This window comes from Bactrocera tryoni, unplaced genomic scaffold (assembly GCF_016617805.1).
Source record: "Bactrocera tryoni isolate S06 unplaced genomic scaffold, CSIRO_BtryS06_freeze2 scaffold_102, whole genome shotgun sequence".
In the NCBI taxonomy this organism is placed as follows: domain Eukaryota; kingdom Metazoa; phylum Arthropoda; class Insecta; order Diptera; family Tephritidae; genus Bactrocera; species Bactrocera tryoni.
Genome location: NW_024395816.1, coordinates 111705 through 183032, shown reverse-complemented (window position 1 = coordinate 183032; position 71328 = coordinate 111705). Strand labels below are relative to the sequence as shown.

At 36.7% G+C, this 71328-nt stretch overlaps 5 protein-coding genes across 6 annotated transcripts; 2 read left to right on the top strand and 3 right to left on the bottom strand.

Annotated features, from left to right (window-relative positions):
• The first annotated feature begins 13480 nt into the window (after positions 1–13480).
• On the top strand, positions 13481–39786 carry LOC120779408 (single-strand selective monofunctional uracil DNA glycosylase). Of its 2 annotated transcripts, XM_040111608.1 has the most exons (4): positions 13481–13538; positions 38542–38981; positions 39041–39307; positions 39377–39786. In XM_040111608.1, exons 2-4 carry the CDS (start codon positions 38565–38567, stop codon positions 39635–39637), a joined length of 945 nt encoding a protein of 314 aa, XP_039967542.1. In that variant the 5' UTR covers positions 13481–13538; positions 38542–38564; the 3' UTR covers positions 39638–39786. The 2 variants fall into 2 exon arrangements, with proteins under 2 accessions (XP_039967542.1, XP_039967540.1); XM_040111606.1 differs by lacking the exon at positions 13481–13538 and having other exon boundaries at positions 38347–38981.
• LOC120779407 (atlastin-like) lies at positions 26379–34762 on the bottom strand. The gene is made up of 8 exons (XM_040111605.1): positions 34625–34762; positions 30357–30580; positions 28342–29121; positions 27995–28267; positions 27782–27934; positions 27601–27717; positions 26652–26786; positions 26379–26578 (listed from the first exon to the last, which is right to left on the bottom strand). Exons 2-8 carry the CDS (start codon positions 30570–30572, stop codon positions 26387–26389), a joined length of 1866 nt encoding a protein of 621 aa, XP_039967539.1. The 5' UTR covers positions 30573–30580; positions 34625–34762; the 3' UTR covers positions 26379–26386.
• LOC120779409 (pre-mRNA-splicing factor SPF27) lies at positions 37109–38070 on the bottom strand. Its single transcript, XM_040111609.1, has 2 exons — positions 37911–38070; positions 37109–37843 (listed from the first exon to the last, which is right to left on the bottom strand). Exons 1-2 carry the CDS (start codon positions 37983–37985, stop codon positions 37238–37240), a joined length of 681 nt encoding a protein of 226 aa, XP_039967543.1. The 5' UTR covers positions 37986–38070; the 3' UTR covers positions 37109–37237.
• A 312-nt stretch (positions 39787–40098) lies between the features above and the next one.
• LOC120779410 (tRNA-specific adenosine deaminase 2) lies at positions 40099–41047 on the top strand. Its single transcript, XM_040111610.1, has 2 exons — positions 40099–40283; positions 40352–41047. Exon 2 carries the CDS (start codon positions 40355–40357, stop codon positions 40853–40855), a length of 501 nt encoding a protein of 166 aa, XP_039967544.1. The 5' UTR covers positions 40099–40283; positions 40352–40354; the 3' UTR covers positions 40856–41047.
• Positions 41048–62861: 21814 nt separating this feature from the next.
• LOC120779411 lies at positions 62862–64507 on the bottom strand. The gene is made up of 2 exons (XM_040111611.1): positions 64039–64507; positions 62862–63954 (listed from the first exon to the last, which is right to left on the bottom strand). The coding sequence occupies exons 1-2, from the start codon at positions 64390–64392 to the stop codon at positions 62929–62931; spliced, it is 1380 nt and encodes a 459-aa protein (XP_039967545.1). The 5' UTR covers positions 64393–64507; the 3' UTR covers positions 62862–62928.
• Between the last annotated feature and the right edge of the window lie 6821 nt (positions 64508–71328).

Below are 71328 nucleotides of genomic sequence, written 5' to 3'. Positions count from 1 at the left end.
AGAAATACATAAATATCTTTAAATAAACACATACCGATTAAAAAGCGTGGAATATCGTTTATCACTACTTTTATATAAATACTAAATTATTGGCGGAGCCAAAAACGGATACACATTTTAACAAGATCCTAGGGCGGAAATGGGAGAGTGAAAACGCGTGCACTGATAGTCGAGTAACCCTTTCTTGGTTAAATATTGGCCTTGTTCCCCTTAACTAAAAATTTATCCCATTATATACTTACATGTTTTTATTTATATGTATACAAATATGAAGACTTCCAACTATTTCAGGTGCCAATAATATTTCACTTTTCTTAATGCCGATCCGCTTTTCAATGAAGCGTAAAACAAACTGAATCGATTTACAAGACGTGCAATGTGTACCTTTTGTTCAGTCTTCACGTTAGCGATACGATCGCAGTAGAATCTACTGATGATACGATGTTCAGCTAACAATTGCTTTAATTCGGTGGTTTCCCGCATTAAAATTGTGGCTATTGTGAATATTTCATTTTGTTTAATAATGTATGCGTATGTGGTGGTTTCTCGTATTTTTATTATTGTTATTGTGAATATTACAAATTGTTTTTGTGATTACATTCATCCGATATTATAAACATACAATGTATGTACGTATATAAATGTGTATGGTTAAAATCTATCGGAAGTTCGAATATCTTTTCAATACGTATTTCAATAATGATAGAAAGCAAATTTACGCCAACTGCCATGTTGTGACGTAATTCTTTTGAGTTGAAAAGATGAAGCATAAACGTAAACACTTTTGTTAATTCGTGAAATATAATTTGTATTATACCATTATTGATGCATGTAAGGGCTATTGGAAGTATTGATGCGATTTTACCCATTTTTGGCACCAGAACACACTACAGTCAAACCTGTATAAGCGAGAGTTCAAGGGAGCACAATCTTATCGCTTATAGAGGTTTCTCTTTAACCCGAGTGCTATAAATTAACAACAAACAAATCTATTGACAAGAAAACAGTACAAAAACAATGATAAGAAGTTCCGCGAAATTAAGAATGGGTAATAAAATAGCAGTTAAATTTGTTATTTGTTTTGTCATTTGTTACTGTATATATGTATGTATCTTCCAGTGGCGTAGCTACAACTTCGGGCGCCCGGGACCAAGGATTTTCTGCCGCCCCCCTTTATCTATCTGCCTACAAGTTTCATGAGGTGGTTCGAACAAAAGTGAATTTTTACAAAATATCTTCGGTATTAAGTATACTCGTATAAAATTTAGGAATTAGAAGCCATGCAAATTTCGAAGTTCCAAAATTCTCACAATACGGTTTTTGAGGAAACTGATAGTAAATTTACAAGACATCTTATTAAAAGCCATAGAAAAAACCCATTTCGCCCTATATCTTGTACACTTTTGACACAATTTGCAAGAAATTTTGCCCGAATTGGAGTTTTTAAACACCATTTTTGAAAATTTGGAGAAATAAAAGTATTTGTTACATTCAAAGCATAGGGTAACTGTGAGAGTGACATGTCGCTAGACAAAGCTAGAAAAGTGCATCTTTAAGTTCTATCACTATTTTTAAGAAAGATATAAGCCAAAAGATATCAGACAAATTCAAAAACTGAAGAGTATTCGAGTAAAAATTAATATTTTTCATTGTTATTCAGATTATTACATTGTGAGTGTCTTTTATAATAAATTTTGTAAAAAAATTTGTTGAAGTATTTTTCTGAATATTAAAAAACAGCGAAGATCGTTTTGCCGCCCCCAAGACGTGGCGCGCGGGGCGACGGCCCCTTCGAAAAATTGGTGAAGGAAATTTTCATTTAAATCTATAGATAATTCACCAAACTTCATTTACGAAAGGTTAGTTTGAAAGAATTTGATACTTTAAATAAAAATATTAATAAAAAATGTGATAGTAAAGAAAGCGGGTAATATGGTATACCAGCCTGAGGCCAATTTGGTTTAGTGTTCCATATTACCCGCGTTATTTGTATTAGGTTAATTCTTTCATTTTATTTTTGAAGTGCATTCCAAATATGCCGAAAAAAGGTGAAAGCAGGCAGTGGGATAAAGAGAACATGGGAAAGGCCATAGCAGCTGTGAGAAAAGGGGAAATGGGAATACTATTGTCCTCTAAAACCTTGGAAGTTCCACACACAACATTACAGTTAGAAGCAAGAAGTCGGCAGAGAAGCTACTTTCCACAAAATTAGGCAGGAAACTTTTGTTCGGCGCAGATATTGAAAGCGAGCTTGTCAGTTATTCTTTGGAGATGGCATTCGCTTTTGGGGGCTAAGATTGGATTGGAGATTGGATTTACGATTCCTTGCATTTCAGGTGGCACTTAAAAACAATATTCCTAATAACTTCAATGTGTTGGCTAAATATGCAGGCAGAGACTGGTTGAATGGGTTTTGCAAACGCCATAGTAAAACTTTAAGTTTACGTGATGCTATCAGAAAGTATGCGTCCAACTGTGTGCAGAAACCAGATTAGTTAAAGTGGAACCAATTTTGGTTTCCAAATTTAATAACTTTGTGGTATTTCTCAGAAAAAAGGCAGACCGTGTGACTAGGAGAACATCCGGATATGGAGAAGGCCTTAATGACTTGGTTTGCTCAACAGAGAACACAAAGCAAAATATATCTATAATCAAATAACTGGCAAAAATGATTTTGGGGCAAGTTTGGGGTGGATTTCAAATTTTAAAGCACGACATGGCATAAGGAAATTAAAAATTTGTGGTGAAAAAGTAAGCGGTGATGTTTCTGTAGTGGAACCATTCAGGCAAAAATTAAAATCTATTATAGAAGAAATGAACCTAGACCATGACCAGATTTATAATGCAGATAAATCGGCAGCCTTTTGGAAAGTTATTCCTGCAAATACATTGGCGCACTCGCAAGAAAAATCTGCATCTGGTCGAAAAATTTCAAAGGATCGCGTAACTTTTATGCCTTGTTGAAATGCATCTGGCACACATAAGCTACCCCTTTTGGTAATAGGCAAATCAACTAATCCACGATCATTTAAAAATTGCAATGTCCCTGTAACTTATAAAGCAACTAAAAAAGGTTGGATGTCAACGTTCTTATTTACTGAATGGTACAGGAAATATTTTATACCGGATGTAAAAAAATTTTTGCAAGACAATAATAGACCATTAAAAGCTATTTTACTAATCGACAATGCTCCATGCCACCCAAGATCAGAAGATATTGACATAGACACTAATTTTCGAATTGTCTTTCTTCCACCCAATTAGACAGCAATCATACAGCCTTTAGATCAAAATTTAATTCAAAAATTGAATTATCTTCTAATTGATAATACAGATATTGGAATTGCATTAAAAAAACTTTACGCTACGAAATTGCGTCACACTTTTAAACAATGCGTGGTTAGGTATATCAGTTGTTGTGTAGTGACCTACAAGAATGGATGGAGGAAGATTTGATACCTCTGGTTCAACTTACAGCCGCTAATTCAGACATGAATGAAATTCATACCATCATCGCTTCAATAAATCTGGATGCTCATGTTGATACTCGAACCATAAATGACTGGGCCACTGGAAGAGATGAATTCGAATACGATTTTTCTGATCGGGAAATTGTGCAATCTGTGTTAGAAAACGATAATATTGAGGAAAATGGTTCTGACTGAAGTGAAGCAAAAAGTATTTTTTCCAAAGCAATTCAGTGGGCAGAACAAATTGACGCTTCGGCTATGGACATTTTAACTTTAAAACGCTTAAAGGAAACTGCAGATAAAATGTTTAGAGAAAACTCTAAACAGACCAAAATTGATACTTTTTTTCAAATGCATAACAATTAAAAGTATCCATGTTTACATAAAATTTTAATAAAAACTGAATTTGAATTAAAAATGTATGTTAATTGTGTCAAATTTCTTTCCCGCAAATAACCATTAAAAAAATATCTATAATCCGGATACCCCAACATCAAGGGTGTCATATTTTTTCACTTTAGATGATCCTGTAAGGAGTGATCCTGCCAACGCGGGCGCATCTTTTTTCCGAGGAGTCATCGGAAATGGCGTCGCAATGGCCAAGTTTAAAATATCCTTCCCCAAAAATTTCAGAATTTTTTTTGTTAATAGTGTATGTTTATAACAATAAAAAAACCTAATAAAATATTTAATTTTTCATATGAGAAAAATATTGTTGAAAAAGGCCGTTTTTTACCCGAGGACATGGGTTCCCTCGTATACCTCGCATACCCCTTATGAGGGCTGTCAATTTAAACCAATTTTGACAAGAGTTGCACTTTGTGTCATCAAGCTAAAATCTATATTATTGCTTAAGTTGTAGGAAATGTTTTAAGGATCATTCGGAACAACCTATATGGGCACAATTCCGTTTTCTTTGGCGCCGCGATCTGAAGGTACCGTTGGAAAGAAGAAGTCCTCCTGATTAAAAAATATACAGAGTTATAGGTACCGCAAACGCTTAGTTTACAAGATATTCGACCTTAAAGTTCCAAAATTCGCAAAAAAAAGCTATTTCACGACGTTAAACACACTTTATTCACATTTTTCTCTTTAAATTAATTAAATTACACTATAATCTTTTAAATAAATCCACATTTTACACTTTTAGCAGGTTTTTTATCTAAAAAATCTTTATTTTAAAAATTACATTTTACACTCGTTTGAACCTCATTTGTTTACCAAAAATTCGACGAAATGGAGCGCTGCCATGTGATGATGAGGCAATTCGCAAAAATTCCTCTATTCATGCATATGGATATTTTCTTTTTTAAATGTATTAAGCAAATAAGTAATATTATATACATGTATTAGTAATATTATATAATAATATTATATATACATATGTATAAGTAATATTATATAACAATATTACGTAATAAAGTGTAAAGTATACAGTACAGTACGAAAACTCAAATTTTGTTTCAATATGAGTGCATGATAACCAAAAAATATAGCTTTTTATAACGAAAACTCAATATAAATATTTTTTATTTTTAACGCAGAAAGGTGTACTACGCAAAAGTACTTCAGTCACCCCGGGTATTCGCTCGGCCAGGTTTATTTTTTTAGAGCTTTTTTTTTAGAGATGTCCAAACGACGTGAACAAAGAAAAATTCAGAAGCTCTAAACGCAATTATAAATTATTCTATAATAATATAACAAACAATTTGTAATATTGTGAGATGATTTTATTATAGTATAGAATTGTAATATGTATACAAAAATGTTATAGTACATATATCATATTATAGTATTATCACACGATTTTACTTATCTGTGTTAATTAATTATAAATTACATATTATTCATATATTCATATATGTATGTATATGGAAAAGTGTTCACATATTCAATTTTAGCTTGAAAAATCTTCATTATAGTTTTTTTATAGTTAATAAAAAAAAAAAGAATCTCTCGAAAGTACAAACAAAGAAAACGCTGTGAAACTCTGAAAAATCCTTCACTTTTGGTTTTTAAGGTGTGGCAAAGCTGGTTTTCCTCGTAAATATAAACACTCTAAACTTTTCAGCCATGAATTTGACAAGTGATTTTTAAATTACTAAATTTAGCTGAAAAATTGCAAAATAAATGTGAAATGTGAGCTTATTTCAAAGCTTAGAGTGTGTATTAAAATATACAGAGTAAAAAATGTGAACAAATTTAGTGAAACATAGAGAAATAACATGTTTCCTTAGGGCAAATTTTTGAATTTTTAAACGTGAATATTTCAAAAAATATTAGTTATTTTTACATTATTTTTAGATATTCCTCCTCTGGAGAAGCTCCCCTATCCGTACATACTCCATTTATACGGAAATTCGGGTTTTTTACCCCTCCGCCAAAGTAATCGGAATCGTGCCTTCCGTTTTCTTTGGCGCCGCGATCTGAAGGTACCGTTGGAAAGAGGAAGTCCTCCTGATTAAAAAATATTCCCAAAATTCGAACATTTCAACAAGCTATATCACCACGTTTTACACACTCCACGCCCTTTTTTCACTTCAAATTAATTAAATTAAACTATAAACATTTAAATAAATCCATATTTTACACTTTTTGCACGTTTTTTATCTAAGAAACCTTTATTTTAGAAAATACATTTTATGCTCGTAATAAACGACATGTATGCGTTAACAATTGCGACGAAATGGAGCGCTGCCATATGATAACAAGGCAATTCGCTGAAATTCGTCTTTTTCGCTTAAATTCCTCTATTCATGCATAGGGATATTTTCTTTTTGAAATTCAATAAACAAAAAAAATATTATATAATAATATTATATACTGATATTATATAATAATACCATACTCCTTCTAATGTACAATTCGTCACATATTTTATGCAACTGTAATTATGAAATGTGAAATGCGTTATTTTGACAGCAATCGATCGGTTTCATGACGATTGACAAGATCTGTGGATTTATTAGATTGAACAATTCCGTATTAACTACGTCTGCACTTTTGCCGTTTAGGATCGTAATCCTGATAGTACCGGAAATTTTGACGTATCCCTTGTTTCTCAGCACTTTGGTGTAAATTTTCTTTTAATATATTTAGGTACAACGGTTTCTCCATAATATTCTTAACAAAGGCCAAATTTGCAACGCCAGCTGCAGACATACATACATACATGCATATGCCACAACACTGCCACCACCATGTTTGCTAGTTGTGTGCCAAAAAAGTTGAACTTCAACTTGTCGGCAAAAATTATTGTGTTCCAGAAGTCAAAATCTTGAATTCCAGCTCCCTCGCAAAGGCATATCTCTGCTTAGTTAGTTTGGCCTTCGGCCCACTTGGCCAGTGAAGTCATGCGCACAAAGACTTCTTCGAATTTCTCTTTGTTTGCTTTATTAAAAAAGTATTGCAGAATATAGTAGTATACTAATACTCATTAATTTTTTTTTTAATTGACGCTATTTTTCCTTTTATGGCAATATAAAATCATAACTTTTATTTATATGAAATAAGCTGTGAGCCACTGCAGACTGCAGATAATGGTATTTTGTGCACGCCACAATAACCCGATTACACATACATATGTACATATCCGCTCCCTCTCGTGTCAAGAAACACGTCATCACGTTATCTGAATTTTTACTCAAGCTATCGCTTGCAGTTCTTGATCGACTAACAATAACGCTAGTTAAGACAAAAGAAATACATAAATATCTTTAAATAAATACATACCGATTAAAAAGCGTGGAATATCGTTTATCACTACTTTTATATAAATACTAAATTAGCGGCGGAGCCAAAAACGGATACACATTATTTTAACAAGATCCTAGGGCGGAAATGGAAGAGTGAAAACGCGTGCACTGCTGGTCTAGTAACCCTTTCTTGGTTAATTATTAGCCTTGTTCCCCTTAACTAAAAATTTATTCCACTATATACTTACATGTTTTTATTTATATGTATACAAATATGAAGACTTCCAACTATTTCAGGTGCCAATAATATTTCACTTTTCTTAATGCCGATCCGCTTTTCAATGAAGCGTAAAACAAACTGAATCGATTTACAAGACGTGCAATGTGTACCTTTTGTTCAGTCTTCACGTTAGCGATACGATCACAGTAGAATCTACTGATGATACGATGTTCAGCTAACAATTGCTTTAATTCGGGGGTTTCCCGCATTAAAATTGTGGCTATTGTGAATATTTCATTTTGTTTAAAAATGTATGCGTATGTGGTGGTTTCTCGTATTTTTATTATTGTTATTGTGAATATTACAAATTGTTTTTGTGATTACATTCATCCGATATTATAAACATACAATGTATGTACGTATATAAATGTGTATGGTTGCGTCTAGCGCACTTTTGAATAAAATCAATCGGAAGTTCGAATATCTTTTCAATACGTATTTCAATAATGATAGAAAGCAAATTTACGCCAACTGCCATGTTGTGACGTAATTCTTTTGAGTTGAAAAGATGAAGCATAAACGTAAACACTTTTGTTAATTCGTGAAATAGAATTTGTATTATACCATTATTGATGCATGTAAGGGCTATTGGAAATATTGATGCGATTTTACCCATTTTTGGCACCAGAACACACTACAGTCAAACCTGTATAAGCGAGAGTTCAAGGGAGCACATTCTTATCGTTTATAGAGGTTTATCTTTAACCCGAGTGCTATAAATTAACAACAAACAAATCTATTGACAAGAAAACAGTACAAAAACAATGATAAGAAGTTCCACGAAATTAAGAATGGGTAATGATGTTAAATTTGTTATTTGTTTTGTCATTTGTTACTGTATATATGTATGTATCTTCCAGTGGCGTAACTACAACTTCGGGCGCCCGGGACCAAGGATGTTCTGCCGCCCCCCTTTATCTATCTGCCTACAAGTTTCATGAGGTGGTTCGAACAAAAGTGAATTTTTACAAAATATCTTCGGTATTAAGTATACTCGTATAAAATTTAGGAACTAGAAGCCATGCAAATTTCGAAGTTCCAAAATTCTCACAATACGGTTTTTGAGGAAACTGATAGTAAATTTACAAGACATCTTATTAAAAGCCATAGAAAAAACCCATTTCGCCCTATATCTTGTACACTTTTGACACAATTTGCAAGAAATTTTGCCCGAATTGGAGTTTTTAAACACCATTTTTGAAAATGTGATTGTTCAAAGTGTACGGACGTGTTATTTAATTCGCTCCGTGAATTCAATCTTTACGAAAAAAAAAAAAAAAAATTAATAATAAAATCAAAATAACACAAAACAGCAATTTATTAAATTGTAAACAAACATTAAAAACAGTGCACACAAATTAATAATAATAAACATAAACAAATAGTGCACGAATCAACAAGTGAAAACAAAAAATCGAACAAACAATAATGAGTGCTTCGCAGCCTCACCAGCAAGGCCGTAGGCATTCCTTAAATGCCTACTTCAGCTTTGTCGACCCAACAGCAACAACAACTACTGGCAGTAAAAAGTATAACGGCGATGATGAGTCATCGCGGCGATCAGCTGAAAAGGAATCGAAGCAAAGAACGCAGTCAGCAGAAGCAGCCGAAAACAACAATCGGGCAACAACAAATGCCCTGACAGCAACCTGTCTGCAGGTACCAGCAAGCGCGCAGGCAACGAAGAAAACCACAACGCAAGGTGAGAGTGTACCAACAAAAAAAAGCCAGTCTGTACAAACTGGCATTGACCGCTACATTAACATAAAAAGGAAATTAAGTCCTTTAAAGTCAGCGGTGAATTCTAAAAAATTTCAAGGCGGTTCACCAATTAAGAATAAACAGGAAGTTTTAAATGGCAATAGATTTGCCTTACTAAGCAATGGATCAGACGACGTTGCGAAGGGTACCACCACAGTCGCTAATGCCAAACCACCTCCAATATATTTGCGCGAGCGTAGCAGTAATGCTCTCGTTGCTGAATTAAGTAAAATTGTAGGTACTAACAATTTTCATATAGTGCCTTTGAAAAAAGGCAATATAGATGAAACAAAAATTCAGTCCTACACTGAAAAAAGTTTTATGGATATAGTTAAATTTTTGTCAAACAAAAACAAGAATTATTATTCGTATCAACTGAAGAGCTCTAAGGGCCTAGTTGTTGTAATCAAGGGTATAGAGTCCGCCGTAGACTCTAGTGAAGTTAAAGAAGCATTGGGAGAATGCGGTTTTGGAATTAAAACAGTTGTAAATATATTTAATAGAAACAAAGTACCACAGCCAATGTTTAAAATTGAATTGTTGCCGAACTCAAATCAACTTAAAAAAAATGAAACGCATCCAATATATAATTTGAAATATTTGCTGCATCGTAGAGTAACTGTTGAAGAACCACATAAGAGAAATGGTCCGGTACAATGTACTAACTGCCAAGAATATGGGCATACCAAATCATATTGTACTCTACGCAGTGTTTGTGTGGTATGTGGTGATTTACATCCCACTTCTAAATGCACCCTCAAGAAAGAAGAATTAAATAAAAAATGCAGCAATTGCGGAGGAAATCACACTGCTAACTACAGAGGTTGCCCTGTATATAAAGATTTGAAATCGAAGTTGTCACAGGGCATTCAATCACGTCGTAACCAAATGTTACAAACACCCCGTAATGAAATTATAGCAACCTCAGAAAAAAGTTCAAATCCTATTACTTCTAATAATAATATGCAAGGAAGCTATGCAAATGTGGTGAAAGGCAACAGTGTGCAAATGCAACTGCCGCAAAATCCTCCAAATGGAGGTATTGAAACTATGATTATAAATCTTACACAGTGTATGACACAATTTATGTCTACTATGCAAAACATGATCCAAGATTTAATAAAATCACAAAATCAAATGCTGCAAAATTTATTAAGTAAAAAAATGAGCCTTACTAAATATCTGTATATGGAATGCTAACGGTGTTAACCAACATAAATTAGAGATTATCAGATTTCTGTCTGAAAAGAATATAGATGTAATGCTTATTTCAGAAACTCATCTAACAAATAAAAATAATTTCAATATACCGGGATTTAGACTATATGTTACAAATCATCCGGATGGAAAGCGCATGGTGGTACGGCAGTGTTGGTTAGAAATCGTTTAAACCACTATGCTCTAGAATCTCATGCTACACCACAGTTACAAGCTACAACAATATCACTAAAAAATCGGGGTTGTGACCTAAACCTTACGGCTATATACACTCCACCTCGTTTTAAAATTACAGAAATCGAATTTAAAGACTTTTTTGGAACACTAGGTCAAAGATTTCTAGCAGGTGGAGATTACAACGCAAACACACGTACTGGGGCTCACGTCTTATTAATCCGAAAGGACGACAGCTGTATCAAACTGTTATAAATAGGCACAATAACTTATGAAATAATATCTCCTGGTAAGCCGACATATTGGCCTAGTGATCGTAAGAAAATACCAGATTTAATTGATTTTGCTGTAATCAAAAATATAGATAAATCGCACATAACAGCTGATACATGTACAGACTTATCATCTGATCATTCTCCTGTACTAATAAAGTTATTTGAACAACCCATATTCGTTAATCCAAAAGTGGGTTTAACTTCTTATAAAACGAATTGGCTAAAATATAAAAAATACGTCAGTAGCCACATTAATATTAGGTACAAAATAAATACAGGAAGTGATATTGACGAAAGTATAAGAGAAGTTAATGATATAATAACCAGCGCAGCTGTCTTAGCAACACCAAATAAAAGATATAATCCGCTTGGCTTTAGAAAAATCTCTAATAGAGAAATAGAAATGCTTGTAAATGAAAAAAGGCGTGCAAGACGTGAATGGCAGATAAATCGCTCCCCCTCCACTCAGCTTCAATTGAAAGATGCGGTACGTAAATTAAAAAAAGCGCTCAAACGTGAGGAAGAATTGAACACCGAAATGTATATAAGGAAGCTGTGTCCAAATTCAAACAAGCAAAATTCCCTTTGGAAAGCCCAAAAGTCCATGAAGCCACCAACTGACTCCAACATGCCAATACGAGACTTGGGTGGAAATTGGGCTCGAAGTGACGAGGAAAAGGCTAATTGTTTTGCAAATCACCTAGAAAAGGTATTTCAACCCAATTTGCCAAAGAATAACTTTAAGCTGTCAATCTTACCCAACACAGCTAAAGAGTCGCTCAAGTCTCTTAAGACCTCACCTTCTGAAATTATTGGTATCATCAAAGAACTTAATCCAAAAAAGGCGCCGGGATATGATAATATTTCCCCAAAAATGCTAATTGAGTTACCAATTATTGCTGTAGAGGTGCTCTCTTTGCTCTTCAATGCAATTCTTAGTTTCGGATACTATCCAATTTCATGGAAAAAGTCGCAGATTATCTTGATAGATAAACCTGGAAAAGACTTAACACAGCCGTCTTCATACAGACCAATCAGTCTTCTACCCTGTCTTTCAAAAGTATTTGAAAAAGTATTAGCAAGTAGATAGAAGTAAATAGAATTACTAACGAGATAAGGAAAGCATTTGAGCACAGGGAGTACTGTTCAGCAATATTTTTAGATGTAGCTCAGGCGTTTGATAAGGTGTGGCACGAAGGTCTTTTATACAAGATTAAAAATATTCTACCTTTAGAACTGTATAAAACATTGGAGTCTTATTTAAAAAATAGACGATTTATGGTAAAAGTGGGAGATTTCATATCTGATGAAAGACAGATAAGGGCTGGTGTACCCCAAGGCAGTGTGTTAGGCCCAACACTATACATCATATATACAGCAGATCTTCCAACAGCTAATAATGTATTAACTTCAACTTTTGCAGATGACACAGCTATAGTGAGCCGTAACAAATGCCACATTTTAGCATCACGAATATTAGCGAAGCATTTAAGTTCTGTCGAAGAGTGGCTAGCGAACTGGCGTATAAACGTTAATGAACAGAAGTGTAAGCACATTACATTTTCGCTAAGACCAAAGATGTGCCCGGCAGTAAAAATAAACAATATATTAGTACCTCAAGCGAACGAAGTAACATATCTTGGTATTCACCTAGATAGAAGGCTCACGTGGAGAAAACACATCTCTAGTAAAATAACATGTATGAAGATTAGAGCTGCAAATTTAAATTGGCTTTTAAATAAAAACTCAAAACTTAGCCTAGACAACAAAGTGCTTTTGTATAATGCGGTCATAAAGCCGATTTGGATGTATGGCATTCAACTGTGGGGTACGACCTGTGCAACCAATATTGATATATTACAAAGGTTTCAATCAAAAATGCTTAGAACAATCACGTGTTCACCATGGTACATGCGTAACGAAAATATCCATAAAGACCTTGGTATCCCTATGGTAAAGAAAGAAGTAGAAGACAGCAGAATTAAATATATATCTAAACTCCGAGATCACCCAAACCTCTGGCTAATGCTTTGGTACATTCCTGCGATCAAACACGACTTAAAAGAAGAGATATGCCTGCGTACTAAGGAGCAACGTATCACCAAAACAGCTCAATCACTTGCTTGAGCCTGTCTAGTTTTTAATTAGATTTAAGATTTTATAACTTATTGTTAGGCTTTAAGAATAAGCAGATCCAATAAATAAAATAATTTTGAAAAAAAAAAAAAAAAAAAAAAAATTTTTGAAATTTTGGAGAAATAAAAGTATTTGTTACATTCAAAGCATAGGGTAACTGTGAGAGTGACATGTCGCTAGACAAAGCTAGAAAAGTGCATCTTTAAGTTCTATCACTATTTTTAAGAAAGATATAAGCCAAAAGATATCAGACAAATTCAAAGACTGAAGAGTATTCGAGTAAAAATTAATATTTTTCATTGTTATTCAGATTATTACATTGTTATTCAGATTATTACATTGTGAGTGTCTTTTATAATAAATTTTGTAAAAAAATTTGTTGAAGTATTTTTCTGAATATTAAAAAACAGCGAAGATCGTTTTGCCGCCCCCAAGACGTGGCGCGCGGGGCGACGGCCCCTTCGAAAAATTGGTGAAGGAAATTTTCATTTAAATCTATAGATAATTCACCAAACTTCATTTACGAAAGGTTAGTTTGAAAGAATTTGATACTTTAAATAAAAATATTAATAAAAAATGTGATAGTAAAGAAAGCGGGTAATATGGTATACCAGCCTGAGGCCAATTTGGTTTAGTGTTCCATATTACCCGCGTTATTTGTATTAGACTAATTCTTTCATTTTATTTTTGAAGTGTATTCCAAATATGCCGTAAAGAGGTGAGCGTAGGCAGTGGGATAAAGAGAATATGGAAAAGGCCATAGTAGCTGTGAGTAAAGGGAAAATGGGAATACTATTGTCCTCTAAAACCTTTGAAGTTCCACACACAACATTACAGCGAATGGCTAGAAGCGTGAAGCCGGCAGAGGAGCTACTTTCCACAACATTAGGCAGGAAACCTTTGTTCAGTGCAGAAATTGAAAGCGAGCTTGTCAGTTATTCTTTGGAGATGGAATCTCGCTTTTGGGGGCTAAGTATCCCTTGCATTTCAAGTGGCACTCAAAAACAATATTCCTAATAACTTTAATATGTTGGCTAAATATGCAGGCAGAGACTGGTTGAATGGGTTTTGCAAACGCCATAGTAAAACTTTAAGTTTACGTACACTAACTGGGACTTCTTCCGAAAGGGCGAAAAGGATTCACACGCTAAACGTCGCTTCCTTTTCCAATTTACTAAAAAATGAGTTACAAAATATAATTTTCCAGTAACGCATATTTGGAATGCAGATTAGACAGGGCTGTCAGTGCTGAAATCTCGACAGCCTAAAATAATTGCACAAAAAGGCGCCATGACTTTCGCAGAACGTGGATCCCTTATAACAGTTATAACGTGCATGAGTGTTGGCGGGTCTTTCATACCTCCATATTTTATATTTCCTAGAAAGACTAATAACCCACTTCTTATGAAGGATGCTCTACCTGGAGCGAAGTCTTCGTGTCATCTATCTGGATGGATCTAATACCCATTTTCACAAATTGGTTCAAGCATGTTTTGGAGCACACAAAACGACAAATGTATTCCAAAGAGAAGTGCTCTATTTCTTTGCGATTCCTGCATATAAAATTTTTCTGAAGTTTTTATTTGCAAATAAATTTTATTAGATTTAGAAAAAAATTAAGCCAAGGAGCCGAGCCTTTTTCTTTCATTTAATTTTATTTGAATTGTTTTTATAATAAATGCGTAATAAAATATCGAATATATTCAATTGTCACCCTTTGTAAACGTTCATTACTCCTTTACTAATAATGTATTGTGCGGGTAATATGTATACTATAACATATTAATATGGTATACTGGAGCATATTACTTGCACTATACCATATTATTCAGTTTTGAAGGTTTCTGACGAATCTTTTCGTAGTTATAACCAAAATACAAATTGGTATACCATATTACACACACTTACTCTACGAGGTTTAGCCTCGAGCGCACAAATTCTCAAGACTGTATCTCCGAAACTATTACTCGGATCAACGTGAAAATTTAGAACAATATTCAGGAGGTGTTGTAAATTTAATAAGATAATAAAAAAAAATCGTTTTTGAAACTTGTAAGCCCAGGTACGCCATTTACTGAGAGGGAGTCGGTGAAGGTGTTAATGGCTCCAATGTGAAAGTCCGTGTATGTCTAAAGTGTGTTGCGTTCGAAGTCTGGTCGGCGTATTGTCCGATGTTGACTTAGTAAAGAAAATAGCTCTTGTTATTTCTAAGAGGCGGCTACGCTTCAAGCGGGCAACTGCAGGGATTGTTTCTGCGAAAACATCCCATCAGAAACTGTTTAGAGAGGAGTTCGTTATGTTCCTTAACCGGAAGCTTACGGGCCTCATTGTGCAGGAGTTATGGTTCGGAGTGGAGTTATCGCGGTCGTATGAGGAGCATAAGCAGTCCAGTGTAACACCTAAAATCCTAGGATTATTGATAGTCGAAAATTCAACGTCATCAATTGCAATGTAAAGGTCTAGTCGGTAGTTCTTCGTCCAGTTTATGAATATGTTAGGCTCCTTTCAAAGAAGAAGCGAGAAAGGCAGGAGATATAGTTGTTTAAGTTTCCTAAGGTCCAATTAGATGTTCTAAAAATTAATTTCCACTCTACATAATTCCTTAAATGCATTAAAATCGTTCACAGGTGCTTATACATATTATATCAAAAAAGGGTAAAAGAGATATTTACCTTGACTTTGATAGTCCAGTTTGAATGGTAGCTATATGCTATAGTAGTCCGATCAAAACAATTTGTTTGGAGATTGTATTGCTGCTTTGGGTTATTATACTTGCTAAATTTCGAGAAGACATCTTGTCTACTAAAAAATTTTTGCATGTAAGTAATTGTTTTTTATCGTTCAGTTTATATGACAGCTATTCCATATTGGCCCGATTTGAAAAATTAGTCAATTGATATATAATATTTCTTCTTAACCTTCTTTACTGGCGTAGAACCGCTAACGAGTTTACGAAGCGCGCCAGTCGTTTCTTCTTTTCGCCAGGTTCTTCTCCACCTGGTCTCTCCAATGGAGTGGAGGTATTCCTCTTCCTCTGCTTCCCCCGGCGGGTACTGCGTCAAATACTTTCAGAGCTGAAGTGTTTTCGTCCATTCGGATGACATGACCTAGCCAGCGTAGTAAAACCGTACAGCTCATCGTTCTCTTGAATGCTATATTCGCCGTTGCCAGTGCGAAAAGGAACATAAATCTTCCGCAGAACCTTTCTCTCGAAAACTCGTATTGCCGACTCAGATGTCATCGTCCATGCCTCTGCACCATCAGTCCGAAGTGGCACCTGTTGGCAAGTGTTATTCTGCATTGGATTTCCAGGCTGACATTGTTGTTGGCGTTAATACTGTATCCAAGATAGACGAAATTATCTACGACTTCGAAGTTATGATAGTTAACAGTGACGTGGAAGCCTAGTCGCGAGTGCGACGACTGTTCGTGTGATGACACGAGATATTTCGTACTGTCCTGTGGAGAAAGTAGAACCAACGGCGCGGTTGTTGCGGCCAATGATATCAATTTCATCGGCGTACGACAGCAGCTGTACACTTTTATAGAAGATAGTACCTTTCTATTTAGTTCTGCTTGAATTATTTTCTCCAAGACCAGATTAACGAAAGGGTGTCGCTTTGTCTGAAACCTCGTTTGGTATCGAACGACTTGGAGTGGTCCTTTGCGATCCTAATGGAGCTTTAGGTATTGCTATTGACTTTTCCAAGATTTGGCGCATGGTCAATATCTAGTCAGTTGTTGATTTTCCAGGCCTAAAACTACACTGATAAGATCCAAACAGTTTCTTTCACACAATACTCTCGATAGAACCTTATATGCGATATTGAGGAGGCTTATCCCACGGTAGTTGGCATTGATTGTGCGGTCTCCCTATTTCTCTGCTTATGCTCTGGGCATCAGTGACTAGATCACTTCTTTGGGTTCTTAAAGAGTATGTTCGAGAATTGAAACCTTCTGTTAGTCGCCGCATCTTTTCGTAGAATTTGTCTAGCTCTTCGTACTCACCATTTCGGCCTCTCTCTTTTTTTGTCTGCAAATGCGTCTCGCTTCCCTCTTCAACTGTCGGTATCTATCTCATCTCGCGCGTCTTATGATCGATTGTAACGTTGCGAGAGAGGCAGTCTGCTTTCTCTCCATTGCGTCACAGCACTTCTCATCGTACCAGTTATTCTTTTGCTCTTTCCAAAAACCAACTATTTTGTTTGCAGCTAAAGCTTTAACATTTGAACGTAAGGGGCTTCAAATGCCATTCCATTGTTCAGTTATACGGAGTTGCTGATGAGTGCTCTCAGAAAGCAGGAGAGCAAGCCGAGTAGAAAATCGTTCGGCTGTCTGTTGTGATTGCAGCTTTTTGACGCCGAACATTCCTTGTGTTTGTTGTTATCTTGGCAGCAACAAAATAGTGGTCCGTGTCAATGTCTAGAAACCTTAGACGTGTCTTCCGTGTATCACAACATCATCGATCTGCTTGGTGGCTTTTCGATTCGTAGACAACAAGGTAACTTGAGTTTTTTTTATTTTTTCTTATGCTGGAATCTAGTACTACAGATATCCATTTTTTTGGGCCCCGACGAATTCGATCATCCTCAACCGATTTGTGGATGTTTCTTCGTGGAGGACGAATTTACCGACTGTTGTGCTAAATATACCTTATTTGCCCACTCTGGCGTTAAAGTCGCCAAGCACCATTTATCGTGGAGGGGGCAGTTCCATAGGTGCGCTCCAAGCGCTCATAGAAGGCATCTTTAAACAAAAATAAATATATGTTTCACGTCTCATCAAGCCATTAAGCCGAAAATTGGTCATCCACATAAAATTTCTTCTAGAGTTAAGCCTTACAACAGACGAGTTGTATATTAAAATTAAAAATTCGTAATAATTCATAATACAAATAATACAATATTAAAGTGCTTTCTGGAGCTGTTCGAAAAATTTTTAGAGAAAAATCGGTTTTCACAGAAGCGTACTCGGATAACCCCTATTTACAAGTGATGTTAACAAAACAACGACTCTACTTCAAGGTACTGGTGTACCGACAAATACAGGAAATTATGAGCCAAAGGAAAGTTTTAGTGATGAAAACATATTTAACTTTTTCAGTTGTGATGACAAACAAACAATATGAGTTCGCGAAACGAACGAAGAGCTTCTATGGAAAACTTTATTACAATTTGGAAAAATTGCAGTGGTTCAGACAAGGTATGGAGATGCATGCCGTCGAATAAAGTTGGGAACTTGGACATTGTCGTATATAGTATACACCTTTGTGTTCGTTCGTACGTTCCGACAAGCAATTTGCAAAGTTTCGTCCTTAATTTGGGGCTTGATAGCGCCTGGTATTTCCAACAGGATAATGACCTAAAGCACACATCCTATAATGTCAAGGAGGGTTTACTTTATAATGCACCGAAACAATTCCATTCGCTCCCACACTATCACCTGAACTTAAACCGAAAAAACATTTGGTGGACGACCCGCACTGGGAACTAAATAATGATTTGGTGCATGATTGGAACCAAATAATGGCTAAAACCAAAAAAAAAATCGTATTTCCCATGAACAATCATTTGGGGTCAAAAATCAAATTTAGGTAAAAATTAAAATTTTCTTTAAAAAATGCCGCCATTTTGCCAATCTTTTAATTTTTTTAACGCAGGAGAATACGGAGGGTACGGAGAATATCTTTTCGTTTAACGAGAATTTTTCGTTTTGAGGTTTCAACCACGAAGAAGGCCGCAATCACGCGGCAGGGGGGGTTTTTTTAGCGCCGTCGGAGATCTCGTGTAACTAAAAATATCGATTTTTTTAATTTTTTCATTGGGTATTCTGAAGAATGTCTTCACATTTCAAAACAATTGATACAATAGTTGTTTTTTAATTCCCACAAATCGACGTTTTTTAATCTATCACACTAGGGTGTGCCCCTCATGTGCGTTTTTGTTAGAATACGTATAATTTTTTGCACTCCGCTAATATATTTGTCATTTAAAAGATTTTGAAGCGTTTCTTCCTGTAATCAAAAAAGGATTTTTGTTCTTATATACTTGTATTTTACTGGTATATTCACTTTTTTTAAATGAACTTTGTTTTTAGTAAAAGAAGGAAATGTTGTTGGGTTGTACTTTTATCCTTAATATAAAGTTTAGAAAAAATCTTTATTTCACATTTTATATATTTTTAAAAAAATTTCATTTCAAAGCAACACTTAAAAGTACACCTGCGACCATTCTTCAAACTTCAATACGTGCCGCTCTGTTTTTGTACCATTCGTATAAGGTTCAGCTTGGTCTCTCAATTCTCCCAGATATTCTTCATGAATTTCTTTGTTAAACAGTGCGTCGTCTTCAAGATTTTTATACTTTATGTAATAAGAAAAAGAAAGGCAAGTATTAAACAAGGGCTAAGTTCGGGTGTAACCGAACATTTTATACTCTCGCAATTTGCATAGATAAAAGTGCGGGAGATTCACTCAGGTGCTAACAAAATTTTATGATCAAATTTGTATTTGTGGGTAGTATAGAACCGATTTTATCTATTTTAGCCAATGGCACACAATTAACATGCCACATACTAATAAAATGCTCCCTGCCTTTCAATTAGGTATCTCACATACCATACCATCACCAATCTATATGGAGTACAGTCAGCCGGATGTTCGAAAATTCTAACTGTAGTTATACTATACATGAGCTAGGTCAAGTTTTCCAATTTTATCCATTTTAGGTGCAAAGATACACTGTTATGAGTAAAACAAGTTCTCTCTCGTTTTCATTGAGATAACTTAAAATTGGGTGATATTTGCGGTATAACATCAGTCGGAAGCTCGAAAATCTTTATATTAAGTAAATTAAGGGAAGTATTGACCCGATTCAACCCATTTTAGACTTTCATACATATTATGATAGAGAAAGGTTCTCTACGAATGTCAATTATATATGTCATACATTAACCGATTTGTTCAGTAAAAAGTCAACTAAAAGCATTCTTGTCCTCGTAGTTTTGGTTCGCTTTACACAACTTTCTGTCATAAGGTGGCACACTTCGAAGGCACAATTCGTGACGGTCGTTTATCCCGCTATATTAATTGCTTCTAGATTTATATAATGGAAAGGAAAGAATCAGACGGAATTTAAAATTGTGTTATATGAGAAAAAGGCGTGGTTTTAGTCCGATTTCGCCCACTGTAACATACGAACCGAATGTACACCGAATTTGTCCTTAGATATGTGGTTGCAACTTTAGGTGATTTTGCGAGAGCATAATAATGTTAAATATTTATCAGAGTAAAACTAACCAAGTCACAAGCTTTTTTGAAAGCTGTATTGTAAGTCCAGTGAGTGAAAACTGAAGCGGGTGTAAACAACTGAAGCACGCCGAATTCCTTAAGAGATTCCAATAAAACTTTTTTCGCTTCTACCTTCTTCAATATGCATTTTTCCATGAACTGAAGCTAATTGCATATTTTCCCTGGTTAGATATTCTATTGTACATCTATATATATAACAAGAAAAAACGTTAACTTCGGTTGCACCGAAGCTAAATACCCTTCACAGGTGCATTTCTGTTAGTAACTATGTGTTCAGTTTGTATGGAAGCTATATGCTATAGTCAACCGATCTGATCTATTTCTTCGGAGATTACATTGTTGCTTTAGAAAATAATATATACCAAATTTCGTGAATATATCTTGTCAAATGTGAAAGTTGTCCATACAAGAACTTGATTCCGATCGTTCAGTTTGTATGGAAGCTATATGCTATAGTTAACCGATCTGAACAATTTCTTCGGGGATTACATTGTTGTCTTGGAAAATATCTTAAAAACTGAGGGACTAGTTCGTATATATACAGACAGACAGACAGACGGACATGGCTAAATCGACTCAGCTCGACATACTGATCATTTATATATATACTTTATAGGGTCTCCGACGATTCCTTCTGGGTGTTGCAAACTTCGTAACAAACTTAATATACCCTGTTCAGGGTATAAAAATAAGTCCGTATATGTACGTCGCCGAACTACTCATAAACGCGTCGTGCGATTTCAACCAAACGTATACACTACATAGGCAGTGGCCCATATATGGTTTAAATGAAGTTTGGTTGAAATCCGATAACACATGTGTGTGCGGTGCTTATGTGAAGTGAGTGTGTTTTTGCAGCAGGCACTTTTTGTATTTGTATTGGAATATTTTGATTGTTTTGTTAAACAAGTGTTCTGATTGTTACAAGTGCATCATATGATTTTGTGACATTATTTCAAATTTGACATTTTGTGTAAAAAATTGAGTGATTTTTTTTGTTTAATGTCCGATCAGTGAGCTAAAATTACTTGGATTTTTTGGCCAATTTTTAATTGAATTTTGTCACATTTTCAGCAGATTTTCGTGTCTCTTCGTCACTTTTTGGTGCTTTTCGAGTGCAGACGATCTCGAACGTTTCATTTTCACTTCCGAACGGTGAGACAAAATTTATTTCGATTTTTTGCCCAATTTTTAATTGAATTTTGACACATTTTCAGCATATTTTTAACAATTTTCGTATCTTTTCGTGTGTTCAAAATTGAACATGTTCGTTGCTGCCAAAGGACGGGCAACAACATTACATTTAAAAACTTTTATATATTTCACAATTATTAAATCTTACTATTGATACAGTCCACTAATATTAGATATCTATGTTCAAATATAATGAACATACATACACATAAACATAAAGACACATAATAAAAATGCATTGTCATGCAAAACAACAGAATTCAACAGACAATAACACAAACATTATAAAGGATAAGATGTTTACCCATGGGTTCTTAGAATACATTGTAGCAACTGTCTGTAAATGTACTCACATTAAAACAAACCCAAGGTCACACAACATGTGCACTTGAAAACAATACCATACCATGTAGCGAATATTGCAAATACAAGGGAACGTGTTGCAAGATCGCGTTCAGATCGTAGGCCGACAAGTATTAATCGAAATGTTCAAAGGCATGCCGCACAAATCTACGTTAATGTTGGTTTAAATGGTGCTGGATTTAGATATAATCACGCAATTGATTACAGTTTGCATAATTGTGATGATTGGTGGAATGATCAAAGTATGCCAACATTGTAATGCACTGAAATTTCATAATGGAACACCTGGAATGTATTGTGCCAGTGGCAAAGTAAGATTACCCGAATTACAATACCCACCGGAACCATTGGCAACATTAATTTTAGGAACAACGCCGCAATCGAAATATTTTTTGGATAATATCCAAATGTATAATTCGTGCTTTAAAATGACTTCCTTTGGAGCGACGAATGTAATATGAAATAATTTCATGCCGACATTTAAGGTAATTTCGGATCTGGGAATTTCGAATGAAGCATACAGCGACATTTCAGAATTTTTCACAAGTTCTAATCAATCATATTTTGCCTCACAATTTCAGATACAAGGGCAAATTTATCATAAGATTGGTTCATTATTGCCATTTCCGGATGCAAACCACCAGTTCTTGCAAATCTACTTCCTTGGCAATAATGAAAATGAAGTAGATGCCCGTTGTTCAATATTCACAAGTGCCAGAAGAATAATAATATGTGAATTGCAAGCATTGTTTCATGAACATAATGATTTGATTAATACTTTTCGGACAGCACTTGAACAGATGCCGTCTGATGATCATAAAATCGTGATTCGTGCTGATAGAAGACCAATCGGAGAACACGAACGAAGATTTAATGCACCTATGTATAAATAATGAAGTTGCTGTGGTGATTGTCGGCGATGAGTTTCAATCACGTGACATTGTATTGCGTAGAAGAAATAATCAATTACAACGTGTTTGTGAAACACATCGCTCTTACGATGCCCTACAGTACCCAATTTTGTTTTGTCGGGGTGAAGATGGATATTCTATTAATTTAAAAATGGTAGATCCCGCAAACCCACGTGAGTGTTTGTTGTGTTTAATACGGATATACTCTTCCAATTTTGTTTAACAAGAATTAGTATGAAATGATTTAAATTTCCATTTGTTTTTTTCTCTTCAGAACATGAAGTCAATAAAAATGTCAGCGCTATGAACTATTATGCACATAGAATTATGATACGACAAAATCGGGAAAATCATATTTTGAAATGTCGGAGACTCTTTCATCAATATGTCGTAGACATGTATGCAAAGATAGAAACAGAGCGTTTAAACTTTATTCGATTCAATCAACGGAAGTTGCGATCCGAAGAGTATATACATCTCCGCGATGCAATCAATAATGATGGAAATGTTGACAATGTTGGACAAGTTGTTATTTTACCAGCAAGTTACACAGGCAGTCCAAGGCACATGCATGAATATGCACAAGATGCCACTTGCTATGTTCGTTTGTATGGTCGACCAGATTTGTTTATTACATTTACATGTAATCCACAATGGGACGAAATCAAGCAATATTTATATGAAGGGCAATCTTCTACAGACCGTCACGACATAACTGCACGAGTATTCAGACAGAAGCTGAAGTCATTGATGGATTTTATTGTTAAACATCAAGTTTTCGGCGAAGTTCGATGTTGGATGTATTCGGTGGAATGGCAAAAGAGAGGATTACTACATGCCCATATTTTGGTATGGTTAGTCAACAAAATAACAAGCGATCAAATAGATGACATCATCTCAGCAGAAATTCCTGATCAGGAAATCGATCCAGGTTTATTTGATGTTCTTGGACCATGTGGAGTTCTAAATATTAATTCGCCATGTATGAAAGATGGGAAATGCACGAAGCGGTATCCCAGAGATTTGATTTCCGAGACAATTAATGAAAATGATGGTTACCCATTGTATCGCCGACGCTCAACAGATGATAATGGCAAATCTATCAATCTACGAGTCAAAAATCAAGATATTACAGTTGATAATGGGTGGGTTGTCCCCTATTCGCCAATACTATCAAAAGCATTCAAAGCTCATATCAATGTAGAATATTGCAATTCTGTTAAATCGATTAAATATATCTGCAAGTATTTAAATAAAGGCGACATGGCTGTGTATGGTGTTGCAGAGAACCGAAATGATGAAATAACACAATATCAAATGGGAAGGTATATCAGTAGCAATGAGGCAGTTTGGAGAATATTATCGTTCCCAATTCATGATCGAAATCCGGCAGTTATTCATTTTTCAGTACATTTGGAAAATGGACAACGTGTATATTTCACAGTTGATACTGCACAGCAAATTGCAGAGCGACCACCATCAACTACATTATTATCGTTTTTCGAATTGTGTCAAAATAACAAACTAAAACATTGCTTTATTCACAAGTACCAACATATTACACTTGGAATGCATCTGGAAAGAAATGGAACAGACGTAAGCAAGGAAGACCAGTTCAAGGTTATGCTGGCATTTTTGAAAGTGATGCCATTGGACGTCTCTACACAGTGCATCCCAGTCATGCTGAATGTTTTTATTTGCGTCTATTATTGATTCATGTTCGTGGGCCTATATCTTTTTTGAGTTTGAAAATAGTTAACGGCCTACAGTGTCACACTTTTCCGTCAAACATGTCAGGAATTGCATTTACTGGAAGATGATAATCACTGGAATGCGACACATAGGGATGCGTCAGCAACAGGTTCTCCTCATCAAATACGAACATTATTTGCTATTATTATTGAAACATGTTTTCCATCTGATCCATTGCAATTATGGGAAAATTTTAAGGATTTTATGACCGAAGACATTTTGCATCGAATGCGCCGAATTGCAGGAAATAACGATTTAATGATTACACTTGAAATGTTTAATGAGGCATTGATTATCATTGAAGATAGTTGTTTGATAATTGCAAATAAGGCATTGACACAATTGGAAAAACAATATGATTTGAATGAGTTGACCACATTTATAAACTTAAATTTGCATAAATTAAATCCAGAACAGAGACACGCATATGATACCATAATGGAATCAGTACGAAACGAAACTGGAGGAATGTTTTTTTTAGACTCTCCAGGAGGAACTGGCAAAACATTTCTGATTTCCTTGCTATTAGCGACTATAAGATCACAGAGTAATATAGCATTGGCACTTGCATCGTCTGGAATAGCAGCGACGTTATTAGATGGTGGTCGGACAGCCCATTCTGCACTTAAATTACCACTGAATATGAATATAAATGAAAATCCCACCTGTAATGTTTCCAAAAATTCGGGAATGGGCAAAGTCTTGCAACAATGCAAATTAATAGTGTGGGATGAATGTACAATGGCCCATAAGAAATCAGTGGAAGCGTTAGACAGGACATTGCAAGACTTGCGTAGTAATGATCAACAGATATTTGGTGGCGCTTTGATTCTGTTGGCTGGTGATTTTCGTCAGACATTGCCTGTGATTCCCCGTTCAACACCAGCAGATGAATTAAAGGCATGTTTAAAGTCATCTTATTTATGGAGACATGTACAAATACTCAATTTGACTACAAATGTGCGAGTACAAATTCAAAACGATCCATCGGCCAACACATTTTCAAGGCAACTGTTGGCAATAGGCAATGGTCAACTTGCTGTTGATCGTGAAACTGGCTTAAACACTTTACCACATAACTTTTGTAATATTGCACCGACAAAAGAAGAATTGGTGTCAACTGTTTTTCCAAATATTGCAGAAAATTATCGCAATCATAATTGGTTAGCTGAAAGAGCTATACTGGCCGCTAAAAATAAAGACGTTGGTCAAATGAATGCAGACATTTTAACCCATGTTCCTGGCGAGGTTGTAACATATCAATCAGTTGACACGGTTACGAATTAAGACGACGCTGTTAATTATCCGACAGAATTTTTGAATTCATTGGATTTACCCGGATTTCCACCTCATCGTTTACAATTGAAAGTGGGTGCTCCCATTATTATACTTCGAAATATAAATCAACCACGATTATGCAATGGGACAAGATTAGCGGTTAAAAAGGTCATGAACAATTTGATCGAAGCAACAATTTTAAACGGAAAGTTTAAAGGTGAAGATGTATTGATTCCACGAATTCCAATGATTCCATCAGATTTACCTTTTGAATTCAAAAGACTACAGATTCCAATACGTCTTGCATTTGCTATTACAATAAATAAAGCGCAACGGCAATCGTTGGAATTGTGTGGAATTGATTTAGAATATCCTTGCTTTTCACACGGCCAGTTATATGTTTCGTGCTCACGTGTTGGCAAGCCTTCAGTTCTCTTTATCTACACAACAATTCATGGCAAAACCAAACATGTTGTCTACAAAAGAGCTCTAAGATAGTTTAAGTGATACATAGTCTAAGATTGTAAGAAACTAAAATTAAAAGTTGAATAATAGGGAACAAAACCATCTTTATTTAAAACAAGTGTGTTTCTTTTCATATTTTGTTTTGCCGTGCGAAGCAGGCACAGGGCCCGGTAGTGCAAACATACATAGAAAACGCATGTTTTTTTGAAATCCATAATACCCGTAAAGTTCTTCAATTTCTCCAACCAGTTGTTGACGTCTTTCGTCCGAATTCCTCTCAGTTGGTAAAGCTTCAAACTGTAGCAAGTGCAAAACATATTATATAAACATATTTATGCTAAACTAATTATACGATATCAAATTTAAGTACCCCTTCAAGAGCCTTTATTTTGAACTCCTTGTGTTTAGATAAGAGGTTATCTTCTGTTAATACACTTTTGCAAGCATCCTTCATTAAGCCTTCATAACTCATCTTTAACCGTGTCAATTGTAGTTGTAATAATTCCTATAAAGGATTTTATACAAAAATTTTGGTATATCGAATTATTATTTATTTTTTACTCATACAAGTGAGAATATGTTAATCTGAAAATAACATAAATTTCTGATGGACCGTGTGTTCCCTAGCTCTCAACAAAAGTCAGCGGCATTTTATTTGCATTGGCAATGCCAACATTAATAACTGCACTTTTTATTGTTGTGATTTTTTCTTCCAGCTAGGCACACAAATGTGTTGTCAATAAATATTTCATGTTATAACTATTTAACTTATTAGGTCCTCGCTCCGTTTTATTGTATGCAAATACTAATCAATGAATTGATAACAATTGTGATGTTTAAACTCACTTTGAAGTCTAAATTTTGTCGTAAAATAGGACTTTTTCTTTTGAGAAGCCGGCATTTTGTCAAAACTTAAAATTTTGACTAATCCTTCGAACCAATACTTATATTCTTCTGTTGTAATGATAATAATTTTTTGTTTTGATATTTGAGATAATTAACAAAGGAATAAAATTTTATTCAAAGTTAAATTTCATTTAATGCTATAAATTAAATTAAAATTAATTTTATTTATTAATTAAATAAAAGTGAAAAGTTTTCTTTTGGATTTTGTTCTACGTTACATGTATGCCGAAGTAAGCGTTATCTTTAATCAATAATATATTAAAAATTAAATTTTGGGCTTATCTTTCATTAAAAAAGCCCATGTTTACTTGCAAGTGGATATAACCCGTAAATTTTATATAAAAAAAAAGCACACAAATATAATGGCTACGGCTATTAAGCTGTTTTATTCATTTTGTTCTTGTGCTACCTACCAGTTTTATATCATTTTGTTGCTTGTATTTGATGAATTGTTTTTCAATAGCCTTTTGAAGCTGCTCACGAATCTTTTTATGAATTACCGCTGTACTGTTCGATAGACACGAATCAAACTGCAAAACCATATTTTGGAAAATCTATACAATGTTAACGCAATTTATGCACCCTTGTATTTACCTGTTGTAGTACATCCAATTTTACAGCTTTCATATTGCTGTTAAACTCATTTGAAGGTATATATGCATTCCCTATAAGCAATTCATCCATAAACTTCTCAAAATCTCTAATGCATTTATTCATATAGCTTAAATAATTGACTTCGGCAAGAGCCTAAGAGGCAATAATAATAGCTTATATTATTTGTATTAACGAATTGTGATAGAATTTTACCAATTTAGCTTCGTTGAGCTTGCAGAATTGTTGAAATCTCGACGAGCAATAGCTTTTAATTTTGTGGGAATATTTCATAAAATAATTTGCTTTGCCTAATATTGGTTTGTCTTTAAAAGACGAAATTGTTTTCTCTAGATACTCCTTATGCTTTCTCTCTAGTTCTTCTTCCGGAATATATGGGTTTTCGGGACTGGTTAATTCTGTCATTTCGTTCACATATGATTCTTCGGCGATTGTAGCATGGATTTGATTATTTGCCTCTGCTGTAGCCTTCAAAGGAAAATTTACGTGCAATAAGTTTACAATTGCTTGGCATCTATTATAAAATACTAATAAATATGTACCTTAAAAATTGTTGTAGGCTCTGGGAACTCCTTACTGTTGAATGATTCAAAATATAACCGAATGTAGGTTAGAAGATGATCGACTTTTAGTTTCTCCCCGTTTATTTCTTTGATAATTAAATTTTCTGGTGCCAAAATTAGGGGAATGAAGTCACGTAATTGTTCCTTGAACTCGTCACGCAGATCTTTTAAACAACCGCAAAAATCGGATTTTTCGATAGCGAAACCGGGATGTGGCATTAAATAACAGTCAATTTCGTTGAAACTAGTTCTCACATGCTCACATAGTTGTTCATTCTCCTCCGGTTTTTTGTCTTTCCGAATTAATGTTTGCTCAAGTAATTGTTTACCACCGAGCGCTCCGAATGGAGCTTCATCTCTATGGAACCAGTCGCGTATTAAAAATTGTAACTTTTGAAACGGTTTTTTCCCCGTATTCTCCATAGCAATACGCGCATACTCGGTGAATAACTGCAAATGCTGTAGATCGTCCTTTTGTATATTAGATTGAATATTGAAAATTTGAACTGAAGATATCATTGTGCTTAATGCAAAAACATTGGCACAGTCCTTCATGGTACTGTCACAATCGAAAGTGCCCTGCGTGTCCATTAAAATTATTGCAACTTTGTCTCCATTTGGATGGTCATATAGGAAGATATCAGACCATATTAAAATTCCAGTGGTATCGCGTTGCGAACCGCCTCGCCATGAAAACCCTTTAAGTTGTGCATTCTCATCGCCGAGCCAATCTTTTTCACTCAAGTTATTATGAACGTACTGAAATTAGTTTCGAAAGGATTAAAATGTGTATATTAATTATGTATTGTTTTCTAAGATTTGATTTTTCTTTCATGAAAAGTGTTGAAATAAAGGAGTAAAACCAAAGAAGATAACCTTAAAAGTATCAGTTTTCTTACTTAGATGTTCGATTGATTCGTATTGATCGGTCTTGCCAGGTTCTTATTCTATTATAAACCAAATTAATAATGAAAATGAAATGCATAATCTAAAGGACATTCTTTAATATAACAACAATGGAAAAGATAAAATCGGGTATAACCGAATAAGAGAGTATCCTAATTTGTAAGGCCCAAGGTTGGGAAATATTTTCATGTCTTGGCAAAACTTTGGACTTTGTAGTATTAGATTACTGAAAATATTTTTCGATGCAATTTTTTTTTGATCGATATATACGGCAGTCTAGAATAGCGAAAATCATTAGATTTTCTATATAGAGGCTAGGGTAGTTCATTGCCCGATTTTACCCATTTTCATCACAAAAGTATAGTTAAAAGTTATAAAAAATATTTTCCGCATACTAATTTGTGGCACCAGGGTACATTATTATCCGGAAAATATACTATATAAATTGCTTTAAGTTATCTCATAAATTGATTGGTATTTTCGACAATGGACAGTCGAAACCATTGTATAAGGTCAAAGTGGACTTGAAAAGCTATAATGAACATTTTAAGCTGAGGGCTGTCACACTTTAAAAGCACTATTTGTTCGAAGTTTTATTCAACTATCTTTTGGTGCTTGCTTTATTTATGGTGCCGTTAAAGAATCCGCTGGAATTTATGCTATATGGAAAGTAGGCGTGCTGGTAGTTCAATTGCCTCCTTTTCAAATTGCAAGTTAAAGATGATATTGTTATGCAGCAAATTTGGTTAAAATTGGTTGAGTCATCCCTCAGATAAGAGATTTCATTAGCATGCCGAGCTAAGTCATTTTAGTCACGTCTGTCTGTAAGAATCAATGTTCATAAACTTTACTAAATAAATAAATAAATTTTGCAATCGTTCTCTTCCCCCCGAAAAGCTGTCCATTTGTCGGAACCGCCGATATCGGATCGTTATTGAAGAGGATCAAGTTCTTGTATGGCAACATTTTGAATTAAATATAGTTGACTGATCTTCATAATAGTCGAAGCGTTAACATATTGCATTATGATTAAAAGGTAAATCCCAAATTTATATTCTACTGTATTGTAGATGAAAGACAACACTTACTTTGGCGTACATGTAACGTAGAAAGAAATCCAAAAGAAAGCTTTTCCCTTTGCGAAAAGCTCCGGCTACTGAAATCACAGACACTACGCGATCTTTGATTTTTTCGTCCATAAACATCTCATTTAATTCATCTTCATTTAATTGCAGAATGCAGCGAGAACTAGCCGAACCATTTTCACTGCAAATGCTTATAATTTGCATTGGTTTTCCTTGCATTGTGAACACTGAAAATAAATAGCATTATATGATTTGTATTACATTGTACAATGATCTTAACCTCAATGTTACACGATCAAGCGATATTGCTCTCAAGTGAAATGCATACATTCACACATTTTTATCACCCCACTCTCACTGAATGACGATTGAACCTCATCTTGATAAGAATTTTACAATTAAGGCTTGTGTCAACTGATCAAGTCAAAACAGTTGATCCCATAATTTTGCATAAAAGAAAAAAACTATACAATTCTAGGGACTATGAATCTTTTCGATAGACTGATGTCCGGAATACATAGAGCGCGACATACTGCAAGCGACATCAAATATTAAAATATACACGTTCTTAAGGACACAGTTATATAGTTGTGCAGCTGCCTCAATAACTGTGTCCTTAAGGACGTGTGTATTTTAATATTTGACAGAAGTCGCTTGCAGTCGGTCGCGCTCTATGTGGTCCGGGCGTGAATTCAAAGTAATCAACTTCTGCAGAACAGGTTATACAGGTAAAAGCAAAATTGAAAAAAAAAAATCGTCAGTATTTTGTAAATAACGTAAAACTGTTTTCGTATTACGGGATGGCTTTTCTAAGCTCATCTTTTTCATACCCTTAATAGAATATACACGTATTAGTTTTGCAAAGAAGTTTGGAACACCTAAAAAGAAACGTCTGAGTCCCTATAAAAATTTATAAGTCAAAATTGATATAAGTCATTATTCGTCATTTTGCAAAGTTTTTGGTAATTGTCAAACCTGATTTTATGGTTACATGGGTTTACGGGTTTCAAAAATGAACATCACCTCTAGAATATTGTCCTAATTTTCAAGTTGATCCGAGTAATAGTTTCGAAAACTACTCCATCGATCTTCATGAAATTTTACACAGGTTTTTGAGATAATATTTAAAAAAAAAAAATCGCGAAATTTTCACTGAAATTTTAATTTTTTTGTAAAAATGTCTGCCAAAAATCCAATTTTCATTTTTGTCTTCGTCCAAGTTCTAAGTTAAGGTTTTAATTAAAATATGTACATATTTTAACACTTTAGATGATCCCGTAAGGAGTGATCCTGCCAACGCGGGCGCATCTTTTTTCCGAGGAGTCATCGGAAATGGCGTCGCAATGGCCAAGTTTAAAATATCCTTCCCCAAAAGTTTCAGAATTTTTTTTTTGTTAATAGTGTATGTTTATAACAATAAAAAAACATAATAAAATATTTAATTTTTCATATGAGAAAAATATTGTTGAAAAAGGCCGTTTTTTACCCGAGGACATGTGTTCCCTCGTATACCTCGCATACCCCTTATGAGGGCTGTCAATTTAAACCAATTTTGACAAGAGTTGCACTTTGTGTCATCAAGTTAAAATCTATATTATTGCTTAAGTTGTAGGAAATGTTTTAAGGATCATTCGGAACAACCTATATGGGCACAATTCCGTTTCTTTGGCGCCGCGATCTGAAGGTACCGTTGGAAAGAAGAAGTCCTCCTAATTAAAAAATATTCCCAAAATTCGAACATTTCAACAAGCTATTTCACCACGTTTTACACACTTCACGCCCTTTTTATACTCTCGCAACAAAGATGCTAAGGAGAGTATTAGAGTTTTGTTCACATAACGGTTGTTTGTAAGTCCTAAAACTAAAAGAGTCAGATATAGGGTTATATATACCAAAGTGATCAGGGTGACGAGTAGAGTTGAAATCCGGATGTCTGTCTGTCTGTCCGTCCGTGCAAGCTGTAACTTGAGTAAAAATTGAGATATCATGATGAAACTTTGTACCCGTATTTCTTGGCTCTATAAGAAGGCTAATTTCGAAGATGGGCGAAATCGGCCCACTGCCACGCCCACAAAATGGCGAAAACGGAAAACCTATAAAGTGTCATAACTAAGCCATAAATAAAGATATTAAAGTGAAATTTGGCACAAAGGATCGCATTAAGGAGGGGCAAATGTGCACGTAATTTTTTGGAAAAGTGGGCGTGGCCCCGCCCCCTACTAAGTTTTTTGTACATATCTCGGAAACTACTATAGCTATGTGAACCAAACTCTATATAGACGTTTCCTTCAGACATTTCCATATACAGTTCAAAAATAGAAGAAATCGGATAATAACCACGCCCACCTCCCGTACAAAGGTTATGTTGAAAATCACTAAAAGTGCGTTAACCGACTAACAAAAAACGTCAGAAACACTAAATTTTACGGAAGAAATGGCAGAAGGAAGCTGCACCCAGGATTTTTTTTTAAATTGAAAATGGGCGTGGCGTCGCCCACTTATGGACCAAAAACCATATCTCAGGAACTACTCTACCGATTTCAATGAAATTCGGTGCATAATATTTTCTTAACACCCTGATGACATGTACAAAATATTGGTGAAATCGGTTCACAACCACGCCTTCTTCCAATATAACGCTATTTTGAATTCCATCTGATGCCTTCTCTGTATAATATACATATACATTAGGAACCAATGATGATAGCGGAATAAAACGTTACACAAATACGGTATTTGAAAAATATGTAAATGACGGATAATGAAATTTCGATTATCACTTTATCATGCGAGAGTATAAAATGTTCGGTGACACCCGAACTTAGCCCTTCCTTACTTGTTTCACTTCAAATTAATTAAATTAAACTAAAAACATTTAAATAAATCCATATTTTACACTTTTTGCACGTTTTTTTATCTAAGAAACCTTTATTTTAGAAAATACATTTTATGCTCGTAATAAACGACATTTATGTGTTAACAATTACGACGAAATGGAGCGCTGCCATAATGATAACAAGGCAATTCGCTGAAATTCGTCTTTTTCGCTTAAATTCCTCTATTCATGCATAGGGATATTTTCTTTTTGAAATTTAATAAACAAAAAAAATATTATATAATAATATTATATACTGATATTATATAATAATATTATATACTGATATTATATAATAATACCATACTCCTTCTAATATACAATTCGTCACATATTTTATGCAACTGTAATTATGAAATGTGAAATGCGTTATTTTGACAGCAATCGATCGGGTTCATGACGATTGACAGGATCTGTGGATTTATTAGATTGAACAATTCCGTATTAACTACGTCTGCACTTTTGCCGTTTAGGATCGTAATCCTGATAGTACCGGAAATTTTGACGTATCCCTTGTTTCTCAGCACTTTGGTGTAAGTTTTCTTTTAATATATTTAGGTACAACGGTTTCTCCATAATATACTTAACAAAGGCCAAATTTGCAACGCCAGCTGCAGACATACATACATACATGCCCATGCCACAACACTGCCACCACCATGTTTGCTAGTTGTGTGCCAAAAAAGTTGAACTTCAACTTGTCGGCAAAAATTATTGTGTTCCAGAAGTCAAAATCTTGAATTCCAGCTCCCTCGCAAAGGCATATCTCTGCTTAGTAAGTTTGGCCTTCGGCCCACTTGGCCAGTGAAGTCATGCGCACAAAGACTTTTTCGAATTTCTCTTTGTTTGCTTTATTAAAAAAGTATTGCAGAATATAGTATACTAATACTCATTAATTTTTTTTTTAATTGACGCTATTTTTCCTTTTATGGCAATATAAAATCATAACTTTTATTTATATGAAATAAGCTGTGAGCCACTGCAGACTGCAGATAATGGTATTTTGTGCACGCCACAATAACCCGATTACACATACATATGTACATATCCGCTCCCTCTCGTGTCAAGAAACACGTCATCACGTTATCTGAATTTTTACTCAAGCTATCGCTTGCAGTTCTTGATCGACTAACAATAACGCTAGTTAAGACAAAAGAAATACATAAATATCTTTAAATAAACACATACCGATTAAAAAGCGTGGAATATCGTTTATCACTACTTTTATATAAATACTAAATTATTGGCGGAGCCAAAAACGGATACACATTTTAACAAGATCCTAGGGCGGAAATGGGAGAGTGAAAACGCGTGCACTGATAGTCGAGTAACCCTTTCTTGGTTAAATATTGGCCTTGTTCCCCTTAACTAAAAATTTATCCCATTATATACTTACATGTTTTTATTTATATGTATACAAATATGAAGACTTCCAACTATTTCAGGTGCCAATAATATTTCACTTTTCTTAATGCCGATCCGCTTTTCAATGAAGCGTAAAACAAACTGAATCGATTTACAAGACGTGCAATGTGTACCTTTTGTTCAGTCTTCACGTTAGCGATACGATCACAGTAGAATCTACTGATGATACGATGTTCAGCTAACAATTGCTTTCATTCGGTGGTTTCCCGCATTAAAATTGTGGCTATTGTGAATATTTCATTTTGTTTAATAATGTATGCGTATGTGGTGGTTTCTCGTATTTTTATTATTGTTATTGTGAATATTACAAATTGTTTTTGTGATTACATTCATCCGATATTATAAACATACAATGTATGTACGTGTATAAATATGTGTATGGTTAAAATCTATCGGAAGTTCGAATATCTTTTCAATACGTATTTCAATAATGATAGAAAGCAAATTTACGCCAACTGCCATGTTGTGACGTAATCCTTTTGAGTTGAAAAGATGAAGCATAAACGTAAACACTTTTGTTAATTCGTGAAATATAATTTGTATTAAACCATTCTTGCTGCATATAAGGGCTATTGGAAGTATTGATGCGATTTTACCCATTTTTGGCACCAGAATACACTATTACCAAGAAAAAAGGTTCTCTAAGTTTAATTGTTATATCTCATAATTATTTTCATTAAAAAGTGGGTCGCAGGCACTTAGGCCACATATGCATTATCTAAGGTGCATACCTTGGGGATTACTATTTTTGTAAAGCTTTATGCCAATAAGGCCAATATGGTATGGTGTACCATATTACCCGCGTTATTTGTATTAGGCTAATTCTTTCATTTTATTGTTGAAGTGTATGCCGTAAAAAGGTGAACGCAAGCAGTGGGATAAAGAGAACATGGAAAAGACCATAGCAGCTGTTAGAAAAGGGGAAATGGGAATACTATTGTCCTCTCCTTTGAAGTTCCACACACAACATTACAGCGAATGGCTAGAAGCGAGAAACCGGCAGAAGAGCTACTTTCAATAAAATTAGGCAGGAAACCTTTGTTCGGTGCTGAAATTGAAAGCGAGCTTGTCAGTTATTCGTTGGAGATGGAATTTCGCTTTTGGGAGCCAAGATCCCTTATCGGGTAATATGGTATACTATACCATATTAATATTACCCAAGACTGTATCTCCGAAACTATTACTCAGATCAACTTGAAAATTTAGAACAATATTCTAGAGGTGTTGTAAAATTTAATAAGATAATAAAAAAAACATGTTTTTGAAACCCGTAAACCCAGGTACGCCATTTACTGAGAGGGAGTCGGTGAAGGTGTTTATGGCTCCAATGTGAAGGTCAGTGTATGTCTAAAGTGTGTTGCGTCCGAAGTCTGGTCGGCGTACTGTCCGCTCTTGTTATTTCCAACGGAGTGGAGGTCTTCTTTCTCCTCTGCTTCCCCCGACGGGTACTGCGTCGAATACTTTCAGAACTGGAGTGTTTTCGTCCATTCGGACAACATAACCTAGCCAGTGTAGCCGCTGTCTTTTAATTTGCTGAACTATGTCAATGTCGTCGTATATCTCATACAGCTCATCGTTCCATCGAATGCGATATTCGCCGTGGCCAAAGCGCAAAGGATCATAAATCATTCGCAGAACTTTTCTCTCGAAAACCCGCAACGTCGACATCAGTTGTTGTCATCGTCCAAGCCTCTGCACCATATAGCAGGACGGGAATTATGAGTGGCTTATAGAGTTTGGTTTTTGTTCGTCGAGAGAGGACTTTACTTCTCAATTGTCTACTCAGTCCGAAGTAGCACCTGTTGGCAAGAGTTACCCTGCGTTGGATTTAATTTGCATTTGCATTCAGGCGACAATATTGGTGCAGCGTAGTTGAAGACCGGCCGGTCTTCTCCCCATGTGCTGCTGACTAGTGACTTTATGATTTTGTTGCGACTCTGTTATTTGGCAGTTATCGCGGTCGTATGAGGAGTAAAGGAGCACAGGCTGTCCGGTGGCACATAAAATCTTAGGATTGTTGACAGTCGACAATTGCAAAGTAAAGGTCTAGCCTGTAGCCTTTCGTCCAGTTTGTGAATATGTTAGGCTCCTTTCAGAGAAAAAGCGAGAAATGTGTGAGATATAGGCGTTTAAGTTCCCTAAAATCCAATTGACTGCAATAAAAATTAATTTCCACGCTAATTCCTTAAATGCATTGGAGTTTCGGTAGTCCTGACTCTGTACCGAAGCTTTAATACCGTTCACAGGTGCATTCACTATATCATAAAAGTGTAAAAAATATATTTATATTGACTTTAGGCCGATTTTAAAAATGAAAATCAATATTTGAAAAACTGATGGAATTATTTCTCAAGTGCATATGTCTAAATCGACTCAGTTCAACACGCTGATCACCTTTCCGAATCAATTGATATTTTTACAATATTTAAATGGCCACTAACCAACAGTAAATATATGTAGTACATACAAATAGTGGGTGTATTTACATGATATGTACACTTCGGTTTAAAAAATATTGATATTTATATTTTTTGTCAATTTTTTCTTTAATTTTTACTATAAAAGTTAGTTAAGTATATATTTTTTATGGTATGTAAGTGTCCCCATTTGTAAGCGTGGTACTCTTTCGTGCTTTCAGACTTTCAATTTCCATGAGCGCTTTTTGTAATTGATCCTCTAACTCTGCACACTTTTGTTCAATTTCATAATTTTTAGATACCAACAATACCCAATTGGCCTCCAATGATTTTAACTTTTCTCCAGCTTGTGTTTGTGCCTGCTTACGTTGCCAATTAATATCTTGAATTTGCTTTTTTGATTCCTGTAGCTGTGTCAGCGTTTTGGCTTGTAACGCGGCTATAACTTCTAAATATGCTTTCCAAGACTCTATACCATAATCCAACATTAATTCGAGGTTCATTGCACGCACCCATTGATGTTCTAGTTGTGCCATTGAATTCTCTATAGATTCTTGCCAAGCGCTTACTTCAGATAGTTTACCAGAGGGTGGAGGTGGCAATTCATACCGTTTCATGCTTAGAGTTTCCATTGGTTGGCGATTTTGTATTCTCTCAAATTCGCTCGCCATTAATTCGGTTTCAAAGGCATTTGCATTTAAAGGTGGTAAATGATCAAGATAATTCTTTGTAGGCCTATAACGTCGGCATTCTTCCTCCACCATAGCAAGTGCCTGAAATTAAATTGTATTTAATATTGCCATTTACATTTTTGTATATTGCTGATATATTATTGTATACCGATTCTCGAACTCCTGCGTCATCGTAGCCTTGATCAATGTATGGTAATGCATCAACTGTTACCTCACCCGCCATAATATATAAAGCACTTAATTAAAAATTCTACAATTATTATGGAGCAAAATATAAATACGATAAAAACAATGGCTACTTTCTTCTTTTTCGCAACTTCAATTCACAAACATGAAATTCTTCTTCTTCTATTGGCGCATATGGAAGAACATGCGGACTTTGCTTCGAACTGTACAAATAACTTAAGACAGACTGTTTACAACATTTGATCTGAATTAAAGCAGTAGGAGAATTAAAATATTTTGTGTTAAATTTGAAAATTTTTTTTTCATATTTATGTTACAATATTATATTATAATATTTTAAAAATTTAAAATACTTATGCCCGAAGCAATGTAGTACTATATTGTGAATTGTCTTATCAAGAACAAGCACTTACGAATAAAATCTGAATTCAATTACAAATTTACAAAATATAAGTCTTCGCAGTTTGCATAAATTGCAAGCTGGCGAAGGTTATTGTTTGTCTCGTATTTTGTGCTTTCCTAGTACAATTAAAACTCTTACAACTGATTATGTTCTTTGTCTATTCAATTGCCTTTTTTCGTTTTTAACAAAGTGTCGTTATCAGTCGTATTGATTATGTCGCGCGAAACATTAATAAAGGAAATATTTTCTGGAGCGGCCAGCGTTTCTACTGGAGAGTCTGTCCTATCACTGAATAGCCTACAGAAATTTGCTGCTACTAGAAAGCGGCATCTTTCATTACAACCAGCCGAAAAATCTTCAGATTCGCAACAATCATCAACATCTAAGAGATGTGACTCTAAACCGCCAGTTGTAAGCCAAACATTTTGGAGTCGTTTCTATAGTTTAGAATGCCAACTAAACGATGCTTTGCACGCTATTGAAAAACCATCATATATAACTCATGTATACAATCCATTGGTTTATGCCTCAAACTTACACTGTGCTTACTTGGAAAAATTCTTAGATGGACCGAAGCGGGTTGTTTTCGTGGGCATGAATCCTGGCCCCAATGGAATGGGTCAAACTGGTGTATGACAATTAAATGCTATTGCAGAGTGATACATATAAGATTTTTTTCTATGTTCTAGGTACCTTTTGGTAACATATTAACTGTTCGTAATGAGATGGGATTGTCCGGTACGGTTATGCAACCGCCTTCGGTACATTTGAAGCGTCCCGTGGACGGCTTGGAGTGTATTATAGAAGAACCAAGTGGTGTGCGGATATGGGGTTTATTCAAAAAGCTGGCGGGAGGATCTTTGATGACTTTTGGGAAAAATTGCTTTGTACATAATTTTTGTCCGTTAATTTTTTACGACAAAGCCGGAAGAAATATTACGCCTAGTGAGTTGAAGGTAAAATAGTTCATACATTTAATAATGATTTTGAAAATTCAGTAAGTAATTTAAATAATTTTGATATAGGGAGATTATAAAGTTATAATTGGAAAGTTGTGTTTGGACGCTCTTGATAAAGAGCTAGATTTATTGGAGCCGGAGATACTAGTACCAATAGGAGCTTATATAAAAGGAATAATCAAACGTTCTAGACATGTGAATTCCTTTAAAGTTTGCACACTTCATCATCCAAGTCCTCGTGCATTGAATAATCAGAATTGGCTTGAAAGGGCCGAAGAACTTTTACACAAATATGATCTTGTTAAGTATATAAGCAATGAAGTATGATACCTAATGGTAGAAATACCCTTGTATATTACGTATGAGCATACGTATATTAAATCAATCTGACACCCAATCAGTCACTACAGTACAAACTAAGCAATGTGCTTAAACAATTGAGATAATTTTTATCAAAGTGAAATGTATTATTTTTTAAAAAAATTTATATGAGTTGATTCCATTGTTTCGATGGAAGTAAAATATAATATATAATTTTTTGAGCAAATTCACAAAGTTGAAAGAATGAATGAAATTCAATTTTTTTTATGGAAGTAAAATAAATAACATTACATTATATAAATACATTCTTTTTTTCAAGTAGTGTAAGACACGTTTTGAATAAGAATTTAATAATTGCACAATTTATTTCAATCTGTATGACAATTATATAATTATATGCTATTGATTTTGATCGTTCAGTTTATATGGCAGCTATATGCTAGAGAGATTGAGGTTTGGGCAAACTGTTGCATATTCGAGGCATATACTGTCTGGTGAAATATTTAAGTATTTACAATTTTTTTAAATTTCTGAATGTTTTCACCACATTTATTTTAGCACGGTTGTCAGCTGATTATTTGATTATTGTGAATGGTTAAGGTCCGGAAAAATATCCACTTGTGAATAAACAAAAAGTTGACTAAACAAAAAGGTTCTAATTTATTTAGTAAACATTTTTACTGCGAATAATGTTAATATCTTGATTTTCTTTTGAATTAGTTTATGGAGCAGTTTATGAGCGAAGCATTCATAGAAGCTAAAAGTGTGCTGGAGGCTGGAGAGGTACCTGTGGGCTGTATTTTCCTTTATCACGGCGACGGAAAGAGCAAAGTGATAGCGCGCGCTGGAAACAATGTAAACGCAACCAAAAATGCTACACGCCATGCGGAGTTCCTTTGTATAGACAGAACTTTGGAGTTCTGCAAACGAAACAGTTTGTCTTTTGATGAAGTTTTTTCCAAAATCAGTGTTGTGGTCACTGTCGAGCCATGTATAATGTGTTCAGCCGCCTTGCATGATTTGGGAATAAAAGAGATTTTATATGGTTGCGCAAATGATCGTTTTGGCGGCAAAACCCTAGTTGATGTGCCGTTTGTAACGAACAGAACAGACGGACAAACTCAAGTAAATGGTGGTGTTTGTGCTGACGAAGCAATGACACTGTTGAAAGATTTTTACAAAGGTGATAATCCCTCTGCGCCAATAACTAAAACGAAGAGATGATAAAATAAATGTTATATAGAATTTTTATCAATGAATGTTCATATGCACGAAAATCGTTTTTAATACATTGAACTGGGTATATTGAGTTTGCCAAGAAGTTTGAAACACACAGGAGAAAACTTCGAAGACCTTATAGAAACAAGTCGGATAAATACAGTTTATATGTAGCTGTTTTTCAAACAACTATCAAAATCATGTTTTTTTATGGAAAATCTGAAAAGGGTAGGATAGCTTCGGTGCAGTTGAGGCTAACGTTTTTTTTTTGTTTTTCTACAAAATATGTCATAAATCCGTAATAGCACCTAACATATGCTTGAATTATATACATTTAACGCTGGATCCAAACCAACAGGTCACCATTAAGTTTATACCGACTCCCTTGATGTCTGTTTGCTCATACAGGCAATTTTTTCAAGCAAATCAAATATTTTTATTCTCTATGATATTGTTATTAACCAACTTAACATGTCTCGGATTTGTCTTGCTAACTTGTCGGTATTTTCTATGCACATATAAATATTTGACACTGTATAATTTTGTTAATTTTATATTTGTAGTTATGATTTTTTTTGTGTACGCGCGGTTAGCCGGAAAAGCTCTTCCTATGTTGTTGGTTGATTGTTTGGCGGGTTGGTTGCGTCGTCCAAACTTGAATTGATTCTTTCCGGTAATGATTTTACGCGAAAAAACGTGATCAAAGCAATTAATTAGCCGAACACAGAAATCCTTTTTTTGTGGCGTTGCCATCATGGTGTTGGTCCATGGCTCACGTCATACGTCTGTACATATGTATGCACATTTATACATAGTATATAAAAATGCATGCATCTACATGTGTATGCACATATGTACATTTGTATTAACAACGCTGCTGGATTTTGTGGAAAAATTTTAATTGGCAATTGTTGTGCGCTTTGTTTGGTCATAAAAATTCCGCTCTGCAAAGTTTGCTCAACGGCCAGGCGGTACTCTTTTTGAGCACACTTATCTTCATATGTATGAACATATGAACATTTCCTTACATAAGACATATAGTTGCGGTCAAAATAATAGTAGTGCGCACAATGTAGAAAATAAATGAGGAAAATGTCGGTTTGCTATTTGCTAAATTTTGCAAATTATTCTATTAACGTGTTATAAATAAAAGAAATTAATTCATTTTAATATTATTTTTCTTTCGCAATTTCGCGTCAGGACCTTCTCCACATGATCTCTCCAACGGAGTGGAGATCTTCCTCTTCTTCTGCTTCCCCCGGCGGGTATTGCGTTGGATTTGGAGGTTGACATTGTTGCTGTTAATACTGGTTCCAAGATAAACGAAATTATCTACCACCTCGAAGTTATGATTGCTAACAGTGACGTCGGAGGCAATTGGCGAGAGCGGCGATTGTTTGTTTGTTTGTTGACAGAACTAACGGAGCGGTTGCATTCAGCTCTGCAGCTGGAAGTATTTTCTCCAGTAGTAGATTGAAAAAGTCGCACGATATAGAGTCACCTTGTCTGAAACCTTGTTTGGTATCGAACGGCTCGGAGAGGTCCTTTCCGATCCTGATGGAGCTTTTGGGATTGTTTAACGTCAGTTTACACATCCGTATTAGTTTGGCGGGATACCAAAAACAGACAGGCAGCTCCTTTTCGTGCTGTCAAAAGCAAAATTTCCTTTTAATATTACTTAAACTTAATTTCGAAACGATAATAATTAGTTGGATTAGCAACTGCCTCCTTTACGTCACAGCACAATTTTTCTATGGGGTTGAGGTCTGGATCCACTCCATGACCATAGCTCCATTTTTCTGAAACCACTGTTTAGCCAACTTACTTGTATGCTTTGGGTCAACAACATTACTTTCTGTATAATATGAACATACACAGTACGATCCATGGTTTCCTTAATACAATATATCGATCCCAATACATAAATTGAAAGACATGCCCAAATGATAATACTGGACTCTCCATGTTTAGTTGTTTTAATGGTGTATTTTTCATTGTTGTCCGAGTTGGTAGGTCGTCTTATATATTGGCGAGATCCATTTGCTATACGGGCACTATTATGGATTCAGCTGTCCATAGAATGTTTCACCATTTTGCAAGGGGCCAATGAAAGTGTTCATTTGCAAAATTCAAACGTTGAGCCACATGTTTTTTTTTTTGATAATAATGGCACTTTACTTGGGCTATGAGCTTCTAAATCATAATCTCGCAAACGTCTGCGAATTGTTTTTTCACTTGTATCCAGACACAGTTCTTCTTTAATTTTCGTTGGAGATACAAAACGATTCTGCTTTGATAACATTACTAGACGCTTAGCCACTCGGTCAGTTACTACCGGATGACGGCCAGGATTTGGTTTGTATTTTAAGGCATTTCGAAAACCAAATAAATTTTCAACATATTTATAGGTTTTGCCTTTTGGAATAAGTATTTTTTATAAGATCGAGCTGATAAGCTATGCCGTGCTAATCAGATTTTTATAAAAAAAAATATATACATATCATAAAACTCAACACTCACTTTTCGGAAAAGTGTTCATCCAAATAAATATTTTATATTTGTTTTTTGATAGTTTAACCCATGCACTACTATTATTTTGACCGCAGCTGTATATACATATGTAGAGCGTATAAATGTGTAAGCTCCAGTAAACAATAACAAAATTAAATTGGTTAAAGCAGGCGAAATATTCTGAATAATCCCTTGTATGAGAGATACATACTTATATACATATGTAATATAGTTTCCCGAACATTTCCATTGAACAATAGAATATCAAAATCCATGTACATATTAAATTTCATTCGGATCTCAAAACCTGACGAAGCAATTTTTTTTATCCCTAAAAAACTTTGGCTTAAAAATCGTTCGCTCGAAAACGGTTTTCACCCATAGTTTCTAGGCAAAGTTGTTCAGATTGATACGTAGAGCATTTTCTTTTTTTTTTTTTGATTACCTGTAAGTCAACACGGTCGCGCTTGTGGGGTTTTGGAACCACATATTGTCCAAGTCCACATCATCCCATGAGGGCCAAAAATATTCGCTTATGATTGAGCGGTAGCGATTCCCATTCACAGCAACGTGCCGGTCTTGATCATCCCGGAAGAAGTACGACCCAGTGACGTCGCCGGTCCATAAACCGCATCAACCGTAATTTCTTTCGGGATGCAATGTTGACTAATGGAGTACGTACGAATGCACTTTCACAAGAATAAAGAATTTCATTGATATCCCAAACCGTTTTTGTTTTATTTAAAAAAACTTTTGTAGCGCTCTTATTGAAAAATCCGTTAAGGCCACTGACTTCGAATTTCGGTAGTAAATTTTAATAATTTTTACTGTTGGTTCAGTAAATTTAGATACAATAAAAAGATAAATTTCAAAGCAAAAGTAAATGGGTGCATGTACATATGTATGTATGTAACTATACTGAATTTGGAAGCGCACTTGGAGGATACTCTGAAGTTTTAAAAAGTGATGAAGTGGTTGCGATGTTCAGCTGTTGAATTAGACTTAAGCAACGCATAATAGTAGACGGCTTACGACTAGTCTTAAGATTTCGTATAGAACAATTGATTTGCGAAAAAATTAATTTATTTCTGCAGTGAAGTAGCCTCGGTATAAGCATCATGGTGTTACGAATGGTCCGGTAGTTTATATGTGGTAATCCAGCTTCAGATATAATTGCCTTAATTGATGACGTTGGGAAGGCGCGAATGCTTCTTCTGACTGCTGCGTGGTAGGGTGCGTTCAAGGGCTTAATATCTGTATTAGCGCAATGTCCGTAAATACAAAGTCCGAAGTAAATTTTAGATAATATTAAAGCTTTTGTTATATTGACAAGAGTATTTGTATGTACTAAGCAGGAAATGCCAGAAGTGACCGGGATGAGTTTATGGTTGATGGAGTTTTTAACGAGAATTGCAATGCCTTGCTTACAGGAAGTGTTTTGACTACTATTAGAAAAGTAACTTGTACAGTTTTTAGGAGAATACGCTATCTTATTAGCGGCGAGATGCGTCTCTTGTAAAGCAACGATTTCAGGAGAAAATTCATTAATTAAAATATTTAAATCTTGCAGTCATCTCGACAAAAGCCCATCTCGGCCTACTTTGTACCTGCGAAAAAAAGAAAACTAGATGAAGATTTTGCGACAGTACATCGAGAAGAAAACGAGGTTCCTTGTGCAGTGACGCACAGTCCACCTAAACATGATGAAGGCATTGACAATTCGGGCAGCGAAACACCGTCTTCGTCTAAAAACTCCGTCATTGCGCAAGTTTCTACCATTGCTGTAAACATTTCCAATGATGTTGGTAATTTCGTGGGACAAAAAATTGACGATCACGTGAAACAAATTTTGCTTGAAAATCCTTGGACTCCTCCAAAAAATTATACTTTCCCATTTTCGTCGAGAGTTGTTTCTGGCAAAGAAATAAGACACTACGTCTCTTCCAAACACTTGGATTCTCATGCAGAGTGGCTCGTACTATCTGACGTGGGGAAAGGGCTATTCTGCAAATATTGTCCATGGTTTACGCCTCGAAATCAAGGAGGTTATCGGGGAAATACTCCGCTTGGGGTACTTGTCACGCAGCCGTTGACTGATTTCAAAAATTTGGTTGGGATCAAGAGTGTGTTAGAAATTCATTCTCAAATATGTACCATAAGAATGCAATGGCAACGGGGAAGGACTTCGTGAGAGACTATCACAATCCACAACGAAGCGTCCGTAATCTTCTCGACGAAAAACATCTTTCGCAAACGCAAGAGATCAGAAAACGACTCATCCCCATTGCAAAAACGGTCATTTTTTGCGGAAAGCAGAACATCCCACTTCGTGGGCATAGAGATGACGGAGATATTCGAAAAAATAAAACGCCCGTGCAAAACGAAGGAAATTTCAGGGCTTTGCTGAGATTCAGAATCGATTCAGGTGACACAAGTCTGGAGCATCACCTTGGGAGCACATCTTCAAGAGCGACCTATACCAGTAAAACGATTCAGAACCAACTAATTGAATGCTGCAGGGCAGAGATACTGGACAAAATTTTGCAACGAGTGGCTCGTGCTGAGTTTTACACGATTGTTTTCGATGAATCTCCAGATCTGTCGGGAAAAGCTCAGGTAATACTTTCATCCTGCCAATTATTACGTAGAAGTAGAATTTCCGTAAAAATATAATAATTGATGCCTATTGTCTGAACTATCGGATAATGGTTGTTCCCAAGAAAATAAACAGAAATTTACAGAAGAATAATGTTTCTCGTTATAGATTAGCGTTGTACTCAGATACGTCGATTTTTCTTCTGGCGAAGCATGCATACGAGAAGACTTTGTATCTTTTTTGGACGCATTCGGTCAACTTTCGAAGAATATTCTCGTGGAGGGCACAGAATCAGAAGAAAGCGAAGATGAAGATGGATTAATGGCTTACAGAACTGCTGGAAAAAATTACCGAACCGATGAAGAATTGTCTTTAAGTGGATCTGCCATCGGGGGTATTGTTCTTGGAGACATGAAAAAAATGAATCTCCGAATGGAGAAATGCGCTTCGATAGGGACTGATGGATGTGCGGTAATGCTGTCAGATATCGGAGCAGTCAACGAAATTCGGAAAGAAGCAAAAAATGCTGTCATGACTCCGTGTTTCTCGCACAAACTCAACAACAGTATTTCAAAGTCAGTGAAAGTACGATTAATCGAAAACGTGGCCAGTGTCATACGAGAAGTCGACAAATTCTTCAAGAACTCATTTCCAAAACGTGTGACTGTATTAGCAAAGATACTTGGTGAAAAAATTGTCCAGTTGTGTGACACAAGATGGGTAGAGAGGCACGATGCTGTCCTTCAATTTGTTGCGAAGTTACCGTTGATCATCGAAGCTCTGTCAAAAATCAGTGAGTGGAAGAACAGAGAAACAGCAGGCAAAGCAACAATTCTCATATCGGCTTTGTGCAAGTTCGAATTTATCGTCGGACTCTTCTGTCTCAGCGACATTCTATCGCTCACCCATTCGCTCAGCGTAGTTCTTCAAAAGGAAGCAATTGATTTGGCGAAGGCATCAAAAATAATTGGGACGTTGCTTGCCACGTTGGAAAAAAAGAGGGAAAAAGTTAATGAAGTATTTCGATTGATTTATTCAGAAGCCAAGAAAATGGCGGAAACACTCGATGTTGACGAAGCGAAACCGAGAACATGTGGTCGACAAACGAAACGCGAAAATTACGACGTGAAAACTTGCGAAGATTACTACAGGGTCTCTGTCTACATACCTTTGCTAGATACCATCAAAGAAGATTTGGAAGCTCGTTTTTCACAAGAAGTTTTGGATGGTTACCAATTGAGTGTGTTGCTCCCAGAAAAAGCAAGTCTTTTAAAAGAAAACGAAATCGATGATCTAATCGGATGCTTGATAGAAAGATTCGGGAATCTTCTGGATGATGAAAAAAGCGTACAAAAATTGAAATTTAAAGGTGAATTAAGCTACTGGCAATGTCACTGGCAGCAGCAACAAAAAATTGAAGGCAGCGAAATTCCAACTTCTGCTTTGGAAACATTAAGAAAATGTGATGTCGACATATTCCCAACAATCCACACCTATCTCCGAGTATTCTGTACACTTCCCGTAACAAACGCGAGCTCTGAACGTTCTTTCTCTTATCTTCGCCGCATCAAAACATGACTTAGGACGACCATGCTTCAAGAAAGACTAGTTGGATTAGCGTTGCTTCATACGCATCATGACATCGAAATCACCGCCGAAGAAGTCATCGAAAGATTCCCAAAACTTGGCAGTCACCGTTTTGCGTTATGAAACACACAATGTAAAAGAATTTTTCTGTTTAAATTTGTAATAAAATGAGCCACTATGTAATGCATGCATATGGTTGACTTTTCGAATATAACCACTTTGTTTACCTAAAAATTGGAATTGATAATTTTTGTTTCATAATTTGTACTGTATTTCTCTCGCAATAATAAGTTTGAAACCCAAATCGAAGGATAAATTCAATTTCCCCCCCCAAGAATCGTCTCTGGATCCGCCACTGTGTTGGTTGGATCGTATATCTTTCCATGATGAAATGGCAAACCTTACTGAAGAGAAATGTCAAAAGAGCGGGAAAAGAGCCTTCACAGATGGTCGAGAGACCGTTGAAGACATGACTCGTTCTAGATGGCCTTCGACCACTTCAACTGATAAAAATATTAAACAAGTGAAGGGTATGGTACTTGAAAATCAGGCAAACGTTAAAGAGATGGCAAGATAGCTCGACATCTCTCGTGAGTCCGTTCGAATGATTTTGTTGTATATTTTTGGTTTTTGCTTTACTCGTCCCAATAAAACTATTTTTTCTTTTCAAAATGCTTAATCGTGCGTATTTCGATTACACATTCGTGGACAGCATTATAACTGCCGATGAAACATGCGTTTGTGAGCCTGACATGCAAACAAATCAACAATAATCGGAATGGAGGGAAAAAACGAGCCGAAATAAAAAAAAAAACACTCTAAGCCTCTCAAAAAACAAGGTGATGCTTATTGTTTTTTTGATGTCCGTGGTTTGGTGCACCATGAATTTGTTCTGGAGGGACAGACGGTCAAAAAGGAATTCTATTTGGCCATATTGAGGCGTTTGATAATGCACCATCGCATCGAGCCACGATTGTGACCCAATTTAAAGCCAAAAACGCAAGCCAAAACCATCAATCAACCACCGTGTTTACCAAATTCGGCTCCGTGTGATTTTTTCTTGTTCCCCAAACTAAAATTGTCGCTGCGTGGAACCCGTTTTCAGTCAGTCAAATTCCGAAATTCGCTGACGGAGCTGCAGCCATCCCAAAAAGTGCTTGTGAAAAGTGTTTCGGGGACTGGAAAAATCGTTGCCATAAGTGCATTACATCTAGTGGCGATTACTTTGAAGGCGACAGAATCACAAATTACAAATTGACCGGTCGAAACAACTCCTTGTATGGCCCAACCAGGAAACCAGGAGGACATACTTATATCTATTCGAATTGTACATTATGAAGTCTTCAATATACATACATATTTGTTGGTTATTTATGTATACAAGCAGTTCCTCATACACATATACATACATATGTACAAATATACATATGAACACACATAAATAACATTTCCTTTGCTTTTTTGCTTTTTTGATTTCTTCACTTTTTATCATTGGCTTTTGAAGAATGCGCAACACCATAAAATTCAGACGGCTTGTTAAAATTCCTCAACTTGACGATTTTTTGTCATCATAGTAATTATAAGGGCAGAGTAGATGACATACTCTTGCCAACAAGCAAAACATAAAAGAAAAACTAAATATAAATACAAGAAACATCACAACGAGACAGTTATCTTTAGTCGCGCACGCAGTAAAGTGCAAAAGCTGGATGGAACAGACAACACTGGCCAGGATGAGGTGACTTGACATTTCCGCGTGTGTATTTTTTTGTGTGTTGATTTGCAAGCATTGAAATGGAACGAGAGATGACCGACGCCTGCCGCCTGCCGCCAATTAAAGAAATGACAAATTATGGCATAAGCGAAAGGGAACCTTTTGAGTCGTGAATATCTCTCTTAGTATTCGCACATACATATACCATGGGCTGAAAACACGATGGCCTAACAAGGAAAGAACGCAATTAAAAAAAGACCTTTTTTCTTCGTAAACTCCTTCTAAAGTAATGGATTTATTGTTATAAGGATCCTTCAACATTTCGATACCAGTGGTATGAGGTAATGATCGCCTGTAGCCAAAATCTAGTTGGTAGTTCCTTGGTGTTATTGCCTCTTGTGGTTCTGCTAGTACGGTTGCGACGAAGTTTGGCAACCCAGTACTTGACTTTTTGAATATGCTGGGTAGGATTTGCTGTGATAAAAATTTACTTTTAAGAAGTCATGCAGAATAACTTCAAGTTCCATTTTTAGTATCGACGCGATTTTACCTGTTTTTGCAAATACCACTAAGTATTAACATGTCAGCCTGGTGTTCAAAAATCCTGATATTAGTAATATGGGGGCTAGGTCAAGTTTTCGTCCAATTTTATCAATCTTATGCACAAATAGACACTGTCATGATCAAAACACGCTCTGTAATTTTCATTGAGATAACTTACATATTGGCCGATATATGCGATATAAAGACACCCGGAGGTTCGAAAATCTTTATATATTAGGTTAATGGGGGCTAAGGGAAGTATTGGTCCGATTAAAACCATTTTTGACATATAGACAAATCATTATCAGAGAAGTACTATCCCCTTATTTTCAATTATATATCTCAGAAATTGACCGACATTTTTGATAAAAGATTCAACTTAGGTACCGGGGTCCAAATATTCGGTACCTAGGGGCTTGAACAGTTTTTGTTGGATTTTGATAATTTTTGGCCATAAGGTGGCATACTCTAAAGGCATTATTCGCGCAAAGTTGTATCCCGTTATATCAATTTCTTCTGGATTTGTAAACTCGAATGGAAAAATTCAGTAGTTAGCTAAATAGGCCTTGCTGTAGTCCAGTTTTGACCCATTTTCACACTTTAACATAAACAAGTCAGAGGAATATCATATATCAAACACACACATCGGTCGGGCGGGTTTCGAGATAGGAATTTTTCCCTAAAAGTGGGCGGTGCCACGTCCAAATCTGACCTCGGCGCCATTTAAGCCCTCTTATACCATCTCAGGAGTAAAATTTAATAACTCTGGTATATTTAGTTATCGATTTGTGGCGCTTTTAGTAGTTATTAACAGTACCGTTATATGGGGAGTGAGCGGAGTTATCCTCCGATTTTATCCGTTTTTACACTGTAGAATTTCATTGGCCTTAACCACGCGCCGTTAGTTCTGCTTTCTCCAGAATGGATAAGGCAGCGAAGCAAATGGGTGTGGTGGTGAATGAGGGCAAGACGAAATATCTGCTGTCATCAAATAAACAGTCGTCGCACTCACGACTAGGCTCCCACGTAAATAATTTCGTCCATCTTAGAACCAGCATCAACATTAACAACAACGTTAGCCTCGAAATCTAATGCAGAATATCTCTTGCCAACAGGTGCTACTTCGGACTAAGTAAACAATTGAGAACTAAAGTCCATGGACGATGACAACATCTGACCCCACGACAGCCGGTTCTACGTACCGGAATTGACTCGGATTTTATCCGACCAAGGGCTGTCTTTTCGGCGAAAAAAAAAACAACATCTGATCAGTCGACGAGTTTTCGAGAGAAAAGTTCTGCAAAAGATTTATGGTCCTTTGAGCGTTGGCCACGGCGAATATTGCATTCCATTGTTGTATGAGATATACGACGACATTGACATGGTTCAGCGAATTAAAAAACAGCGGCTACGTTGGCTAGGTCATTACGTCCAAATGGACGAAAACACTCCAGCGCTGAAAGTATTCGACGCAGTACACGCCGGGTGAAGCAGAGAAAGAGAAAGACCGCCACTCCGTTGGAAGGACCAGGTGGAGAAGGACCTGGCTTCGGTTCTAATCTCCAATTGGCGCCACCTTGCGAAAATAAGAAACGACTAGCGCGCTGTGGTTAACTCGACTATAACCGCGTAAGCGGTTTCTACGCCTGTAAAGAAGAGGAAGAATTGGGATAAGAAGTTAAAAATAAATGTTTGGAACTTAATGTTTTTTTATTTTTCAATCCTATATTTTAAAAATTTTATTTGAGTAGATTTTCGGGATTATAAAATACAAAAAACGAGGCAGCATGGACTTGAAATCATAAGAATATCGCAAAAACGACGATGTCTTGACAATAAATGTAGACAATATAAAAGCAATTTGATAACAAATCAGCAGGAAATTACCGCAATTGGTTGTTTTGATCGAATATCGGCGACAATCAATCGATCAATCAAAGAAATGCTGAGCCAAGCTTCAAACCGGACAGCGCGCAATGCAAGTCACACACTGTTGTATGTGTATAGATGTATGTATGTACATTTGTATTGATGTGTGTGTACGTTTAAACGGACTCACAACTGGCCCTAAGCGCAAATAAAAGGAAAGCCACCGAAGCTTTTTAACCTCTATTTGATTTGTTATTGTTTTTGCTTTTCTTTTTCTTTTTCGTTTTCGCTTTGTTTTTGTTTTTGTTTTGGTTTATCGTTTTCTCTTTGTTTTTGTTTTTCATTTACTTCTTTTTTCTGTGTTGCCACTGTCTGCTCGCAACAATTGCTGTGCCACTCGGTTGGCCATGTTGTTGCTTTCAGCCGCCATGAATAGGCAGCGACGTTGTGAATCCAAATGACGACCGAGCAACGGATTGCAGGTGCAAGGCGGTTGTGCGATTGCTGGTTATGTCGTTAATATTGGTGAAGTTGGTGAAGTTGTTGGCTTAGTGCTGCTGCATTCTGATATGACAAAACAGTTAAAAAATAATTAATTGCATTGCCATTTATGGTTTGGGCTTCGTCTTTTTTTTTGCGCATATACATACCTACATATTTGCTCTGCTACTCGTTGTTGTTGCTTATTTCATAAACGTTGCACGTACTTATGTATGTATGACTGTATGACTGTTGTTAAGCACCCGCTGTTAAGCGGACAGTTCGTCTGCCATATAATCGATACAACAATTTGCTCATTGACATGTGTGTGCGACCATTTTTGCCGTTGTCTCCAGTTTTTCATTTACCCACTTCTTATTTATGCCGATTTCTTGCATGCAGTTTGTACATATGTATGTTAGTGTGTGTCTTGTTGTTTCTCAACTACTGCTTACACTTTCGCTGCGCAACGTACAGTTAAATGTTCGCTCCCGCTGGGAGTGTGGCCGCACATTGGTGTTACCTTCACTAATGGCACAATTTCGCCTTGCTATTGTTGTTGTTGTTGTTTTCGCTGATGTTTTCCCTAGCATCATTAATCCTTGCAACACTTGCCGATGTACAATCGAACATGTGGCACAGTGTTTCAAAATGTTCTCTAATAAAAATGTGAAAAGTTCGCGATTAGATGTTGTAGATACCACGAGACATCTTCGGCGCCAAAAAAGTTTGTAGGTGAGGAACTAAGAAGCATTACTCGATGAAGGTTGTTGTCAAATGCAAGAAGAGCTCGGAGAATCTTTGGTAGTCACTCAAGCTGCTTTTTCAAATGTTTATAAGCAAGGAAATGAGCTAATAAAACCGGCTGAAACCGTTCATACCGACAATAGCTCTTTAAATTGTATCGTACGGTTGCCGAAAAACGCCCACAATTTAAATCGAGACCGACTTAAAGCCCAGACTTTGCCTTTCTGAATACCATAGATTTCACAAGTTGCCAGAAAGAAGGGATAATAATAATAATAAAGTAAACAGCACTTTAAAAAAACAGAATAAATGGTTTTTTCGGCAAAATCAATTTATTGTATTCAAAATAGTCTTATGCTTCAATACAACTTTTTGCACGATCCAAAAGCATGTCGAAAGAGTGTTTTAGCTCGTTGGCCGGTATGGACGCCAGTATGCCGGTGCAAGCCTTTTGAATGGCCTCTACGTCTGCATAACGCTTTCTGGTTTACGAGCAAATACATTTTTCCGAATAGGAAGAAGTCGCACGGTGTTATATCAGGTGAATACGGGGAGTGGTTGATGGTTAAAATGTTACTTTTGGTCAAATAATCGGTCACAAGGTGTCCTTCGAATGTTGGATTCTGAGCAATTTTTGGTTGTCAGTCAATTTGTGCGGAACAAACCGTGCACACACCTTTCGTAAGCCCAAATGTTCAGTCAAAAAGCGATAAATCGATGTTTTGGAGATGTTCAATTCCATTTCCATGAATTTCAATGATGATTTCGGCTGATTATTGATGAATTGACGCACAGTTGATCGTCATTTATGTCCTCACGACCACTTTGAAAACGTTGAAACCACTCGTGGACTCTGCTACGGGATAGGCAATCATAGCCATAAACTTGTTTTATCAATTGAAACGTTTCGGTAAAAGTTTTACAAATTTTAAGACAAAATTTAATGTCGGCTCTTTGTTAGAAGCTCATTTTTACACCGAGAACACAAACATACTGACTCTTAAAACGCAATAACTTTACTTCCAATCGATGAAATGTCATGAAATTCACACTGGACAACCGATAAAGATAGCAGATTCTAATGCACCAGTCGACATATAGATGGCGCCACCAGGGGGCTAGATTTAAAAAGTCATTTTTACTTTGTAAGAGTAATGAACTAGCTGAAACCACTTCGAAGGCTGAGAGTCGCCAACAAAAGGTCGTGCTTGCTACTATTTCAAAGAGATCGTTTATTTTAAGCTGTTGACCGACAATACCGCGATTACTTCTAAAGTGTATTGTGATCGGCTGAACAAATTGAGTGATACATTCAAACAGAAGAAGACAGAATTCATCAATAAAAAAGATGTAGTGTTACACGAGAATAATACGAGACCCCATTCAAGTTTGAAGTCTCGCCAAAAGTTTCTGCAGCTTGAATGGTTTGTGCTACTACACCCACCATATACTCCAGACTTGGCACCTTCGGACTATGATTTGTTCCGGTCTCTGCAAAAGTTCTTGGATGTTAGAACCTTCATCTGAAATCAGGATGTCAAAAACCGCTTGAACCAGTTTTTTTGCCTGCAAGGAACAAAATTTTTTGTGGAATGAATCTCTTGCAGGAAAGATGGAAAGAAGTGAAGGATCAAAATGGAGAATATGTGTATATAGTTAATATTCCCTGTGTCTGCGAAAGATCAGTTAGGTTCAGAGTGTTTTTTGTCGATGTTTTATGAGGTATACATTTTTCCTCAAAATTTTCGGAATTCCGGTTTTATTGTTTCGGGATACGGTAAGCCGAAAGTACTGACAAAAAATAATAAATATAAACCGTAGAAAAACCCTTTGTTCGGCAAGTGCTTTCACTTAATTATTTCTTTGTCGTTTAGCTATTTACGGCTTTTGCACCTTTGCACATTTTTGTTTTGAAGAAACTTGCAGCAGGCTGCAATTAAACATTCCTATCACTTAGTTGCCGATTTTTGTTTTTATCCAACATTTTGCTTCGTTGCTTTATAAACTGCGCACTTAACAGACGATAATTACCAAGAAATTTTATAACCAAATATGTGAAGAGCTGGACAACCATCTCTAAAATTTATTTCGACAGGGCTGTCAAATTGACAGCTGTCAATAATTTCGCGCGTGGTTTTAATTGTGAACGATTGTTTTTCCAGTATTCACTCAATAATATTTATGTGCGTGTGTTTCTTACTTTGGTGGGGCAAGGTGGGCTTTGCTTAAACCTACTTTTGATACTATAGGTAGCGGGGTCGATCAAACCTGAACAATCTGGTTCAATGGCCATCTAATCACGATCTACTTGGCGGGCCTTGATCCTATGATCTTGTAAACCCCGTCCGCTTTATTTACTTTACTATAGAAAAATCAAGGTTTAAGGAGATATTAAAGCTGGGAGATGCTTTTCATATGCGGCAAATCCAAATAGAGTCGTAATCGACCTTTACTGTCTTCGGATTCCAATCTATATGTACATGGCTTTAGTAATTGGTATCTTGTGAGGTATTATTTTGTCTACGATGGATCGAGAAGAAAATACGCCACATTTGAGAGGTTTTCTTCGTGACCGAATGGCGGTGAGCCGTCGCAAACGGTGACCAAGCCAAGGTTGACTGTCACGAAAGTTTGCTATTCGTTTTGTTAGAATCGTCTACTATGAGCAGCCTCTTATGATCAAATTCCTTAAATCGGAGCTGTGCTGTGAATAACTGAATCATCTGAAGGAAGCCCCTAAACGGCCAGCTCTGGCTAAAAGTAGAAAAATGATGTTCCAGAGAATAACGTCAGACCATACATGACGAAAGTGACTCTACAGCAGCTACGGAAGGTTGGTTAGGATGAGCTTATACATCCTTTTATGGTCCATACCGGGCACCAAGTCTTTACTAAGTGTTAATGACGATGACAAATGATTTTACTGAAAAATGAAAATCGACTCTCTCAGTTTTTCACCTAGAGAAACGAGGTGTTCTATGTGAGTAACATCTTGAAATTTTCTTCAATATTTCAAAACAAGTTATTGAACAGAAAGTTGCCTATTTAACTTTAATATCCAGTAGGAAGCGACGAAGGCCCTCTAAAAGATCAGCGTGACGAGCTGGGTCGAAGACCGTCTGTATATGCTCGAACCAGAGTCTCAGTTTTTGAGATAACGATCTCAAATTTTGCATCCGTCCTGCTCTCACCAAGAAGCTGTTTATTTGACGGAACAGCTGAAATCGAACCACTATGGCATATAGCTGTCATACAAACTGAACGATCGGAATTAAGTGTTTGTATGGAAAACTCTTTCATTAACGAGATAATTTCACCAAATGGCATGGGTTATTGCCTAAGGCAATCTCTAATCTAATCTCTGACAAATTTGATTAGATCGGATCACTATAGCATATAGTTACCATACAAACTGACCAATCAAAGTTGTTGTAAAGAGTCTTTCGTAATTATGAAGGGTATTATTCTATATTAGCGTTCTTTCTCGTTCGTACTCAAGTCTATCACATGATTGACGATTTCTGAAGTAATAACTCCTCCACGTGTTTTATAAATTCTGGTGTTTATCCAAATTTTCTTCGCACAAGTGCCATTTTATTTGGAGCGGAGCATTCTTTCAACGTCATAATTAAGTTACAGCGAAACACGAAAATAATCTCTACTCATTTGCGCAAATCTCAATGGCAACGCTGTGCAATTCTGCTTTTTCTTTTGCATTTTCTTCAAAATTGCGCCTTGCAGTACAGCTAATTAAACAACAATTACCAGGTAATCGCGTTTCGTGCTTGCAAAAGCATTAATTGTTGGCGATCGCTTTCAGCTTAAGTCACCCACCACACCAATACAGGCGCACGAGCGCGCGGTCATGGTTGGTCATTAAGTCAATGCAAATGTTGCAAGTCCACCACGATCAAGCAATTTACGATGCCTGCACCGTGATTACCATGCGCTTGTTAATATTGTTGTTGCTGTTGGTGTTGTTGCTGCGGTAGTGCATAGTGTATACATGAGTCCTACAGGCTCGTTCTAGGAATTATGTTGTTCCACTCGAGTTGCAAAAAAATCAGAAGGAATATAGGTGTATGTACATATATAACCTAAAAACCCCAACACAACAGAAACAATTAAAATATAAAAAAAAAAATTGTGAAAATTAAAATAAAGAACGAAATTGTGGCGCAACAATCAGCGGCTAACTAACTATCGGACACCATTGGGCCTGGTAATGTTGTAGCGATTTGTGAAATGGCTTTTGTATTGATCGACGATATACTATGTATAGTACATATTTACATACATACATATGCATGTGTGTGTGTGTGTATGTGTGTAAGGCGGTGCACTGTTAGTCTTCGTTCCTCTTTTGCCTTGTTATCCTCTCTTTCCGTCGCCTATCGACTCGTTCGAGTCCGCGCCTCTGCGTTTGCTTTGTTTTCCCGCTTTTTTGGTGTTTTTGTTTGCCCTGTGAATGGATCAATGATTTCCATATAAATTCACTGTAATCCACTGTGGTTAGCGATCGCACCGATCGTTCCTGAAACGGCTTTAATATGTAAATTTCGATTTCGGAAGCCAAAGTAATTAATACTAGAATGAAACAAATATGTATAAGAACAATAAAACGAGAGAATTATACAAAAGTCACAATAATGTTGGCGCAATGCATGCCACAAAACAAGCACAACAACAATAAACTAGTAGTTGCATATAAAATTAATTCAATCAAATGCATGCGAGTTCCTTCGGCTTACATATGAAACAAAAACAACTATATGACTTGCTGTTGTTATATACTTGTATGTATGATAATTTTGTTGCATGCCCTGTAGGAAAAACTGTATTGTAGTCATTAATAGTCATTCGCTGAAGGCGCTGAAGGCCATATCAGTCAAGGCCCATTTGAAGTGTATAATTGGATTAAGGGTTGGCATAGCTTTATTGGCTCAACAGGTACTTATTTTTAATGCGATAATAAAAGTTTGTATTGAAATACGTAAAATTGTTGTTTTTCAGTCCGGGTGAAACGATATAACCCAGAATCCGGAAAGTCCTCTCCGAGCCGTTCGATACCATACGAGGCTTAAGACAAGGCGACTCCGTATCGTGCGTCTTCTTCAATCTACTCCTGGAGAAAATAGTTCGAGCTGCAGTACTGCTTTTCTGAGACTGGATAAGGAAGCGGAGCAAATGGGTCTGGTAGTGAACGAGGGCAAGGCGAAATATCAAACAAACAGTCGTCGCACTTGCGATTTGACTGTCACATCACTGTTGACAGTCATAACCTCGAACGCGTAGGTAATGTCGTCTATCTCTGAGCCAGTATTAACCTACAAAAACGTCAGTCTCGAAATTCAACGCAGAATAACAGGTGCTACTTCGGACTGAATAGGCAAAATGGACGAGCAAAAACTAAATAATATGTCACTCATTATTCCCGTCCTGCTATATGGTGCAGAGGCTTGGATGACGACAACATCAGATGAGTTGACATTCGAGTTTTCGAGTGAAAGGTTCTGCGGAAGATTTATGTTCCTTTGCGCATTGGCAACGTCGAATATCGCAGTCGATAGAACGATGAGCTGTACGAGCTGTACGATGACATTGACATAGTTCAGTAAATGAAGAGACAGCGGCAACGCTGGCTAGACCTTGACGCCCGAATGGATGAAAACACACCAGCTCTGTGAGTTTTTGATGCAGTATCCTCCGTGGGGGCAGAGGAAGAGTAAACCCTCCACTCCGTTTGAAAGACCAGGTGGAAAAGGACCTGGCAACACTTGGAACCTCTACACACTTCCTGCTATTTATAAAAAATTTGGATGAACGAAAATTCATTCCTTACTTGGAGAATAAGGATATAGTCTGGAAATTATTTCACTAATATACTTGTAAGAAAGAATTTGTTCCGCATAATTTTTTTTAAATCTCAGCTCATACATTAGAAAAACAAGCAAAGTGTTGAGTGCCTAAGAGACGTTATTTGTCGGATGAGTGTGCTTAAGGTTCAATTTTGTCTTGTTTTCCAACTTTTCTTTAAATACATTATAAGAAAGATATGTTTTCAATTTTTTTCAGATTGCTCAAGTGATTTGCATGGTACATATGTATGTACTCTTAAATAAAGCTCTTTCCTGTCCACAGCGAAATACGTTTTTGAATGGATTTCATGTTAATAAGGTTTCTGGCGATATTCGTAACGGATACAGATCAGTATTTTTTAGTTTTTTCCTACAGGGCTTTGTAGCTATGTTTTTATGTTGTGGCCGCATTTATGGCATAATATATGTGTATGTATATGCAGTTGTAAGAGTTAGGACACTTCTACAAATAAATGGACACCGGACAGTAGCTGCGGTAAAAGGTGAGAATGTTTGGCCTCGCTGTTGATTATGTTGAGAATTTATTGAGCCGATATCAACAATTGGTTTCTTTTGCTGTTCATTAATTTAGTGGGTTCTCGTTAGTTAAACGTTAAATTTACTTGGTCTTTGTGTGTTATTAATAGTGTATTTGTTTAATGAGAAGTTGGCATGAGCGAAGTGAAAACTTGAATTTTCTCAATGCAAAATTTTCTTCGATAAAAGTGTCTTTTTTTTCGAAAACTTCTAACACGGAACTATTAAATTTCATCTTTTTATAAGCTAACAATTAACGCCAATTACTATAAGTTTTATTTGTAATGATGTTGGACTAACCAATTAACGGCTGGCTATTTGCAAAGCCACATACAATCACACAAACACACACACATAGCTGGAAGCGCTGAAGACATAAATTCATTTATTTAAAACCAATATCACCGCCATTTGAAATTCGATGCGGTTATTTTTAGGATAGTTGGTGCTTAAAAATATATGGTAACCATACATTTATGTTGCCATTTGCATACCCTGTAGGAATTGCATATCATATTTCTTTTCAGTATCAACATTTTTTGAAGTAAGCGAACTGTTTTTGAATAGCGACTACGGTAGTTGAGAGTTGAGATTGATAGCTGTCGTCGATTCTCCAAGCGTTCCTCTTCAGCGAGAACCCGTTTATTACTTTGTTTAAGAGTAGGATTTTTAAACATTTTTCCAAAGGTCCACTAATCGCCATCAAAAAAGTCTGAAAGTGAGAAAATTGATTCCTCTGTCGTTCTTCTCCTTTACTTGCGTAGACACCGCTTACGCGGTTATAGCCGAGTTAACAACAGTCACCAGTCGTTTCTTCTTTTCGTAATGTGGCGCCAATTGGAAATTCTAAGCGAAGTCAAGTTCTTCTCCACCTGGTCTTGCAAAGAGGAAGACCTCCGCCTTCCTCTTCCTCTGCTTCTCCCGGCGGGTACTGCGTCTAAAACTTTCAGAGCCATAGTGTTTTCGTTCATTCCGTAGTATAACCCGTACAGCTCATCGTTCCATCGAATGCCATATTCGCCGTGGCCAATGCGCAAAGGAACATAAATCTTCCGCAGAACCTTTCTCTCGAAAATTCGTAACATCGCCTCTCAGTTGTTGTCATCGTGCATGCCTCTGCACCATATAGCAGGACGGGAATGATGAGTGACTTGTAGAGTTTGGTCTTTGTTCGTCGATAGTTGACTTTACTTCTCAACTACCTACTCAGTCCGAAGTAGCACCTGTTGGCAAGAGTTATTCTGCGTTGGATTTCGTGGCTGATATTGTTGTGGCTGATATTGTTGTGGCTGTTGATGCTGGTTCAAAGATAGACGAAATTATCTACGACTTCGAAATTATGACTGTCAACAGTGACGTGGGAGTCTAGACGCGAGTGCGACGACAACGACAGGAGCTATTTCGTCTTGTTCTCGTTACTACAAGAATTGTCACAGTTAGGTCGTTTCTGAATGTTCTAAACTGACTTAAGCCTTTAAGTCCTGTAATGTAGAGTTCCAAAATGATAATTTTCGTACAGGAGAGGAACCGGGCCATTATTAAAAAATTGCTGCAGAAGATAACTATTACTGTCTAAATAACTTATGGCTAAACAATACATAAGTAAGAGTAGTTATAAAGATCGCTCTTTGCTTTCGAGGGTTGTTGTTGTTGTAGCTGCAGAATTCTGCCGAATTGACAGTCCTTGGCCGGATAAAAAATCCGGGTTCGTTCCGGTTACGTAGACCCGTCTGTCGTGGGAACGGCGGTAAAGCGGGATAATACGTGAAAATATATTAGGCAAAAGGCTTAAGTGTTTATAACCGTTAAACATGATACTTATCCACGTTTCTCATCGGTTACGTAAAAATATTTTTCCTGTTGGCCATATTCTTCGAAGTTTTAGTGGCTAGTCAAATGTGTGCCTGCTGTGAAATCAGAGCTCATCAGCAGCAATGAACGTCACCTGTACGACATGCCACCAGATATTACACCATAGCTGTGGGTATGTGGCATACATGCATACCTACGATAATATGTGGCACCAACAACGGCCGGTGGGCACACAAACTCAACTGATTGAGAATCAAATGAAAAAAATGCACGTGAATTTATCTAGGGATCCCCAGCAACGGTCACTGCAAGGCGAGATAGCGATCGACCATCAACCGCATATCAAATGTTCGAACTCGTTGATGTAGGTAAATTATCGATATGATTCTTTTATAATAGTTGCTGTTGTTGGTGTTGTTGTATTGTAATTGTGTTTTGTTATTCGTTTTGTATCTTTTTAGTGTTTACATGGTTAGTACTTTTTCACTAATTTGATGTGTTCCTTCTTGCGTCTTGAATCTTATTTAGATGGGAGTTGTGGAATTTTGTAAAAATGCTAATTAACTTGAGTTTTTTTATTTTTGGTATTTAGACTTTTAATTTTTTTTCTCATTTCCTCTTTCCAGAGATTTTTTTATTTGACCGAGGTGTACTGCAAAGTCGACCACACAATAACCGTGCGACAAAGTAACAGTTTATCGATACGGTTCGAAAAAGTTTGATGTGAATTGCAATGATGGTGGTTTTAAAATTTCGAAGGTGTAATCACCGGGTAGGATATGACATTGAAAGTTTTGGGTAGTTTCTCATAAGGGCTGTTCGCTTGGTTTGGGACCCGCCACGTAAAAACGCCCCCAATGAAAAGTGAAAAATAGCCTTAGTGTTGTTACCTCGGCTATAATCGCGTAAGCGGTGTCCACATCATTAAAGAAGATGAAGACTGTTGTTTAAGTATTTGAAAAACAGTTTCAAAATTATAGTCTACTGGATCAAAACTGGTATGGTAGAGTACCAGGCAAACTACACTCGGAATAGACGTATTGGCAATTGGTTATAACCTCAGCAGGTTTCAATATGACCTGCCAAGGGATCAACTTAGACCACTTGTCCCATTCTACAATGATTACTGTAAGCTCAAGAAGCACTTATTTGTCTTGTGCAAATTGCCGGTACTGCGACAGGGAGCCTGAAACCAGACACAGAAGACCAGAACACCTACTAATTGACGGCACAGCAGTCTGAGACGCAGGATAAAGGCTTTTGGATTCATGTTTCCAAATAGGGATCACATTGCCTCATTAGAACCTAGCAGTATACCAAAACTTTTCAATGTAAGAGGGATAAGTGGGTCGTTGTAACTTGGGAGAGGACATAATAGAGCTTAGGTCGCGGTGAAATCCTTAACAATTTATCCCATTTCATCTATACTCGGGATTAATTGGATGTATGACGTCAAAAATTAAACTAGAACTTGTAGAGAGTCGGACATGATATTTCTTTTCGAGAGTAGTGGCAACCAGAGTCTTGATCATACATCTCACATCATTCCTGCAAACTTCAAAACTATGCAGCTTTCAGCTAGGCCATCAAACATTGTAAAGACCTTGTAAACCCCGCCACTTTCCTGTCCTTTTCAGCCAGATCGACAAATTTAGCAACTAAATTCCATTTGTAGTTTCTAGACAAAAATGGCAAGCATTTTAAAACGTTTACTATTTTTAATCGTTTTTTTTTTAATATCACAAAAATCATTACAAAGAATATGTTTTTCGAAACGTTAATTTGTCAAGTTGCCAACGAAATTCAGTCGTAAATACTGCAAAATTTAAATCATTGTTCCCAATAGCTTATTGATCTCCACTGTTTCATTCTCCACATCCTCAGCTACTTCAGTGCTGGTAAGACTTCCCTCATTTTTATGCTCCACTACCGTTGCAATGGTTGTCGGCTGTTCAGCCTCCTCTTCGACCACATGAGCTATGGGTACGCGGCAATCATCATACTCTCCAGGTAAACCATGACCTGATGTGTTGCATTGAATTGAAGACGTCGGTTCTATGGAAAACTGTTCCTCCTCCTCAGCCTTCTCGTCGACAGTTTCCGGTTCATCATAGTCAGACGATTCCTCTGGTTGACATTCACAACTCTCACAATCGCATTCACATTCGGGATCGCATATAGCACTCTCACCATCACAATCGATGGGACACTCATGCTCTTCGGGCAATTCTAAGCACGGCTTCTTTAGTACTTCATCATTCTCATCCATGCGTACCCATTGACATTTGTACGGTCCCTGTCCACATTCAACATTCACAACACCGGTCTCCAGCTCCACATCACAATCGCATATCAAACGTGGACAATTGCATTTATAACAACGTGGTAAATTTACAGACGTACTCGAAGCGGTGCCATCATCCGTTCGCAAGCCTTTAGTGGAGACATACCCCTTCACATCACAAGTCTGATCTAGGTCACTGCCGCTTACAACGGGTAAAACTCGCAAGTTCGTGGAGTCTTCTTCATTGATGGGACCATGAATGCTATACATACTTTTCGATGGCTTCGGTAATTCAACTACGGTACGCTGTACACAGCCCGTACACGAGCAATCGCTCAATACAAGCGGACTGGAGCGACTTTGCATGCGATCGTAGAGCTTCTTGTAGACGCATTTAATTAAAGATTCATAATTCTTTTGCGCTGTAAAGAACATGCCTTCGTAACTGGCATAGATTTGCGCGGTGCGCTTGGCAGCGTGCACCCATAAACACTCCTGTGAGTGCACCATTTGCGCCTCCAACATCGGATTGCGTATGCCACCCTCACTGGTGCCATGATAGAAAGCCTTTAATGAGAGAAATAACAAAAAATAAAAAAGGTTAACAAGATTTTTAGAGTAACTAGATCGAGCACTTTTAGTTTTTCTTACTTTGAAAGCACGCTTGATGATAGAGTAAGTGAGCTGCGCCTCCATGCGACTCATCAAGCACTTGCGTCCGAGATCATGTATGAGATCCTCTTTACAGAGCCGCTTACGTGGCACTGTATCGATGCGATGCCGTATTTCATCGTAATGTATGAAAGAGTAAATGATCACATCAATGGCGGCTTTAGCCTTTGCTTGATGAATGCCACAAATGACCATTATCTGTGCTAAGGTCTCGGCGACATCGTAAACATTCTCCATGAATATGGAGCTCTGCATCGTCTTGTCGGGACAATTGCAAAATGTATGGCCATAACATTCGCACTTGTAATTTGACATAAATCTTTGGGACTTCATATTGTTTGCTTATTTGTTTTTATATAATAAAATTATGCGTTGGACATGCAAGTGAGAGAAACGAATTATATATTTTTGATTTTTCCGTTTTGTATTTTAGTTTACTAATAATTTTTAAAATATTTCTAAGTAATTTGACGTAGAAACTTCGAAGGCAATGAAGGTTTTTTCAAATTTCTCAAGAAATAAATTATGCGTCAAGGTTTTCGGGTAGTTGTGGAGAGTTTTCTTTGGAAGCTTACACGCCCAATGAAATGAGTGAATGTATAATACTACATTTAGACAGCAGTCGCATATGTAAAGGGTGGAGAAAACTTCCGTAACTTTCATGAAAACAAATTTTTTAATGTTTTTAAGTACTAGTAAATGTGGTCTAACTCATTCAAGTCTTTTAGAAAAATCAACAGGGCATGTGAACGGCGTTGACCATGTCTCTCAGTTTGAAAAGCTGACTATGTAGATTTTAGTTTTGGAGATCGAAGGCCCCGAAAACCGTGGGCAGTCGATTCGCCGCCGACTTGGCGCATGTTACGTCGAGATCTTAAGTTTAAAATACTGCTTGAGCAAGAACTGAATCCGGAACTGAATCGACCTTCCCAAGCGACATCGCTTCACTCTATGGGCTCTTTCGAGCCAAATTTTGTTCAACTATGAGGCCCATTTCTGGCTCAATGGGTATGTGAACAATCAAAGTTGTCGCACTAGGGACGAACAGCAACCTGAAGTATTTCAAGAGCTGCTATTTCATCCAGGAAAAAACTACGGTTTCCTTTGGTTTGTAGGCCGGTGGAATCCTCGGTCCACATTTCCTCAAAAATGGTGCCGACGACGACGTAACCGTCAATGGCGTCCGTTATCGCGCTATGATAACCGAATATTTGATGTTTGAAATTGAAACTCGTGATCTCGGGGATATTTGGTTTCAACAAATCGGCGTCACTGCCTTATTATGGCGCATCAATGAATGGATTTATTGAGAGAACTCTTCGGTGTTCAGATAATTTAACGTTTTGGGCCGGTCGATTGGTCATCAAGATCTTGTGATATTACACCGATAGACTTTTTACTTTGAGGATATTTAAAGCCTAAAGTCTATGTGGACCAGCCCAGCTTCGATTCAGGCTTTGGGTCAAAGCATCATGTTTGTCATTCGCTAGTTACGCGTCTAAATGATCGAACGAATCATCGAAAATTGGACTTAACGGAGAGACCATCTGAGACGTAGTCGCATCCAATATTTAATAGAGATGATCTTCAAAAACATATTCCAAATAAAGTTCTTTCGAATTACTTATAATAAGCATTCCCCATTAAATTTGAAGTTCTGTTTTTTCTTTAAAATAGTAGGGAACCTCGAAATAGATCACCCTTAGGTTCGATGGCTTCAGAGTCTATAGAAAATATACTGATTCCTACATATGTACATTCTTGTATAAGTAAATATGTTTCAACTTCCGTTTCAAACGCAATGGTGAGTCTATGCCGATGAGCGTTCGTATTCTTTAAAAGTAAAATATGTTAAGTAAAGAGTTTTCTCCATCAAATGCAATTTCGTGTCACTTGTCATCATGTCAATCCCGGAGCACATGCAATATGCATAAATGATAAGGGAAACAAATTCCACGATGAATATTTAATTTTATTAAATGAAATTAATTCTTTTTGGCTTGCATTCTATTTCCATTACAGTTTCGTGTTGTACGTGTGCATACAGAGCTATACCGGAACCGGAAACCGCAACTATTTCTTCCTCTAATTTTCCTTTTTTTTTGAGTGGAGATTTCCCTTTATTGTTTTTTATGTTTTTATTTGGCGTTTTGACTTCCGAGAGTTCATGAACTTCGAACAATCATAGTGTCGGCACTAACAGATATTACTGTAATCTGGCACTGTAAGCCTCTAACTGTTTGTACGCATTTCTATTTTGCCATATTTGCAACAACTTTTCATTTATAAGGTACATACTATACATATATATATACATTGATATATAGTATATACATATTGTGTGATATTTCGCTTAATTTGCTGACAGCCACATTCCCACAGCATCAGCAATCGATTCATAAATATTCAATACCTAATTATGTGGCAGCTACAGCGTCATGATATGGCAAATGATGGTGCAACCAGTGAACGTATTGCCAACCAAATATGGTGCATACCACATACCACTTGCGATAGCAAAAATTATCACAAAACCATGGCAGCGGCTGGCTGATCGCCGCACGATTATCAGTAGATCAGTTGGTGATCGTACGAACAACAAACTGGCTCTCGGTTGAATTCGTGAAATGGATTGTGTGTTACAAAAATACATGGCGCTCCAATTTTATATTAGATTTGTAAAGCTTTACTTCATACATCTATGTAATTCTTGTGCCAAGAGGTGTGTGGACTTTTTGGTGAGGATAACCAAGATCACTTGAGCAGTTTTAAAGAGTTCATCATATACTACTATGAGCAAAAAATAGTCAGACTTTGGTTATAATTTTAGAACTCTTAATTTATTCTTCAAAATCTAAGTCGTCCACCTCAAAGCCCCAATACACCAACGTTTTCCCAATCCTGGAAACAGTTGTTAAAGTCCATTTCCGGGATAGCTTTTAATGCGCGTAGCGATTTACGTTTAATGGCTTAATTGACTCAAAACGGTGTCTTCGAAATGGTCGTTTGAGTTTGCTGAATAGCCAGAAGTCCCATGGAGCTAAATCAGGTTATTTTTAATACTTGGCCAAGCACTTTTTAAATAGAGCTACCATTAATAATTATTGTATTGCATAATTCTGATTTGAAAGTTCTGCGGGGCAGTGTAGTCTCATGCGAGTATATGTATGTATAAACAAGGTATAATAATTTTGTCATGAAGCTTGCTACATCTAGAAGGAAATATCGGAGACCCTATAAAGTCGATCTAACGTGGAAAAGATTGACCACGATCGTCACATAAACAGCCATGACATCGCTAAGGAACTTAAGACCAAACGTTTTTGAACCATTTAAAAAAGTCTGGCTACAAAAAGGAGCTCGATGTTTGGGTACCACATAAATTGTCTGTGAAAAATTTAATGGACCGAATTAACATCTGCGATTCTTTGCTGAAACGAAATAAAATCGAACCATTTCTGAAGCGAATGATAACAGCAGACCAAAAGTGAATCAATTCGGTCAATGCAGAACTCCCTTAGTGGAGTAAAGAGTAAAGACTTTTTCGACTATCCAATATATAAATGATCAGAGTGACGAGCTGATTCAATTTAGACATGTCGGCTGTCTGTTGTCCGTCTGTCTTTATATAAGCAATTTAATCTCTCAGTTTTTGAGATATCGCAGAAACTGCTGTTTTCACGGAACCACCAATATTGGAGCACTATAGCATATGACTGCCATAAAAACTGATTGATCAACCATAAGTTCTTGTATGGAAAACTTTTTGGTTTTGGCTCTCGAAATTTGGCTTAGATTATTGAGATAAGATTTGCTAGCTCTTGTGCCTATGTCAGATGATGCATGACATTAGGATAGGAGATTTGTGGAACAGAATTCAAATGTCATGTCCTCCTAGAGGTAGATCCTGACGAATTCTAGATATTACGTCGGTCGATAAATGTTGGATACATAGTTTTTATGCAACCAAAGATGGTCCACATCTATACAAGTACTGTTGCACTATCTGATGACAATGTCCTGATCAATGAAAGGAAGGAGGCTTGTACGAAACCTTTGCCTTTTTATGGAGTACGAATTGGCCGGTAGCTACTTGCAGATCAATTTTTTACGTAAACCTCGTGAAGGTTTTTCTTATTGTAGCAACGTAGAAAATATCCAAATACCGTTGAAGAATGCGGTCAAGCGATCGTTCTTCACCAGACAATGATATGAGTCTGCACCGGTTACATAGACTCGATAGTTTGAAACATCATGAACCTGGCTTCTGTTGAACATTGCACACATTATTCATTTGTAGCAGTTGTGAGAATGTCTAACTCAAAAAAAAAACATAAAAGTGAGACGCATGAAGAAGCGGGTTTTCTTAAGGGTACCTCGGAAGCTCTCTTCATCTATCCAGCTGATTATTTCTTAATATAATTTGGGTGTTGAGTTTAACGGCAATGTCTATTTGCCAAAACTTACGCTTTTACATAGTCGTTGGCACCACCACAGCTGATTACTGCGCATAGATAAAGACCAAAGATAGAGCTTTGCGCATGCGCAAAGATGCGTTCGTTGCTGTTGATCGCCTTTTCCTGAAATCCCTGGCTATTGTTCGAGCGTCTGTCTGTATTTACGTTTTGCTACAAATTTCCACTAGAAAAACTCAACGGCGCGTAGAAGCTGGCAGCCAACGACGACCTCTGGTGGGGAAGCCGAATCCTGCTGCGTCCAGCCATGAAAGTGTAAGCAACTGTTGTGTTGTATCTTTTAGTAAAGTCTACTCTACCACATAGCAATAGTGTTGTTGCAACTGTTACAAGTGTGCATGTGTGCAAGTGGCGTGAGGCTCCGCGCCGCCAATGCGGTGAGACAATGAATTTGCTCACATTGACGCTGTTTGCCTTTTTATGGAGTTAATTGGATTGCACTCGCTATTCGCCATTTGTCCGTTCGCTCATTTGGCCGTCACCTAAGTACTTACGCTGGCAACAACACAAAAACAGTAATAAGAAAAAGGAAAAGAATCAACGCAGCTTTGCTGTTCATATGTGAGTATAAATAAAAGTGTGTATGTATATGTATGTGTGTGTATGTGTGTCTCGTTGATTTCAAAATTATCCACTATTTGATTGAAATAATCGTTAAACAGTTGATAGGCAAGCAAGTCCATCGCTTCTCTTTACTCGTAAATGCCATTAAGTACAGCAAAAATAACACCAACAACAACAACCACAACTATTACATTATAAAACGACTGAAAAACGCACGAAAAACATTTGACGTGCTGGTGTCATGAAAAATTTGTTGTTGGTGTTGTGCAATGTGGCTAATGTCTCAATTTGGACTTCCTGCTCTTGTCCATTTGCGGCGTTGTGGCATAATTTGCTTTCATGCTGTGGTTGGCAATAAATTGTGCTAATCGTTTCTGATTTTTAATTGTCTCTCAGATGCGCTGCATTGTGGGAACACAGTGCTTTGGGAGCTTAAAGCTCCTGTTAAGGCCCGATTTGAGATGTGTGCCTTGTTGTTGTTATATAAATATATGTTCGTACTTTCCTCAGTCGTCTTTTTATTCACGACTGATGGATATTTATGGGAAGCTTTCAAAAAGAAGTGAAAGACAAAGTTACCAGAGGAACTGAAATGAGCCTTTTAGTGTTGCGACTACCATTACAAAGAATATACCGTTATCCAGGAAGACCTCCGAAAAAGAATATTTGGCGGTGAGGAAGATTTTTCCGCCTAAAATTATTTCAAATTCAAAGAGCAAGTAACGTCTTTTTCAATAAAGACGCTACAAAAGTAAACCGATAGGGACATCAAACGACGGCATTTTTTCCCGCTCTTTTGACGTTTCTCTTCAGTATGATTTGTCATTTCATCATGGAAAGATAGACGATCCAACAACGAGTCGACATTATTAAAATTTAATACGGAAATTCGGAGTCAGTGGCCTTAACTTTAAGAGCGCTACGTTCAATTTATGGTCGTCATAATCGTCCTGTCAGATCAACAATTGGGCGTCCAAACGAAAAATTTGAATCCACAAGCACGGTACAAAATGCTCCCGCGCCCGTGAGACAAAGAAGTGTCCGTGGTATCGAGAATATTGCTGACGCTAGCGCATCAATTGAGGAAGACTTAAATCAGTCTCTCACACGTCGTTCTAAAGCCTTGGGCATCTCTGTGACGTCGATGTGGCGAATTTTGCGAAAAGATCTTGGTCTAAATTCTAACAAGATCAAATAGACGCAAGATGTGAAGGCGCTTGACCATTACAATCGTCGTATGTTCGTGGATTGGGATGAGCAAAAAATTGAAAATTATCCGGATTTCCATCGAAAAATAATCTTCAGCAATGAGGCTAATTTCTGGCTGCAATGCTTCGTAAATAAGCAAAATTTGCGTTATTTGGGTGGCAGCAATCCTCACGTACTCTATGAGTCACCATTGCATCCCAAAAAAATTACGGTTTGAGGCGGTTTATAGTCCGGCGGCGTCATTGGGCCGTACTTCTTCCGTGATGATTTTGGCCCGAATTAGATTATATGGACTTTGACAATATGTGGATGGCACCACAAGTCACACAGCGAATGTCACCGTCGATTTATTGAAAACCAAGTCTGGTGAACATGTTATATCACGATATGGCTCAGTCAATTGGCCGCCTCGGTCGTGCGATCTGGCGCCGTTATACTACTTTCTGTGAGGCTACGTCAAGTCTATGGTCTATGCTAATAACCCAACGACGATTGATGAACTTCGTACGAATATCGAATGTGAAATTGCATATCGACCGTCGAAAATAGGACTCAGCGACTGGACTTCTGTAAGCGTTCCCTGCGTAGCCATGCACAAGAAATGGAGTTCCATATATAATGGCATCGAATGTACTTTCACAGGAATAAATAATATCCCAAACCGTTTACGGATGGCCAGTTGTCTCCGAGCAGTTGTCTGGAGAATCAGGACAAACATTTTCGCGCGACTTGTTTCTGTGAGTGGTGCAAGCCGAAAGTGCAGCGTTCGTTAGTTCGGGAAGAGGTCGCTGATGAATGGGCAAACCCAAAGTGAAAACAATGCTCATTATCTGTTTTGACATCAAAGCCATCGTCCACCATGTATTTGTTCCTCAACGCCAAGTTTTACGTGGAAGTCCTCAAGTGACTCAAACGAAGAGTCAATCGGGTCCGACAAGATACCGCCTTTCTTGTGAACAGTTACCTAACCAAGACCGACATCCCAACGCTTCTGCAGCCGCTCTATAGCGCAGATGTGGCC

Coding starts and splice junctions, on each gene's coding strand:
- LOC120779411 (XM_040111611.1), bottom strand. CDS start 64,392: ATGAAGTCCCAAAGATTTATGTCAAATTACAAGTGCGAATGTTATGGC. Junction 63,955..64,038: donor TCATCAAGCGTGCTTTCAAA/GTAAGAAAAACT, acceptor CTCTCATTAAAG/GCTTTCTATCATGGCACCAG.
- LOC120779410 (XM_040111610.1), top strand. CDS start 40,355: ATGGAGCAGTTTATGAGCGAAGCATTCATAGAAGCTAAAAGTGTGCTG.
- LOC120779408 (XM_040111608.1), top strand. CDS start 38,565: ATGTCGCGCGAAACATTAATAAAGGAAATATTTTCTGGAGCGGCCAGC. Junction 38,982..39,040: donor ATGGAATGGGTCAAACTGGT/GTATGACAATTA, acceptor TCTATGTTCTAG/GTACCTTTTGGTAACATATT. Junction 39,308..39,376: donor TTACGCCTAGTGAGTTGAAG/GTAAAATAGTTC, acceptor ATTTTGATATAG/GGAGATTATAAAGTTATAAT.
- LOC120779407 (XM_040111605.1), bottom strand. CDS start 30,572: ATGCAAGGAAAACCAATGCAAATTATAAGCATTTGCAGTGAAAATGGT. Junction 29,122..30,356: donor TACGTTACATGTACGCCAAA/GTAAGTGTTGTC, acceptor AACTAATTTCAG/TACGTTCATAATAACTTGAG. Junction 28,268..28,341: donor AGCCTACAACAATTTTTAAG/GTACATATTTAT, acceptor TTTCCTTTGAAG/GCTACAGCAGAGGCAAATAA.
- LOC120779409 (XM_040111609.1), bottom strand. CDS start 37,985: ATGGCGGGTGAGGTAACAGTTGATGCATTACCATACATTGATCAAGGC. Junction 37,844..37,910: donor ACGCAGGAGTTCGAGAATCG/GTATACAATAAT, acceptor ATTTAATTTCAG/GCACTTGCTATGGTGGAGGA.